We start from the raw sequence: 72,089 nt of genomic DNA, 5'->3' as shown, positions 1-72,089 counted from the left end.
TGCTAATTAAGCAGGCACTCTACCACTGAGCTATACCCTCCCCTCTAAGAAATTCTTCATTAACACAATACAAAAACAAGTTTAGAATCTTTTATCCAAGACAACACAAAATAGAAAAAAAAGATACAACTTACACTATTTACTTCTTTGGATGGTGAATTATTTCCAACATTTAATGGTGACACAGGGTTACCTGGGGATGTAAAACATAACGCCTAATAAAAGTCAAATATTACCTTATTCCTGAAAACGTACAATAATATACTTAAGTGACATTCAGATAATAAAGCTGTACCATAGTAGCCTTAAAGCTACACTATAAATAAGCAACATCCTACTTTTCCTAATGAAAAATAAGGACTTGTCTGACATTTCCTGGACGACTGCATCTCTCTCACCATGAACTTTTCTCCATTCACGAAGGCAGTTCTCAGGCTCTTTGAACTCTAGACTCATCTCCACCTTTAGAAATTATTGAGGACCTCAAAGAGCTTTTGCTTACATGACTTACATCATTAACGTTTAATATTATTAGAAATTAAAACTAAGTATTAGAAATATCTAATGCTAGTATTGAAAATTTAAATATATTTAAAAATTATAAATGCATTACATGTTGCTATGGTTTAAAAAAAAACTAGTTTCCAAAGCAAAAAAAAAAAAGAGTGTTTATCATTTTTGCACATCTCTTTAATGTCTGGCTTAGCCAATGATACTTGCATTTGTGTATCTGCCTTTGCATCCAAGCTGTTGTGATATGTTGTTTTAACTGAAGTATCTGAAGAAAATCCGGCCACACACACATACACAGTTGCAAGTAGGACTATTATTTAACAGGCTTCTCAGATAATTGTGGATATTTTCCTATAATTCACACCAAAACTCAAGTGGTAGTTTAAGGGTCAGCTGCGAGGTGGAATCTAAAACCGTATCTTTTCATACTGCTACATTAGAATCCATTGGTTTATCTTGCACTTTGAAAGGATGCTTACCCATGCATAACTACAAAACGTCATGCACTGGTCCTCTGGAAAAGACTGAGAAACTCAAGTTATGCAGATCTTCCAAATGTTGACACAGTTCATCAGACAGTATCAAAAAAAATTGTGTTAATACATCTCTGTTCTTCTTACCAGAAGAGTTTAAGTATTGGGAAGCTGTCTCAGAGTGGCAGACACAAGTTTCCTGAAATTTTCATTCCTGCTTGAAAGCCTGCATTTTATCATTAGCAACAAAATACTGTCAGCTGTTCTCTTTGAAGTGACAGGCTCACTTTGTTCATTTCTGAGAAAGCGACTGCCAGATATCTAAGTCTAAATAACCACAGTTTGTCATTCTTTTCAAATAAAAATGATGTTCCAAGAAAAAAGTTTCTTTTCAGCTCACAAGTCAAACAACTGCACAGATGCTTTTCATACGTCCGCATGCAGCAAAAGTTAGTGGGAATTTCCATTTTGTTACACAAAATGCTAAAAATACTGTACACGAGGGTCAAGATTTGTTAATAACTTGTACTGCTTCATCAAGGATATTCTTTAGTAAAACTGACATTTCTGGCTTGTTTTGTCTTAACGACAAGTGTATGATAATGAAAAGCAATGCCTACCAGCCCAGGCTAATGCCCCAGCTAAAGCTGAACTAATAAAGGTGCCAGCAGTTTACTCACCTTTGCTTTTACAGCCACTCGCATAAAGTCAGCACGGTGGGAAAGAGCAAATAATGTTTTAATACTGTTAGGAAAATAGTTTTGACCCCAGAGGTCCAAGGGCCACACTGAAAACTACGTCACCAGAACACTAAAAGATCACATCTCATGCATTCAGAGGCTACATTCCACCAAGGCCGCAGCCTCCTCACAAAGCAGATTTTTAGAATGAAGTCTAAAGGAATGATTTTTAAAAATCAAATGAAACAGATTAATGTCTTAAGATATATCTTTGTAAACCATTACATGCATAAAACTTACATTGTATTTTTAGAATATGGCCCATCTTTAGAACACTCATAGAAAGCCAGAGCGTTTCTTTTCTACATTCCCAGCATACTTCTCTGATGCGGGGGGAGCTCATCTGTAGACACTTTCTCCTTGGGAATCCTGTCTGTGAGTAATCTAGCCAAAGGTAGCAACTTAGCTTAGCATCTGGTTTTTCCTTCTAAATTAATATTTAAATGGAAATACTGTAAGTTAGCCATATGGTTGTTTTGTTTATAGCCTGCTGGTGTGTAGTTATACATACTTCCAATAAGTCAAAGAAAGCTTCAGAATCAAGCAGCATTAAGCCTGCAGTTTTTACTCACCTATTGGCAATGTCTTCCTGTCTCCTTTGGGTCCAGCCACTTCTCCATTGATGCTGTTGGCGTTTGAAGACACTGAATTGTCTTCCTGACTAGCCAAATACTGTTTGGTTTGCTCACAAAGCAAAAAATTGTTCTTTTTGTTTCCATTCTCTGGGCTTTTCAACCTAAAATTAGGATGGTTAGGATGTCCTCCGGGACTTCTTAAAAAATCATGTAGTGGAAGCTTGCTTTCCTTTTTCTCAAAGTTAAATGGCTCTGTCATTTTACAGGTAGACACCTCCGAATTATTTCTTGACATCATGTTAAGCGGCAATGTAACACTCACAGAAGTCTAAGGGAAGAAATGTATGTAAAAGGCAACTTTTAATCACAAAAGTAGAAGCACTGTGGGCCCAGGTGACTTCTTTTTATGTCACAGGTTAGTCTCACAAGTGATTCCAAAGCAGACGTAACCCCGTAACCGTGGGATCAAAGCCCATCTTACAGGCACAAGAAAAGAAAGATTCTCTGTGGGTAAGTACAAACTCCAAGCTCAACAGAACTGGACAACAGACAACAAAAGACTAATTCAAGAGACATCATAAGAGTTATCTCAGGGTTCGACCCTATTACTTTAAAAAGCTTTGGAAACAACAAGAATAGAAAATGACATTCATGTTTTAAAAGAAGTATTTCCGGCCTAGGGCATACAACTTAATGGTGCAACACAATAAAGGTGGTGTGTAAGTCAGGTCACCACACACCTGTCCAGCCTCTCAGAATCCCTCTACGCTCTCCTACTTTATGCTCTGCTGTGTCCCTGAATGTGCTGAATCCCATACCCAGGATGCCCCACTCTCTCATCCACCTGGTCAATTCTCTCTAGTCATCCTTCACAATTCACCTCAACTGACCCCTGTTGGGTCTGTTTTTCCAAAATCCTGTTTCATAATCTCCAGCTGAGCTTCCATAACTGTAACTTGTATCTACTGCTTTTAAGGATGTACCTGTCTGCACACCCTTCTCTGAAAATAAGGTACATTGTTGCAAGGTGCCTCTGAGAAACCTCTACTAGATGTGAGGCTGGTTTATCGTTCTCTCTACTGGTAGAGAATACTAAATGTCCTGCCCAGGGAAGGCAGCAAATGCAGACAAACAACTCTTACTGGTGATGTGGCCGCCTATAGCTTTGTCTAACTGCAGGCAAAACTTCTGCCCATCTTCCCAAAACTGCTCAGAGGACCATAAAACAAAACAAAACAAAACAAAACCCCAAAACCAAAAACAAACAAAAAAACACGCCACAGATAGAGAGACAGCTGAAATTGGCGTGAGTAATATCTAAATGTTGTTTAACACTGTTTTAAACAGAAGACAGAGAAGATAAAGAGCAGAAGAATCTCCCATCTTGGTGTCCTAAAACTTCCAACTCATTTCCTGCTTTAAATTAGGTCTAACCTCATTCAATGACAACACAGAAGAGATAATGAAATAATTAAAAAAAAAAAAAAGAAAGACAGAAAAGAAAAAAAGAAATACACAAGCAGATTTAAAGGTGGGGAACTCTCAGTGGACCAGACCCTGGGAAGATCCCTCAGAGAAGGCCTGCAGATGGGCAGCTATGGTGGGCGGCCCTGCAGCTGCCAGGGAAAGCACGCCTGCAGCAAGAAGCACACAGACTGAGGGAGCGCAGTGAGAGCTACAAGGACGAATGCAGTAAGAGAGCAATACTGTGAAATTACAAAAGGAAAACAACTTCTAAGGCAAACCGGATAGGGGTATGAATACGGAGTAACTCCAGACTCTACAAGAAATACAAAGAACATGCATTAAGTTATTAGGGCATGAAGCAGCCACCGTGAAAAACAGTATGGAGGTTCCTTGAAAAACTAAAAATAGAGTTACCATATGATCCAGCAGTCCTACTCCTGGGCATCTATCCAGAAAAGATGAAAACTCTAATTCGAAAAGATACAAGCACCTCAGTGTACAACAGCCAAGACATGGAAACAACCCAAATGTCCATTGAAATAAATAGATAAAGAAGTTGTAGTATATATATACACAATGGAATATTACTCAGCAATAAAAAGAATTAAATAATGCCATTGGCAGTAACGTGGATGGACCTAGAGATTATCATAAATCAGGAAGAGAAAGGCAAATATCATATGATATCACTTATATGTGGAATCTAAAAAAATGATACAAAGGAACTTACTTATTACAAAACAGAAACAGACTCACAGACATAGAAAACAAACTCATGGTTACCAAAAGGGAAAGGGAAGGTGGAGGGATAAATCAGGAATTTGGGGTTAACAGATACAAACTACTATATATAACATAGGTAAACAAGGACTTACTGTTATAGCACAGGGAACTCTATTCAATATCCTGTAATAACCTGTAATGGAAAAGAATCTGAAAAAGAATATACATACATGTATAACCAAATCATTCTGTTGTGCACCTGAAACAATGTAAATCAACTAACTTTAGTAAAAAAAAAAAATCACTAAAAAATTATTAGGGCAACTATCACAAGAATACAAACAACATGTAACTTTAAAATCACAATCCAAGAGACAAAAAAAATTCAAGTATGGTAAATAGAAAATCTTATCCAGTAAGATAGCAGAATCAAGACCAAGTAATCTAAGTATCAATGATTCAGTCTCAGTTAAAAGAGAAAAGGATAGCCCAATGGAGAAAAACATCCAGCTAGATGTTAAGCACAAAGGGCACACACAAAAACAAAATATATGGTAAGGTTGAAAATAAAAAGACTAAAACATGTGCTATGCGGATAACCAAAATAAAGGTGGAATGCCGGTATTAATAGCAGATAAAATAGAACTCAAGGTAGAAAATATTAGGACAAAGAAATATTATTTTACAGTGATAAAAGAAACCCTCCCAGGAGAGAAAGCAGCCAGGACTCTCTGACTCATAATGATATCACCTTGACATGTATAAAGTAAACACTGATTGGAGGAGAAATTCATTCACTATAAGGACACTCCTGCTTTAGCTACTAGTCAACAGACAGAAAACAAGCAGTGCTAAGAAATATTTTACTAACACAATAAACTTGATCTAATAGGGACCAATACAACCAAGAATGTTCATTTTTCCAACACTGAGCATATACTGGAAGTTCACTTCAACTAACTCAAAAAAACAAAAACAAAAACAAAAACTATACCAACCAGATCATGTTCACTCATCACACTACACAAACCTCCATCTCAGATTTTGCTTCCCACATAATCAGTGTGCAACAAACACACTGGGGGGTGGGGGGTAGAAGGGTTTTGATTTTTAGTTTAAAAGTGATAAAGTATCAAAAAGGGAATGATAGCAAGCACGACTATATGAACAATTCAAAACTTATTTCAAAAAAAAAGTAGTAAAGAGGTCAAGAAATAAGCATTAACACAAAGATGTGTGACAAATGTCATTACCTTTGAAAAAGTGGAGTAAATAATAAAAAGACCCACATACCATACCAGACAGTGTTGGTGACTGACCCAAACCCCACCTTCTCCGATTTGCCAACTTGAGTTAGAGACAACACTGACCGTAATAATCAGAGTTCTCCTAAGTGGAGCTTCTCCGAAAGTTCTGTGCTTTCCTGATGAACAGGGACAGATTTGGCTAGCAGGGTCTTTCAGCCCTTTCGTCTTGCAACCTAAAGCCTGGAGATAAATCACCCACGCTGCATCAGGAAGCAATAAGCATAAGAAAGCAGCACACTCTCCGGAAGGTGGAGTGGAAAATGCAGTCTGGTGTCAGGGCAGTGTCCTAGACTGCTCGCAGCAGCCCTGATGGGCCTATGCACAGACCTACTGTGCCATCAGACAAAAAAACCTATGGGTTTTCTGTTCTGTATACCCTGATGCCAATAAAATAAATGAGCAAAAGGCACGAACAGAATGTACAAAGGATAAAGATTAGTTGACAAATGTAAGGGGGAAAACAGTCAACCTCATTTGTAATTTAAAAATTCAAATTGAAATAGCTATATATTATTTTCTAAATAGCATGGTGCAATTAAAAAGGACACGTTACTGAAGGGAATATAAATTAAAATGCTCTTTCTGAGAAATATTTTCTGGGAATAACCTGAAGATACGTATGTGTGTGTGTACACATATATACACATAAAATATATTCTTTGAAATGTTCCTGGCCACTCACCTGACAAGCCTATTTCTAGAAATCATCCCACTGACACAATCCTAAGTATCAAAAAATATGGCATGTATAAATGTCCATTTAAAATAGCAAAAGAAAAAAAGGAAAAAGAAAGTTGTGATGCCTCTAGTAAACAGAATATGACATTACCATTTAGAATCCTAGTTCTCAAAACCACTGTAAAATGTCTGTTAGAACAGCAAATGAAAAATCAGAAAAACACTATATAGTCAATATAATAACTGAAAAAGAACAAAACTCCATGTAAAAAAGATGAATGAAATACATTAAAATTTAAATAACAAAGAGTATTCTGGGGTAGGTAGGTTGATAATAAAATATCTTTCACTGCCTTTTTTATTTTCTAAATTATACTTAAGGATGAATTACTCTTATAGAAAACAGCATTTTAAATATTAAAATATCATTGTATATTCAATTCAACCTTTTTTCCTAAAGTGTGGTTAATTCTAAACAAAGTAAAAGATCACAATAACATTTAAACCACAAAACTAGACACCTTCTCAAAACACCATTGGGACCCTCAATACACTGCCTTTAACTCTTGAAACAGCCTTCCTAACTTTGTCCTTATTTAGCAAGGCTGACGGTCAATCCCTAGATCCTCACTACCCTGTATTAGTTACCCGTAGGCAGTTATTTTAAGTTGCTTGAGGGCAGGCACCATATCTTATCAAAAAAAATTAACAAAAAAAAACCCCTCTCATTTCTTACAGCACCAACCATGGTGTTTTGTACAACCAGGCGTTCAAAAGATACTCATATGATAAAACTATTTAAAATGCACGACTGCACTGTTTTCCTGACAACCTGGACAGGGAAAATTAAACTCCTGGTCTGAAATTACACCTGGAGGTCTAGAATGGAGACTTACATCATGCTGGGAGGTTTACTGAAATTTCACAGCAATACTTCACATCTTACCTCATACTCTTCCAAAGTCCAAAAATAACTATATTTGACTTTAGGAACGACAACAGACTCAGTCTTGGAGGTAATGTAAAGTGTAAGCAGCAAATAAAAAGCATGTCAGCTTACAAGAAGCTTCACCTTGGATGGAATATTAGACTAGAATTTGGTTTACCTCACTGGCCTCACCCTATTCAGGAATTTTCATTACAAGGGCCAGGACAAACAGACATCTTGACCTGTCTTATAGCTAGAAGCTTCTAATGTCCTTTAATTTTGGACAGCCAATGGTACTGCATACTTCTTTATAAAAATGGTTCTCTTCCCAACTGACTAACTCCTGTTGCTGCCCTGTGACCACAACCTTTCAAGCATCTGAAATGGCCACTTTCCTCCAGGTCCTTCACCAGCTGATGTAACACACTGCAGACATCTCACAACTCAGTATTTTCTCTAGTTCATCAGAAACCCTCATACAGACAGGACTCTCCGAACTGAGCACAGGGTATCCCTGCCTCCGAACAATACTTCCACCTATGCACTAGCTTTCCGAGGGCAGCTGGGACTATCCTGAGCACACAGAAAACCTGCAGTCACCTAAAATCTTTTGGAATTTAATTTTTTTTAAATACGTATTTATCCTACCATAATTTTTCCCCCTTTGGTTTACAGTTCTACGAGTTTTAACACATGTATAGATTTATGTAACTACCACAACTGGGGTACAGAACAGGCTTTTAAGGCTGAATTTCAACATTAAAAAAAAAATCACTGTAAGAATCTGCATTTATCCTTACTTGGCTTCATCCTGTGTCAATCACTGGGTCAATCACTGTCAATATTTGAATCTGGAGTGGACAGGCCCTATCTCATAATACTGGGTTTCCCAACCTTGGGTTGCAGACTTCTGGTATACAGGTACAGATACAGGGGTGTGACAGATGTTGCTTCGGGGGTCATGACACTTCACGGGCTACACTCCACCCAATTTTAAAACAAGAAGATCCCCTATATACAATGTTCTGTTTTTCACACGCTAAGAGTGATGGATAAAATGTATTTATAATCATTCTCAAATCCACAGTAGTTATGTGTTTCCTTAAGCAAACACAAGAGGTTAATGGGGGGGAGGGGTCCCAAACCTCTCTTGAGAATCACTGACGCAAAAAAAGAGCAGTGGAATGAAAGTAACTAACTTCTACAGTTCTGCAGACAAAAAGGTCGTCTTGGTTTTGTGTTGTCCTTTTGTTCTGTGCTTCATGAATTGGCCCCAGGAAGACTTCAAGGTCCCCCAGGGGCAAGACCTTTCTTTTACTCCCTTAGAACTTTGCAACCTTCCTCTCTGAAGTCAGGAGCATCCTGACTATAAACAGTTATGTAAGACCTCTCCTTTCTTTCCAGGAGACCACAGCCTAGAGGCTAGAGTAAATCCACATTCACTTAATTTCTTTAATATCAAAAGTACACGCAGCAGATACTTAACTGTAGTTTTTTTTTCTTCTCTGTTTGCTTTTGTCTTCCTGGTAACCTCACACATTCAGAGAATGGCTATTCAAAGGAAACACTCAGTTTTAAAGCTATGAAACTCAGTGGTACATGAGCTTTAAAGTCGGTCAGACTCAAGTCTGAGCAATCTTATCTTCCTCACTTAGCTACGCTAGCTCGGGCAACTCACTTCATCTTTCTAGGATTCAGTGACCATAAAATGAGGCCAGCAGTAGTAACTTCCTCATAACACCTAGTCATGAGGATTAAATGCGAGACTATATGTAAACTACCTTGCACAGAGGCAGGTGCTGACTAAATCCTTGTAAGACATCTGTTATTTCTGTTTCACTTCTATACCACTCCCACACGCAAGGAATTTCTTTCACTTATGTGGAACTGGTTTGCACGCTGAAAACGGAAATAATTTGAGGATAAAAGTATTCCTATTTCTTCTTATTCCCACAGATAAGGAAGAAAGCCCTGAGAAGAAGAAGTAACTTGCCAAACTCACAAGGACCAGTGCCCTTACACAGCTGAGATGAAATTCCAGGGCGTATTCTTTCGCCGTGCAATTGTGCATTCAACGCCCTCATGGCTCAGTAAGGGAACTAGAAGAATGCTCTTTAACTCCAGAGGCCAACAGGGCAAGCATATTTATAGCACGGCCTGAGTGCCAAGAAAAGCGACCGGCACACAACAGACACGCTACGAATACCTGTTTAACGAACCAGTGCTTACCTATATCTAAGCGAATGCTGCAGTGCACCTTCCTTACTACAGGAGGCAGGAAGTAGGGGGAAAAAAGCCTAAAAAGTATTAATATTGTTTGCACCATAGCTTTTAGTTAAACGAAGGCTCTGAATCCACAAACCAGATTCTTTTAGAGTGAAGGGTAAAGAGGCCCCCGAACGGGAAGCAGGTGGATGGCCACACTTTGGAGAGCGATGCCTGGAAGACCTAACTACTTTCCAAACCTACTGCAAGTTCCCGCTTGCCCACAGCTCAACTCCCACGCCTTTCGCCCCTCCCCCAATACAGAACCCTCCCCCACCGAAACCTCCAATCCTAGACCTTCCCTTCCCAGGCCAAGGGTCCCAGGGCTTCTCTAACCTTCCATACGCTCTCCACTTCCTGGACCCTGGTACCCGCTCAACGCCTGACCTCAACGCCCGACCTCAACGTCCAGCACCGAACGTCCGGCCCCCAACGACCAAAGCTCCCATAGCCCTCACTCAGTCCTTTCCTCTCCCCTCAGGTGCCTGGGAACCCCCGACCTGGAAAGAGGCAAAAGGACAGCCTACCTCGACCTGTCTCTGAAGCCTGGCCGTGGTGGCGTCCCCCGGTTCCCGGGAGCCCTGCAAGCCCCGCTGCGCTCGCTGCGCCCACTCCCAGAGCCCAGCCGCCAGCGCGGCGCCTGCGCAGTGCGCGCCCACGTGCGTCCTCCGTGTGCGTCGGGGAGCCGCGCTCTGGCCCGCGAGGCGCGTCCTTGAGCTCCAGCGCTGGTACAAAAGCTGCGCACTGCAGGCGGTGCCCTGCAAAACCGTAAGATAGCGGTTGTTCTAGCTTCTTCTAGAAAGCAGTTCCTGGGAGCTCCAAGGGCAAAGATGCAGACCTTGTCTCCACGGAGGTAACTTGGGTCATGTTAACCACCTAAAGTGTTAAAAAGGTTTTTCAAATTAATTCACTGCTTCTGCCTGCTCTCGGAAACTAAGTGGGATCACTTTTCTCCTGAAAGCATGTAATTATAGGTTGATATTGTTTAAATTTAAAAATTTTTTAAACTTTTTTTGAATTATGATCTTTAAAAAAAATTCAGAAGAAAAATGGTATTCCTAGGTACCCATCACCCAGTTTCAACATTATCAAATTATGGTCAATCTTGTCTGCATCTGTACCCCAGATACTCTCCCCCCCCCCCCATTGTTTTGAAGCAGGTTCTAACTTGTATATTTTTTTCTTTTTAAATAGATTTTATTTTTAGGACAGTTTTAGATAGACAGAATAGATTGAGAAGCCACACCCAGTTTTCCCTATTTCTGAGCCAGGATCCCATTCAGGATAACACACTTTATTTAGTTGTGATGCTGAGATAGGAGAGAAGGGGGCAGGGCACAACCACTGAAGGAATGACACAGCAATAGAGAACAGGACAAACTGGTTAGCACGGAGATCGGGAAAGATTTGACTTCCAGTAGACCTTGAGCCTCATGGCAAACACACAGGAGCCAGGACAGTTCCTAGGCTGACCATAAACAGTCAAAAAGTGGGTGGGGGAAAGGGGACAATTCCTAGAAATCCCCACCTCTTCTGCAAAATAGTTGGAATGATGCTGGAATATGAAATTACTGAGCCTGTAAAAACTAACAACCTCTCACCTTGGGGTTGCTTGCTCTCTTGCCTTCTGGGACTGCCTGCTCTTTGTCTCTCAACTGTGTATCTCTCTAAATAAACTTGTTTTCACTTTACTATGCCTGCTCTTGAATTTTTATGAGCAAGACAGGAACCTGTTCTCTGGCAACAGTGTCTCCTTAGGCTCTTCTTGGCTGTGGTAGGTTTTCAGACTTTCCTTATTCTGATGACTTTCACGGTTTCCAGGAATATTGGTGAGGCATTATCGTAAGATACCCCATTGATGGAATTTGTCTAGTGTTTCTCTCATGATAAAACTGTAGTTATGGGTTATTAGAAGGAAGACTACAGAAGTAACACGTTATTTGTATGGCATCATATGAAGTGTACATTCTCCAAACATTTTTTGTGACAGTTGATACTTTCCATGATTGTCTGGCTAGCATTTGTCAGGTTCCTCTACTAAAAAGTTATTCTTTTTTCCTCCTCCCTTTATAGTACACACTTTGGAAGAAGTCATTATTTGCAGTCTACACCTAAGGAAGGGGAGTTATGCTTCCCTTCCTTAAGGGTAGAGTACCTACAGAAATTATTTAGGATTCTTTTGCATGTAAGATTAGTCTCTCCTATTTATTAACATATTCAATCATCTCTATATATCAGTAGGGACTCAGATATTTTATACTTTGGGTTGTAATCCAACACCTTTATTTCCTTGTTCCAACTTTGGGAGTGCTTCCTTTCAGTTCTTTTTTGTTCTCCTTTTGTACGCAGATAGGTTAGGGGGTCCCCATTGTAAGAGAAGCGGGAATGGCTCTCTTGACATAAGAGAAGCCATTTTGGCCTAAGCCACTGTGTGATCTAAGCCTGGATACAATGCTTGCCCTTGAACAGATCTCAGTAATTTATGATCTTAAGGGAACAAAGGAATGCAGAAACAGAAAAGGCAGTCAAACAACAGTGCAATTGAGACAGGCTGGGACCTGGGACCCTTTGCTGACATGCTTGCACCTGGACAAATGTTTCCTGGAACAATAGAAAACAGAAACTATAAGGAACTAAAATTAACTGCAGGCACTCACAGTTGGGACAAATATTGATCAACAAGATACAAAAAGACCAAAAACCCAGCTGCCACTTCTGAGGTGTCCTGAGCAAAAGCAGGGTACTGGGCATGATCCATGCACACAGCACCACCAAGGGGGTGGCAGACCACCTAAGCCACCCTTATGGCCCAACCCACTAATCTGCCCCAACCTTCACTCCAGTTAAGGAACCAGCCTACCCCTCCCACTCAGGGAATGAGCAAGAGAACCTGTTACTTGTTTTCGCTGCCAGCACAAATCCCAATAAACTCTTGCCTGAATTTCTCATCTGACCTTTGTCAATTTCTATTGACCAAGGAATCCAAGAACCCTGGCGGGTAACATAGTAAAGCAGAACCCTAGTTCCTCCTCAAGGGATATACATAATACCTCTTTGAGTTCAGCAAGAACTAAGACCTAGGTGGAGCATAGAACGATGACGTTGACCCTCCTGACTTCAATCAACTAAAGCTTAAACTGTGTTGGCTTTTGCCCCAATTCTGTGCTGAATTCTCTGCTCAAGCCCCTTCATGAATATGCATATACTCTTAGCTTAAAACCTCCCCAATTTTGCTGTTTGGGGAGACGCTGCTTTGGGAAGGATCCCTGGTGTTCTCCTTACTTGCTGCAAGTAATCATAAATCCTTCCTTCTCCCTGCTTTGTCTTGGTTGTGTCTTTTGATTCGGCACTCACCAAGAGGCAAACCCAGTTTTCCAGTAACACTTTGATATGTCCTTATCAATGTGGGGATGTTTTTATTATTATTTTTTGAGCACATTCTTACATTCTGGGATATTGTAATTTTAAAATCCATATATACTTAAGTTTCTGTCTTTAAAAGAGTATGACTTTTAAAAAAATCACCAAAATTTATCCCACCTTTAAAAATAATTTCTTAATATCACAAAGTTAGTATTTAAATTTTCCAAATAATCTCAAGTGATGTTTAACAGTTGGTATGGTCAAATGAGATCCTACATTTGGGTTCAGTGGTGTATTTTAAGAAGAGATTTCTCTTTTAATCTTTCCATTTTCTTACAACTTATATATTGAAGTAACTGCAGTTTTTCTCACAAGCAGTTTTATTGATTACTTCTTCCCTGGCAAAAATGTTTCACAGGTGGTGGTGTGTTCCTCTATTGCTCCACATCAGAAGACACTTGATACCTACTTGTTTCTCTTTGGGGAATTTTAGAATTAACTTAGCAGGTTCTAGTGTTGTCAGCCCCACCTATGCACTGGAAAGTTTTCCATCAGCTTTTTAGCTAATGATTCTGGGTTTACTGATGATCATTACCTAGATCCATTATTTCATTATGGTTTCCAAAATGGTGATAGTCTGTCTTTTCCTCTGCATTTATTACTTGAAATTCTGTGAAGAACTTTCCCACATCAAGTATTTGATCGAGGTTCAGTTTGCAATACAAGAGGTAGGATGGTTGATTCATTTATCAGTTTGCAGAATGTGATGATTCCTTGACATTCTCCAAAGGTGACCAAAGGACATTTTAAAAAATCAACGCACTCATTGATTTTTAACATAGTAGATGTGTCTCAATTGCTGTTCTTCTTGGACACTTAAATTGTCCTGTCTTTGACCAGTGGGAACACCTTTGAATTTACTCTTCAGTCTTTTTGACACAACTCCTATTATCTTTGCTTTCTTTTTTTTTTTTTTTTCTTTCTGGTATAACCAATATGTCCTAGGCTATCTTGTACATTTCTTACCCCAGATGTAGATTCAACCCTTGGGCTCCAAGAGGAGTCCAGGTGGCTTGTAGTGGGAAATTATATTTAGAGATGATAGGAGAATAGGGGTGTGCTTGGGTTGATCATTGTTCCAGGCCTTTTCGGTGGACAGACTTTTTTAATGGAAAAAAATGCACTTTGAGTTCATACTCATATTCCTAAATTCAAATTTAAGATTGCAATGTTTTTACTTAATTTCTTTGATTTTTATATTTGTATTTCCTTTTGGCAATACTGAAAATCTTGGTTCTCGAAGACATGTATACTTTATACTAATACAATATATATTTCAGAAATGACACCGAATGTTATTACTAACAATATGCATACTGAAAAAGCTTAGTTCTTTTTTTGTTTTTCCCCTTGGATAACATCTCAATAGGAATGTTTTGTCAACTGTTTTAAAGTCATCTCTTTACTGTCACACTTTAACTGCATAATGTGTTTTGATCAGTATCTTTATTTAAGGACGGAGGTGCCATTTCCTGTTGAAAAGGAAAGAGGAACAGTTACACAATGTTGATTTTTAAGTGTTTTGTTTGTTTTTGGTTTTGGTGGGTTTTTATTTTTTGCCAGCAGTTTGTATGAAAGAAGCTTAACAGAATGGGAAGAAGTTTTGCTTTATAAATTCTTGAATTAACGACTTGTCAGAATTAACTATATTCAGTCATGAGTTGTGCATCATAAGTCCCAAATCAAAGAACAGCACTTCACTGGGCAGAGTAGATTACCAAAAACCTCCACAGACTGAAACTGCTCACCTTCTCCAGACGCGATTAGGTAACTGTATCCGATACACCTTTTCCCAATACACTTTTGATTTATTTTTGATAATTATTGAGCAGCTCTTACGTGTCAAACCCCATGCTGAGTGCTGGGATACCCAGCTGGGAGAGGACCACAGCCGGGTACCAGAGACAAGGCACCAAGTTTATTATTAAACAATGGCAGTACGTGCCACGCGGTGGACACGAACGCAGTGTTATGGAAACCCTCAGAGCCTCCTCCAGAGATGAACTGTGAGACGGGCAGGTAGGGTGTTCCTGCTGACGCCCACGTCAAGTGCAAGATTTACGCATCAGAGCTGGGAAGTAACAATTTCAAATTCTCTTTTATTACTTTATGCCTCTGACTAATTAGGACTAAGGGCCAAAGGGTAAAGAGCGATTCTCTCCAAGGAGCGCGTCCTACAGGAGGCAATAACCAGCTCGGGTCGGGGAGGGGCGTGACAGGTAGGACGGCAATACAGTCTGGAGAGCCGGCTGGCCGGATACGCCCGTGCGTCGGTGCCCAGCGAGTCTAAGCGCAGGGCCCAGCGCTCCGGGGGCCGGAGAAGGCGCGGCGCCGGCCCCGCCCACTGCAGGCAGGTTACCCTGGCCTCAAGGTGCGTTGCGTCACACCGCCCGCACCGCGCTGATTGGCTCCTCTAGGGAGCCCCGCCCCCTCAGCTGTAGCGGGGCCGGCTTCAGCGTCGCCGCCATCTTTGTTGATGTGTCAGCTCCGCGGGGGTTTGGGAAGCCGCCGCGGAGGGAGCGCGGTGTCGGCCCAGTTCCCCGCCGCCGTCTCCTGGCCCTTCCTGGTCTGCGGGACCCCGCTATGGAGAAGTTGGCTCCTGAACCCGAGTTCCAGCGGCCTCGTTAGGGGTGTGGCCTGAGGCTCGGAGAAGTGGGGTAAGTGCTTGAGGGGCGCCCGGGGCGGACCGGGGAGTCTCATTGGCGGCGCGGCGGGCTGCCCACCTCCCCGCGCCGTCCCGCTGCCCCCGGGGCGGATCCCCACCTCGCTTTCCGGGGGCGGGAGGCGAGCGCTGGGGGATGGAGTTCGGGGTCCCCTCCTCTCCCTCCCTCTCTCAGTCCCAGGCCTCTAGGGGAGGAGGAGGCCGAGGGGTGGCCGGGAGTCGTGGGGGCCGCGCCTCCAGAGCGGTGCCTGGAGAGTAGCAGCATTTGGGCCGCTTGCCTGGTCTCCCCATGCAGCTAAGCCCCACCTGCTCGCCGGTCCTTCCTAGACTTAATCGCCTATTTCTCTTTTCGTCTCCAAGTTGACTGTGTTCGTGTTTTATGTTTACTGTTAACTACTTTTTACCCTCTTCCAAATACTTCTATTACAGTGATTTTAGGTAATTTAGAGACGATTCTTTGGGATTGTGGATACGAGGGAAATTGTTCTTTGTGTTTATGTTGTCTTTCTTCCAAGGACATCAAGGCATTTGATAAACCTTGGTTAGTAGGAAACGTATTTCAAATTTGGGTCTCTATCAAACTTGTAACCCCTTCTACATGTTCCTTAGTAGCGATATTGGGAAACAGTACAGGTGTAGTTATTGCTCGACTGTTAACAATTTAATAACTTTAGCTAATATTTACATCTTGATTTTGTTTAGAGAGAAGAGGCCCGTATTTGGAGTTGGAACATCTGGATTATTTTTGATTCGATAATCTTGTTACCGAGGGGAATTGCATAGTATAGAAATGCCATGCAACCCCAGGCATTTGGCAGCTAAGCAGCTGTTGCTTAGCTTTTTTAAAAAAAATTCTTTCAAAATGATAGATAGGGAGTTTTCTTAAGGAAAATGTACAGCAAATAAGTGGAAGTGTTTCAAGTGTGCTGGTAGTCAAAAAAAAATCAATTGTGTTTAGGTACACTAGTTGTGGGTATACCTTCATGTTTGCAGGGTTGATCTTGTGGGAAAGATTAAGGTTCAGGAGATATTGATAGTGAAACTGAACTATCTGCTTGTGTATAAAGTATACTGTTCTCTATACAGCTACTTTCCAATTCTTTATCCATCATTACACAGATAGAAAACAATGATTATTGGCCTAGTTCTTTTTTTTTCTCTCCCCTTCCTTGTTATTTTAAACGCAGTGAAGATACTGAGTGATTAATAAATTTTGCAGTGTAAAGAATTAAAATTCCTTATTACATTGTAATGGGGAAGTATATATAATTACTGAAGATTCTACCTGGAAATGCCTAGCTTCTGTTTATATTGGTTTTATTCCCTGGAAATGCATGGATTGTGTTTATTCGGTTTTATTCTTTTTAAAGGACCTTGTCTAATTAGAATACCTGCATATAAACTCAGAGCTTCCTTTAAACAGTGGAGATTCCACAGAGTGTCATTGGTATTTCAGTCTTATTTATTGCTAACAGGAAAGGAATGGTGTAACACAGTAACCACTCTTTAACCTTTTAGTTTCTTCACCCATAAATTAAAGAGTTCTTTGATGTTACACAATGACAGCGTAGCCGATGATGATTGCTTAGTATATTCAGTTTAAAACCATCTATTTACAGCTACATGCTGACATCTGGAATGAAGGTAAAACAGAGAAGTATACTCTATAAGAAGAAGTGGTGGGTCAAAGCAACATTATTTATTTAGAGATTTTGAAAAATCATTTTTCCCTTTGAAAAATGACTAATTTGTACTAGTTTTTCAAATTAACCTAACAGTTTCATGTTAAAGTGAGACTCCTTAACCTGAAATTGTTTCTTTTCTTTCAACAAAATTTAGGTTTATCTTTTATCCCTTATCTCTAGTTTTAAATAATTAAAGCTGATTCTTAAATTTCTCGTAAACATGTCACTGGGCTTACAGTGTTGCAGATGCCATTTCAGGGCAACTTTGGGATCATAGATAATTTAAATTTGCAAATAACCCTCTAATCTTATATTACTTCAAACATCACCTTTGAACTTTATTTCTCAGCTACTGAGATTTTAAAAATCTGGGCTAAGAAGTAAACAAAAGAAAAAGTATTGGTGTCAAGGGGCAATAGACACAGTGGAAATCAAACCCAGCAAAGGGAAGTATTGATTGGATTGTGAGTGTAGTCTGTCATTAAGACACATGAACTTTTAGCCTACTTTAGGGATGTAGTAGCTAATGAATAATTTAATTTTTTGGTAAACTATGTCATACCAAATTAACCAAGCCCAGGCCAAAGGTGGCTTCAAAATTTAAACATTAACCAGAACTTAATATAAGGCAGACTTAACACTTTTTTTTTTTTTTAAGTTATCAATTATTCCCCTTTTTTCCCCCCAGCTTTGGGGGGGAAATTAGCTGAAAAACTTTTTTTTTAAAAATTTAAGTATAGTTGATTTATAATGTGTTAAATTTCTGGTATACAGGATAGTGATTCAGTTATACATATATATTTATTACTTTTCATATTTTTAAATTATAGGCTATTACAAGGTATTGAACATAGTTCCCTGTACTATACAGTAAGACCTTGTCATTTACCTATTTTATATACAGTAGTTGGTATCTACAAATCCTCATCTCCCAATTTATTCCTCCCCACCCGCTTCCCCTCTGGTAACTATGTTTATTTTCTGTATCTGTGAGTCTGTCTCTGTTTTGTAAATCAGTTCATTTGTGTCCTTGAAAATACTCTTGATGTTTTCTTAGACTCATTAAAATTCATTTGGTGAGTTCTATACAAGTAGCTTCAGAATGAGTGAGAGTTCTATATTGATAACTTTCTGCTTTAAAACTTACTAGAGATATGTAAAATTGCATGGATCTAAGATACCAAACTGATAATATGATGTAAAACTTGATAATGTGATATCCGTTGATATGTGATAGCCACTTAACCCTCTTTTTTCTGGAATCTTGATAAATCATAATTTCTCCTGTTACTGTATCACAGGATTTATACTATCTTGGAGCACAAATAGTCTTGCTGCGTCTGTTGCCCTGAGTCTACTCAACATCTTTTTGTGTGTGTGACAGTGCGCAAACTATAAAATTCACAATTTCCTGGCCCTTGAGTACAAAGCTAAGCAAACCCCTACAGGGATAATTGACCTTGGCTTCATATAATGTACTTTTTAGACTGGTGACTAAAGGCAACTTTTAAGATCTAGTGATATATTTCACATAAAGGAAACACAATATATTAAAATTAAAATCTACCCAAAAGCTTAGTTAAAATGTGGCTACAAATATGTCTTCCTTTTGATACAGTTAATCTAGAATTCTTGGAAATAGCCAGCTGAGTTTTTAATCTTTTAAAAGTAGAATTTGATTTGCACAAATTCACCTTATATGAACTTCAGTGTCAGATTTTCACTATGTGAAACAAAGTTCTCATGTTTCATAACATGGATTCTTTTCTGTTCTATTTATTTTATTCTGTTTTAAAAAATTTTTATCCAAGAAAGTGTGTGTATTTTAAAGTTTAATATCTCTCAGAAATCAGATATTTGGGGTTTGTCATCAGATTGTGTTGGACTATGGATGATTTTTAAAATTTTATTTATTGCTTCTAACTTTAATTGCTACATCAGAACCTTGTTAGAACTGGTCAGAAAGATAAGTTATTTTGTTTATACTGTTTTCAAAGTGTACTTGGGGAATGTGTAGAAGACCTTTGGAAGTACATACTTTTCCTTCAGAGGACAGTAAACCATTATATTAGGAACAGTAGTCTTTCACAGGCTCATCTTGGTTATCTTAATGGACATTATTTGAGACGTGTACAGCTGGTACTATTTGAGACTCATGGTACAATTTGTAATTTTAAAAATTTGTAGTTGTAAATAATACTTATGATGAACTGAGTGAGATGTTTCTGTTGCACTTAAACACACATTCATATCTTATATGACTTCTGATGAAATGCTGACAGACCTTCCAATTAAAATACTGTAAACACAAAGAATAAAAGATTTAATGTAGATTTTTATATGTTGATCAACTACATCAGAATGTATACTCTGTAAGAGATGTCTGTTTTATTCACTGCCGTGTTCCCAGCACATAGTACAGTGACTGCACATAATACATGCTCATTGTATGTTTGGTGAATGAATGAATTAATAATCTAGTTTAGAAATGTATTTCTGACTTGGTACTTTTGTATGAAGCTTGTGTGTTTGATAATCTGTTAGCAAATATCTGTGGATTGGATCCATTTGTATTTACATTTATTGAGTAAGCTTAAGTTCTTTTGTTGTTGTTTATATTGCTAATTTCTGGGAAACAAGAAATAGTACCAAAAGCTGTTGAAGACATTGTTTTCATTTATAAGGCTCTTGTATGGAAATAATTTTGTAAAATTGTGAGTTCTTTGAAAAGAAATAAAATGCATGGTGGATAATGGTTAGTTTTAAGGCAAATAAAAAGTGTTTCTTGACCAGTTGCCTACAGCTGATGAGCTCCAGTAAGAGCGAAACCACTTCTCACTCGATTGAAACAATTTTGAAGTGTGAATTGGTCCTGTAGTACTGTGTCAGAAAAAGAAACAACTCTGGGAAAAAATTAAGTGCTTGAATTAAGAGGAATTTTGTGACTGTGCTAACTTTAAATACAGTATTCTCTCTAATGAGTAAGAGTTGCTAAAAGTCAAATAACCTGTGTTACTTTTTTCCTCAAAAAAGCCAACAGATATTGTAGTCTGTAATTGTAATTACTGTATATGTGAGTGTGAATTTAATTTGTACAAGCACTTCTTAATTAAAACAATCTTGTAAACAAATGTCTAGTTTTACATTCCCCCCTTTAATCTACTCCTAGGCTGTTCCATTCTCAGTAGCTTTATGACAACTACCCCTTTTACCCCCACCCCCAAGAAAAACCTTGGACAGCAGCCAGATTAGCCTACATCAGCATTGCCAACTGGAAACCCACAAGAGGACTCAGCTATTTTTTCCCCCTGGTTAATCGTGGACATAATCAAGTTCATCATGGCTCCCCTCCCCCCACCATTCTTACACAGTTGTTTACTCTTTGGTGATGGCTTTTTACATATATACACATAGATCTTCTTTAAATCCTTTCCTTTTTCTTTCATCTCCAATCAGTATTCTTTTTAGCATGAAAACAAAGTTTGCCAGTTTATGTGAAGACTTACAAAGGTCATGGGCATGTTAATGAGCAAAAGTATAGGAAGTACTTCTCTTAAACCTTCTTTAATTTACAGGAAGATAATATGTAAAATAGAATTTAAGCCAAGGTAATTATAAAAGCAGGTGTTTTTTTTTTTTTAACCTAGATGAGTATCCAGCAGAATGAGACTTTTTTGTTGTTCTGTACTGTCTTGTACATTACAGGTCTTCTTACAACCTGGTTCGCACCCTCTCAATGCTGTTCAGTCCCTGGCTTATTGTGTAAACCCAGTGGGCCTCATCCTCACTGAGAACCTCTGAACAGCCTTTGCAGGAATGACTATAAATGTAGTAGAGAGTGTATTTGTTAGATTTACATACTATTTATTATTACCATATTGCTTGCGATTTAAGAAGTTTGATTCAGTCCACGTGAGGTTCCTCTTCCTTGCAAGTAGAGATCATTCAAAAGGCTATTGAGAAATGTGATTGCATTTCTGAACCTGCAGGGAACATCCATAGTTGAATGGAGGGCTGCAACTGTGTACTTGATGATGTATGAATGCACTGTGTTTTCATTTACATGAGAGATTATTTTTGTGCTTTTGATGAGGGAAGATTTGAAGGAAGATGTGGCAGTAGAATCCATCCTTTAAATATAATTAGGGTCTGCATAGGCTGAAGGGAAGGACAATCCAGATGGGAGCAAAGCCATGCAGATGTTAATGTGCACGTTATTTGGAGGGATCTTTAGCAGACTGGTCAGGAAAGGTGAAGTACTAGGATTTTAGGAATGTATGGAGAGAGAAGATTGGAAAAGCAGTACAACTAGTATATGGAGGAATTGCAACTCTGAGGTGTAGATAGGGAATGGTTTTATTTTTTCCTTAATGGATCACCAGACATACTGTGTAAAACGCTTCCCTCTGAAGTGCAGTCCCTTAATAATGTCTTGGTTTGATGTCATAATTTTTCTGCCACTTTTGATTGCTAGAGAAAACTTACTCCAGAATTAAGACAGGTTTCAATCATTTACAAAACAAAAGAAAGCAACAAAAAATGATAATCATTCTCATTCTCCCTGAAGAAATGTTGAAGCTATTAGTTCCCAGCTGCTTAGATTTAAGAAGAGATGTAATTTGGCTCTAAAATACGTTCCCTCTCCCTTCTCTAGCTAGCCCTTTTGGTGTTGGGGGAAGAAGATTAGGCAGTGGTGGCAGTTCTCACTGTATGAAACTTTAAAGAGAGAAGAGATGGCTCTGGCCTTACTTTGCTTCATATGGTTGCATTTGATGGTGGTCTCTGTGGAGGTGGTGTGTGTGGATTTTTTTAGGGGCAGTGTTGTAGCTCCTGGCCCCTTGTGCCATTGAGGACCCACTTCATAGGGCAGCTCCTGTTCCCCTTTGTCAGAACCAATGTAGTATACACTTCAACCTCTTCTCTGCATTGGATGACACTTGCCCTGGTTCTGTCTCAAGTCACTGCCCTTATATTAATCTCCTTGCTCCTTCACTTGGAGTCGCAGGAAAGAGAACAGGAGGGAGGAATGGAGTGAGACTGAGAAACCAACAATTCAAGTGTTCCAGATAGGAAGTTATCAGGCCTGAGTTGGGTTGCAGGTACGGGACAGTGACAGTAGAAAGGAGGGTATAATTGTAGGAGACGTGAAATTCGTAAAAGAATATGAGCACAAAGGAAAGGAAGGAGTCATGACTAAGAATAATAATGCCATTGACAGAAATAAAAAAGATTTTCTGGAGGTACTCAACTTGGGGAGCTATAATTATGATTTTGGATTTAGTCATTTTGAGTCTGAACCATTGGGAATGCCTGTATTTGGGTGGAGATTTTATTATAGGTATAGAGCTAAAGTGAAGACAGATCATTCGTTATCTGTAACTCGAGAGCATGGGGCTGAAAATAATTAACATGGGCATCGACTGTCAATTTTTGGTGTAAGTTATCAAAATGGATGAATTGTAGGAGAAAACATTGAGGGCTGAACCCTGGGGAATATGAAAGCTGTATAAGAAGATAACCGTTGTTTGTTTAATGCTTTTCTGTTTACAGAGCATGGCACACAGAGCCGTGGAGTTCTCAAGTGGTGGTTTCTTCTCATTTGCTCTACCTATGCTGGAGCGTCACAATGCTGTCGAATCACAATGCTGTCATAGACTTATTCTCTTTTATGTAGATTCTTTATCTGCTATCCATTACATTTGGTCTGCTCTGAGTTCAATTTCTGTAGACAAAGCATAGTATTGACTAGTTATGATGTTTGAAACTGCTTTTTAGATTGATTTCTACATTAAGAGAATCAAATTCAGCAGCAGTACATTCACAAGTTGTTGTTAGTTACTTTGAGGAAACTAATGGAGGTACCTAGTGCCCCATTTGAGAATTATTTTATTTTGTCCTAGATTTGGAATACTGCATACTCACAAGGCCTTTTATTGACTTGCTGCATTTATTTGTATTGCCTAAACCAGACCTTTATTACTAATATGGACTTTGTCTCATTTAACATATATGCAGCAAGATAACAACGATGATTTGTTTGGTTGTTTGGAAATATGTTACACAGGTAGATAATTTGTAGTATTAAGGCCAATGTCTGTATTAGTCAGTGCCAGAGTGTTTATCAAACAAGCTGGTTTTCTTTTCCTTTCTTAGAATTATTCTTCCCCATTTTTGCATCCCTAAAATAATATTCCTCAAATCCTAATTTTATCATATTCTGTGCTTTAATTCAACAAGTATTTTGGAACCTATATATTATGCGCTAGAAATTCTATAGTATAATCAAATATACGAGTCTGTCATGACTTGTTATTTTGTTAAGTCCTTCTTAACAAAATTCGCTCTTGCATATCATTCTGAGGATTCTACCTGACCATCTTCTCTTACCCTTTGTCACCATCCTCTGACTGCCACCTTCATCACAGATTAATGTAAACATACATGTTTCTGTTACTCAAATATTAATCTTTCTGTTTTATTTTCCATAGGTGCACCTTCCATCTAGAATTGTTTCTTTCCTAGTTTCTGTCAAAACTATGATCTACCCACTTTCTTGTCCAGCATCACATGACTCCAGTACTTGCTTTGTTGCTACCTGACGAAAGTTGACAATTTCTTTTTCATCAAGATTACTGGAATATTTTGTGTTTATCTGTCTCAGGATAATTTTTGAAGTTGACTAATTTTCAGAAAATAACTAGATTGGTAACCCTCATAAACAGAATAAATATATATTCTAACATTGAATTAGTTTTGTAAATGTTTCTTTTATGACCCAGGCAGTGCATACAAGGTCCATTGGAGTTGCACTGAACATTGTGTGTTCTTGATGAGAATGTTTGGAAATCGACATAGTACTTCCTTCATCTCTGGATGAAAACTGAATTTGTGTCAGGGATCCTTTACACCCTCACTTTTTTCAGCTCAGTTCTGGGTGTCTGGGCTATAGGTAATGGTGTTTTGCTATGTTTAGTTTTCCTTTTTCAGTAAATATCATTGTTACTGTGCATTGTTTTATTATCTTTATTTGTAATTTCTTAACTAGTGTCTTCATTTATTTCCCCAGTAGTTTCATACAAATTTGTTAGTCTTTCTCCCCTTGTGGAGCTGAAGGAATTCGAAACAATTCTTTGGTACTAATCTTCCTATTACTAGTGTCATTCCATACCCAGCATCTTATAGGAGTGATTAGGGAGTGCCAAATGGCAATTGAAATGAAGCTGTAGGACTGTATAGGAGAAAAGAGAATGAGACTTTGTAGCATCCTGCCAGTTGGGCTCACTTGGATCAGCTATTATATATTTTTCCCCCTGCTCAAGGAGGGAATTTTTAAAGAACTATTAGTGGTAAAATGCTTGGCCTTAGTTTTTCCACATCATGGAATGTGGGGTCTTGGTTTAAAAAAACTTAAAAAAACTTTTTTATGTTTTGAATTTCTTAGATGTAAAACGAAGATCAGGAACAGATTTGAAGAAATGCAGAGTGAATTGGTGCCAGTCAGCATGTCAGAGACAGAGCATATCGCCTCCATTTCCTCTGATAAAAATACTGAGAAAACATCAGAAATAAAGGAAGACTCATGCAGCTCGTTTTCTGGTGATGAAAGCAGCAACTTAGAAAATGAGTCCAAAGTGTTGTCACTAAATGTTGATAAAACTTTATGTCAGCCTAGTGAGCAAAATAATCAGAGTGAAGCACAGGAAAATTATATTCCAGATCATGGTGGAGGTGAGGATTCTTGTGCTAAAACAGATGCATGCCCAGAAGATTCTGAACAAATAGCTAAGATTCCTGTTGGAGATTTGACAAAGCAAGTTTTGAAAATAAATGAAACCGAACAAACAGTAACACAAATATTGGCAGAATTAAGGTCATCTACATTTACAGAAACAGCTAATCAAAAGACTTATTCAAATAGTCTTTATGATACAGACTGCACCACGAAACTTATTTCAAAAATGAATGTTTCAACATCAGAGGACTTGCTGGAAGAAATAGAATCTGAGCTCTTATCTACAGAGTTTGCAAAAGAACATCGAGTACCAAATGGAATGAATAAGGGAGAAAACGCGTTAGTTATGTTTGAAAAGTGTGTGCAAGATAAGTATTTGCAGCAGGAGCACACCATAAAGAAGTAAGTTTTTTATTCTTTCAGGTTATTTTTTCTGTGGGGATTAAAGATTGAATTCTTTAAAGGACAGTATCATTTTATCTGTTTTTAATTCCATAGTAGAGCCATGTGCATAGTGGTTGAGTTATTGAGCAAGTGTCAGATTTAACACACAAAGTGTCACATTTAATATACAACTCTTTTTTTTTTAGAATGTGGTATTTTATTTTCATTATTTTAAAAATAATAGGTAAACATCTGTTTTTATGTGTTGTAAATAATATACCTATGTCAAATACATTAGCATATATAGAAATGTGTATGTATGTATGTATAAAATCATTGTTTTGAATGTGATTCAAAATTTCTGTTTTACATATACGTCTTAACATATAAGAATAAATATTTTATTAAATAGTGTAAGTTCATTAAAGATCTAGAAATACAAAGGCAACTCAAAATTTTTGTTTTGAAAGAATGTGGAGCATAATATTGTCACAACTAAGATGAATTCAAAAGGAATGAGAAGTCATAAAATTCAAAAAAGCTTTTTAAAATCCCCATTGTAAATTCATTGGTTTAAAAAATTAAGATTTAGAGAACAGAAGAACTGACCTATTATCATTCAGTAAATAAGAATATAGTTGTTTTTAGACTTTTCTTGGATTTGTGGAGTTAATTTCTATTTTAATGATAATTTAATTTCATTTTGTCTTTTCCTAGTAGTATTATATCATCCTGTGTTCTTATTCTAGACTTATATATGTAGGTGATGCATATGTTTAGGTACTCTTACAACCATTAAGAAAGGAAAATAAAGCATGCTACCCTCGGCTAAAATACAAACTGATTCTCTTTTTTACCAGAGGAAGATGACAGAAGAAAATACACCATAATTCAAATATTGCTGGATATGTAATTGACTTTTAATGCTAGAGTCTTTACTCTCACATTATCAGTGGATCAGTCTTCTGCAGACTTGCTCACCCTTCATTGATTTATCTAATGAATTTTAATCTAAGCACCAGAGCCCTTCTCTTTTTCTATTTTTTATTTTTATTTTAAATGGTGATAAAATACACAGAACATAAAATTTACCATCTTAACCATTTTTCATTGTGCAGTTTTAGTGTTAAGTATATTCACATTGTTGTGCAACCAGTCTCCATAGCTTTTTCATTTTAAAAATCTGAAACTCTATACCCACTAAAGAACAACTCCCTATTTCCCCCTGCCCCATTCCCTCGTAACCACCATTCGACTTTCTTTTTCTAAGAATTTGACTACTCTTGTTACTTCATATAAATGAAATCATACAGTATTTGCCTTTTTGTGACTGGCTTATTTCACTTAGCAGATGTCCTCAAGGTTCATCTATATTGTAGCATGTGTCAGAGATCCTTGCTTTTTAAAGCTCAGTAGTACTCCATTGTATGTATATATCACATTTTGTTTATCCATCCATTCATCAGTGGACATTTGGGTTGCTTCTGCCTTTTGGCTATTGTGAATTATGTTGCTGTGAACATGAGTGTACAGATATCTCTTGAGACTTGAAAACCTTTCTTTTTTTTACATTTTTTTATTGAGTTATAGTCATTTTACAATGTTGTGTCAAATTCCAGTGTAGAGCACAATTTTTCAGTTATATGTGAACATACGTATATTCATTGTCACATTTTTTTTTCACTGTGAGCTACCACAAGATCTTGTATATATTTCCCTGTGCTATACATTATAATCTTGTTTATCTATTCTACATGTGCCTGTCTTGAAGACCTTTTCTTAATACTACCCCAAAACTAATGGCAGTGAGTTACTCCTACTCATAACTTGACCAGAGTGGTGCTATTAAGAAAAAGCTATGATTTTATACTTGAACCATCAGTGTTTCTGCCATTCTTGCTTTTTGGGGTAACTTCCTTATTTTCCTGCCATCTGTACCTATCTTTTAGACCTTCCCTTTGAGGTTATCCCTTCTACATTTTCATTCTTTACTTAGATTTGGAGTCTTACAAGTGACTCTCTTGTAAATTATAGATTTAATAGTAATAGCAGGAAAACTTATGTGCTGTTAAATTATGTGCCTGGCACTTTACATGTACAACTCATGAAATCCTCACAACAGCCATACGTGGTATGCTGAACTATTCTTTTTCCCATTTTACAGATGAGGTATCTGAAGCACATAGAGATTAAATAACTTGCTCAAGGTCATGTACTAGTAAATGGCAAAGTTAAAATCTGAACCCACTTTGGTTTCAGTGGATTTTTTTTAATATGGTTATCTGAAATAAACAAGTTATACTTGTTAAAATTTATCTAAAAACATTAAGAACAGAAAGTTAATTCCTCTTTTTTGCTCCATCCTGTCAGAACAGTGGCAGCATGCAGAAAGGGGTAAGCATAGTTCTGCTCAGGAGCAGGGAGTTGAAAGAGTCCCGCTGCCACTTAACCTGCTGTTTCCTTGATTAAATTAACCTCTCTGAGACAAAGGTCTCACCTTTATAAGGGGTACCATGCTTACCTGATGAGGTGGTTTTGAGGACATTAAGACATTATAAAAATGTCAAATATTGTAATTTAAATCTAAGTTAATTTTTTGTGACACAGGTTAGCTCTAAAACAGCCCATATTTTTTCTTTTGACTTCGTTTTCTGTAAAGAAAACTGCCTTTCAGTTCCTTTGGCTTAAATTTTCATGAATGCATCTGTTTCCAGATGTCTCTGTTTAGACATCCATTCCCCTATTTTCTGACATCAATATTATTGTCCAACGTCCCAACCATAATTCTTAATTAAGAACAGTTATTTGAGTGTGGGATGTGCGTTTGGCATTTAAAAATAACAATTTGAGGGCTTGCTGCTGTTCACAGGGAGGGAGCCAGGATTACAGCCAGGGTTCTTGTGTTTCAGGTAGTTTTCTGGAACAAATTAAGTGTATACCCAATTATATAAATTATCTAAGTTAAACCACTGTGCCTTGAAAGGCTTGAAGAAACTTACATGCTACACATTTTTCTCTTTCCTAAACATTTTCGTGGTTTTCCTCCTCACTGCATTCCTGTGCTCCTCAGAGAGGTCTGTCTTGACTACCTTGCGTACAGCCACAGCTTGAGCACTCTGTGTCCTCTTGCCCTCCTTGAGTTGTCTTAATAGAACTTAATCACTACTTGGCATTTCATTATCTATTTATTGTTTATTATTTCTCTCTTAGAATGTAAGAATCATGAGGGCAGGGACAGTCTGCTGACCCAACATACAGACTAGTATAGGAACATAGTAGGCACTTAGTAAACATTTTTTGAGTGAATGAGGGATCTTCAGAGGAGAAGATAGCAAAAAAGTAGACCTGGGTTGCAAATCTCAATTTAACCACTTACTAGCTGTATGACCTGGAATAAGTTCTAGGTTTCAGTTTTATTTTGTTTTCCAAATTCATAAAAACAAATAATAACTTCATAGACTTATTAGTTTATAGACATCAATGTTAAACAATGTACTTAAAACTTAGTAAATAGTAATTGTGGAATAAATGAGAAGTAATAGCTGATGCTATTAACAATCCCAAAATATTAGCCTAAGTACCTTATTTTATAGTTCTGATTACTTTTGCTGGTAATTTTTAAGGTTTTTATATTTTTCTAGGGAACTCAAAATGAAATTTCTACTTAAAATTTTATTATTTTACATTGACTACTCTTCTATAACTATTAGAATGTTATTAAAATATTCTTAAAATCTAAAACAAGGTTTCTCTACCTCATCACTGTTAACATACGGGGGCAGATCATTCTTTGCTGATGGTGGGGCTGTCCTGTGCATTGTAGGATGTTTAGCAGCATCTCTGCCTTTACCCACAAGAAGTCAGTAGTAACCCTTACTGCTATTGTGGCTACCTAAAATGTCCGCAGACAAATGCCTGGAGGGGAAGAATTGCCCCTAGTTGACACTGATCTGAAGGTATTCCAAAGCAGAAGAGATGAAGTACATAAATCAGATGCCTAAAGACTTAAAAGAGTTGAAAGAGTGTGATTTTCTTTATCTGATTGTATTTCACTTAATTTGAAATACATGAATTTCTAGGAAAAAGTTAATAGCCTGACTGACGAGAGAATGTTTTGTAAAGTATAATGTATCATTATAAAAGGATTACTTAGGAATGTTCATTTATTAATCATGAATATCTACACCCCAATCTGCAAACACATTGTATTCCACTTCGCCATTTTAAATTATGTTTTGCATATACTGCCCTTTTTATTTTTAGGTTAATTAAAGAAAATAAGAAGCATCAGGAACTCATCTTAGACATTTGTTCAGAAAAAGACAATTTAAGAGAAGAACTAAGAAAAAGAACAGAAACAGAGAAGCAGCATATGAACACAATTAAACAGGTAAAAAAACAAAAATCTTTAAAGACTATACTTCAGTTTATAAAATACATTCCTGAAAATGTGTGTATAAATTGAGGTTCTGGAAAGTAAGTCATATTTTAAATGCAGAAGATTGCTTGTCTGGTCGGTGCAGCATTCTCTTTTATGAACTGGGGATCATAGCCTGATTTTTTTTTTTGTTTAATGTAAATTTGTATTTTTATATGAAAGATGTGACTGTATTCTATATATAATAGAAATCTGAAGTATAGTTGATTTACAGTGTTAGTTTCTGGTGTACAGCATAGTGATTCAGTTATACATATATACTGTTTCATTATAGATTGTTACAAAATATTGAATATAGTTCCCTCTGCTGCACAGTAGGACTTTATTTTATATGTGGTAGTTCGTACCTACTAATCCCAAACTCCTTTTTTATCTCTCCTCAACCTTTCCTCTTTGGTAACCATAAGTTTGTTTTCCATGTCTGAGTCTGTTTCTGTTCTGTAAATAGGTTCATTTATATCATTTTTTAGATTCTACATATGAGTGGTATCATATGATATTTGTCTTTGTCTGACTTACTGCGCTTAGTATGATAATCTCGCCATGTTGCTGTAAATGGCATTGTTTCATTCCTTTTTTATGGCTGAGTAGTATTCCATTGTATGTTTTTGTGTGTGTATGTATACCACATCTTTTTTTTATAGTTTAATATAATCTTTTTTTTTAACATTTTTTACTGATTTATAATCATTTTACAATGTTGTGTTAAGTTCCAGTGTAGAGCACAATTCTTCAGTTATACATGAACATATGTATATATATATATTTATTGTCACATTTTTTTCTCTGTGAGCTACCATAAGATCTTGTGTATATATATCTCTGTGCTATACAGTATAATCTTGTTTATCTATTCTACAATTTTGAAATCCTGTTTATCCCTTCTCACCCTCTGCCCCCTTGGCAACCCCAAGTTTGTATTCTATGTCTGTCAGTCTGTTTCTGTTTTGTATTTGTGCTTTGTTTGTTTTTTTTTTTAGATTCCACATATGCACGATCTCATATGGTATTTTTCTTTCTCTTTCTGGCTTACTTCACTTACAATGACATTCTCCAGGAGCATCCATGTTGCTGCAAATGGCGTTATGTTGTTGGTTTTTATGGCTGAGTAGTATTCCATTGTATAAATATACCACATCTTCTTTATCCATTCATCTCTATTCATCTGTTGATGGACATTTAGGTTACTTCCATGTGTTGGCTATTGTAAACAGTGCTGCTACAAACATTGGGGTACATGTATCTTTTTGAATTAGAGTTTTCTGTGGATATATGCCCAGGAGAGGGATTGCTGGGTCATGTGGTAACTCTGTTTTTAGTTTTTTAAGGAACGTCCATACTGTTTTCCATAATAGCTGCACCAAATTGTATTCCTACCAACAGTATAAGAGGGTTCCCTTTTCTCCACACCCTTTCCCATGTTTGTGAACTTTTTAATGATGGCCATTCTGACTGGTGTGAGGTGATACCTCATTATAGTTTTGATTTGCATTTCTCTGATAATTAGCAATGTTGAACATCTTTTCATGAGTATCTTGGCCATCTGTATGTTTTCTTTGGAGAAATGTCTCTTTAGGTCTTCTGCCCATTTCTTGATTGGGTTGTTTGTTTTTTTGTTATTGAGCTGTATGAACTGTTGGTATATTTTGGAAGCTAAGCCCTTGTCAGTCGTATCATTCGCAGATATTTTCTGAGTCTGTAGGTTGTCTTTTCATTTTGTTTATGGTTTCCTTTGCTATGCAAAAGCTTACAAGTTTGATTAGATACTGTTTGTTTATGTTTGCTTTTATTTCTATTGCCTTGGGAGCTGACATAGGAAAACATTGCTACGATTTATGTCAGAATGTTTGTTTATTTAAATTCTTATTTTTTATTGAAGTACAGTTGATTTACAATGTTGGTTTCAGGTGTACAGCAAAGTATGTCAGAGAATATTTTGCCTATGTTCTCTTCTAGGATATTTATGGTGTCCTGTCTTATGTTTAAGTCTTTAAGCCATTTTGAGTTTATTTTTGTGTGAGGGAGTGTTCTAACTTCATTGATTTACATGCAGCTGTCCAGCTTTCCCAACAGTAATTAGGCTTTTATGTTTAGGTCTTGATTCATTTTGAATTAATTTTTTTACATGGTATGATGTAAAGGTCAAACAAACATTCTTTTGTATATGGCTGTCCGGTTGTCCCAGAACGATTTATTGAAAAGACTTTTCTTCCTCTGTTGAATGGTCTTGACATCCTTGTTGAAAATCAATTGATACATGGCTTTATTTCTAGACTCAATTATATTTCATTGAACTATTTGTCTTTTGTTATGCTGATACCACACTGTCTTGATTTCTGTTGTTTTTTGCAGTAAATTTTGATGTTGGGAAGTGTGAGTTCTTGAATTTTGTTCTTTTCCATGATTGTTTGGCTATTCTCAGTTTCTTGTATTTCCATATGAATTTTACTATTAGCCTGTCATTCTACATGAAGACAACTGGGTTTCTGTTAAGTATTGCATTGAATCTGTAGATTGATTTGGGGAGTATTGCCATCTTAACAACAGTAAGTTTTCCGGTTCACAAACATGGGATGTCCTTCTATTTATTTAGATCTTTCTTTCCTTCTAAAGTGTTTGGTAGTTTTCAGAGTAAAATTTGCAATTTGTTTGTTAAATTTATTCCTAGGTAGTTTTTTCTTTTTGATGCTATTGTAAATGGAATTGTTTTCTTAATTTTATTTTGATTGTTGATCACAAGTGTATAGAAACAAGTAATTTTTTTATATTATATTTTGTAACTTTGCTGAATTTGTTTATTCTAAAAATTTTTGGTGAATTTTCTTAGGATTTTCCACATGTAAGATTATGTCATCTACAGATAGTTTTACTTCTACATTTCTAATCTAAGTGCCTTTTATTTCATTTCCTGCCTGATTGCCCTCATTACCCTGGCTGGACCTTCCAATATAATGTTGAGTAGAAGTGGCAAGAGTAGATATCCTTCTCTTATTTCTGAAGCATTCAGTCTTTCACCGTCACGTACAGTGTTAGTTGTGGGTTTTTCACAGATGTTCTCTATCAGGTTGAAGCTGTTCTTTGTTATTCTTAATTTGTTGAATGTTTTTATCATGAAAGAGTGTTGGATTTTACCAAATGCTCTTTCTGCATTTGTTGAGATGATCATGTGTTTTTTGTTCTGTTGGTATGGTGTATTACATTAATTAATTTCTGAATATTAAACCACCCTAGCTTTACTATGATAAATCCCTTTTGGTCATGGTGTATAATTCTTTTCATATATTGGAGAATTGGTTTGCTAGTATTTTGTTGAGACTTTTTCTGTGTGTATCCATAAAAGATAATGATCTTGTAGCTTTCTTTTCTTGTGATGTCTTTGGTTTTGGTGTGGGGTAGTTTTGACCTCATAGAATAAGTTGGGACGTGTTCCTTCTTTTTAGGGGGAAGAGTTTGTGAAGAATGGTGTTAATTCTTTAAATGTTTGATAGAATATACCTGTGTTGTCATCTGGACATGAATTTTTCTTTAAGGGTAGTTTTAAATTTTTTTAAGTAATTTAATTTCTTTACTTACTGCAGGCATGCCTTTTTAAAAATTATACTTCACTTTATTGCACTTCACAGACATTGTGGTTTTTACAGATTGAAGGTTTGTAGCAACTTGTGTTGTTAGATGATGATTAGCATTTTTAGCAGTGAAGTATTTTTAATTAAGGTATGTATTTTTTTAGGCATAACGCTGTTGTATAATGAGTAAACCACAGCATAATGTAACATAACTTTAGTATGCACTGGGAAACCACAGAATTTGTGTGACTTGCCTTATTGCAATTTTCGCTTTATTGCAGTGGTCTGGGCTGAACCCACGATCTCTCTGAGGTATGCCTATGTAGGTCTATACAGATTTCCTATTTCTTCTTGAGCCAGTTAAGTTTGTGGCTTTCTAGAAATTGTGCATTTCATCTAAGTCAGTTGCTCATAGTATTCATTCATAAGTCTTTTTATTTCTATAAGGTCAGTATATCCCTGTTTCATTTTGATACTAGGGATCAGTCTAGCTAAAGGTTTGTCAATTTTGTTGATTCAAAGAAAATTTTTTTTGTTTTGTTGATTTTTCTCTATTTTCCTGTTCCTTATTTGATTAATTTCCTCTCTAATGATATTTCTTCTCGCCAGCTTTAGATTTCATTTGCTCTTCTTTTTCCAGTATCTCAAGATGAAAGTTTAAGTTTTGGTTTGAGATCTGTCTTGTTTTTTAACATTGGTGTTTATAGCTACAAATTTCCCTTTAAGCAATGCTTCAGATGTATTCTATAAGTATGTTGTATCTTTATTTTCATTCATCACCTATTATTTTCTCATTTCTTTTATGGTTTCTCCCTCGGTTATTTGGATGTTGTTTAATTTTTACATATTTGTGAATTCTCAGCTTTCTTTGTTACAGAGTTCTTGTATCATTCCATTATGGTTGTTGAAGAAGATACCTTATGTGATTTCAATATTTTAAATTTATTGAGATTTGCTTTATGATCTAGCATATATTCCTTCCTGGAGAATATTCCATGTGCACTGTTGCTGGGTGGAATGTTGTATAGATGTGTTAGATCTAGTTGTTTCATAGTTGTGTTCAAGTCTCCTCTTTCCTTGTTAATCTTCTGTCTAGTTCTGTCTGTTACTAGAAGTGAGGTATTGAAGTCTTCAACTATTATTGTTGAATTGTGCATTTCCTTCTTCATTTCTATCAGTTAAAAAAAATTTTTTTTTGGTGGGAAGGAGGTAATTAGGTTAATTTATTTATTAGTTTATTTTTAATGGAGGTACTGGGGACTGAACCAAGGACCTCATGTGTGCTAAGCACACACTCTACCACTGAGCTATATCCTTCCCACCTTCTGTCAGTTTTTGTTTCGTGTATTTTGGCAATGTGTTATTAGTTGCATGTATATTTATAATCGTCATGTCTTTCTGCTGGATTGACCCTTTTATCATTATGAAATGAATCTAAAGTATCTTTGTAAATGACATCTTGTTTTTTTATTCCAGTCTGACAATCTCTCCCTTTTGATTTGATTATTTAATTATTTAACATTTAATGTTATTGTTGACAGTTGGAATATATTTATCATTAAAAAATTTTCTGTATGTCTATATTTTTTGTATGTCTTTCTTTATGTTAATATTTTGTTTCCTTATTCCTCATTTACTGCTTTCTTTTGCATTCAGTGAATATGTAATATTTAAATTTCTTTCATGATATTCACTTTATTTTTTGAGTTACTTCATTGGTAATTATGCTAGAGCTTACCATCCATCTTATCAGAATCTGCTTTAGATTGATACTAAATTCTAATGGTATGTAGAAACATTGCTAACATTTAGTTATGATTTCTGTGATTGAAGTATATTCATTGCATTCTTTATGTTTATTTACTTTGTTTATATTTATTTGAGGTATTGATGATCTCTTTGTTTTGGATATAAAAATAATCTGGAAGTAATTTTTTTACAGTTAGAATCAAGAATAGAGGAACTTAATAAAGAAATTCAAGCTTCCAAAGATAAAGTAGTAGCTCAAGACATTGCAGCTAAAAATGCAATTCAGCAATTACACAAAGAGATGTCCCATCGAATGGAACAGGTATTTTTCAAGTCATTATCATTATTAACTTTCTGATGATTCTTTGTTTATTAAAGTAAACTAAACTTGTTAGACAATTTTGGATATTAGTGATGTATTAGGAATAGGAAATTTTATTTATATAAAAATTAACCTTTTTAAAAAAATGCTAAAGCAGTACATAAATGCATGCTAACTACAAAAAAACTTCAACCTTTATTTCTGTGGTTCTTTACAGTATGCTGACCCTGAGCATTAGAAATGTTATATGTTTAAAACTCATAACTATCAGTTCTCAACCTTTTATATTGATTGCAGGGAAATACAGAGGATAAGATGTTAAGTTGTTGATTTTAGTGGACCTAAGCATAGCTTCATTAGAATCACCTGCTGAACTTTAAAAAAAAATTATTTGGAGATTATATTTAAAAAATGATATTAAATATGCACAGATAACAGTTCAACAGTAAAACACGTCTTCTTCCAAACATTTTCTCCCATTTTTCCTCCCTTCCCAGAGGCAACCATTGATGTCAATTTCCTGTGTATCCTTCCCAAAATGTTTGTTGCATGGATGAGCATATATATATTTCCTTTTTTTCTCCCATCCTCCTTCCTCTTTTAAACAAATGGCAATATACTATACAGTCACTGCTATGTATCTGTTTCCTCTCTAATGATGAGGAGTGTAGGTGAGGTTAATAATAGTAGCTGTGTGTTGAGTTTTAGCTTCATGCCAACTCATGCTCAAAATGCTTTACAGGTATTAACTTACTTAATATTCACAATAACCCTAAGAGGTGGGTATTGTTATGTAGATTTTAAAGATTGTTCCATTTAATTATTGACGGATATGCTTCATTCCTTTTTCCCCCCTGACTTTTCCTCTCAACCTTTTGATTTGAGAATTTTTAAGCCTGTAGAAAAGGTAAAAGAATAATAAAACAAACACTTGTTTACCCTTCATTTAGGGTCACCAAACCTGGTAAGTTTTATTTAGAAATAGATTCCCAGCATGAGTGTGCACACGTTATGCACATTACGTCTACACTCTCCAATTAAAATTTGCAACTTGAGGTTGCTCCATTTCTCAGAACAGATTTGTAGAATCAGTTTGAATCTCAAATGTACAGGTACAAGAGGGTAGGGTTAGTTATAAATTCTCAGGGACTTTATAACATGTCTCCCTCATCCCCACGTGTTCTGGTGTTGGTAAATGAAGGTTTCAGCCCTAGCAAAGCATTCTGGATTCCTGCTTCCTCTTAGATTTTTCTAGCCCTGGGGATTTCCCATACTTTCTTGTGAGTTCAACTGTGCATTAAAAAAATTTTGTTGTTTTTCACAGTTTTTGGTGTTTTGAATGGAGAGGGTTTATCTGCCATACTTGGAGAAGCAGACTGCTTACACATTTTTATCTTAATTTTAGCTGGCTATTGAATCCTATTGATTATCTTACTCAAAGTTTATCTTCATCCAGGTTAATGATAAACATCTTAAATTAGTCAAATCCAAAGACTTTTATGCTTCCTCCTACTTTATCTGTGCCATAGTGGACTGATTTTCAATAGAAGCTTAAATAATAATTACTGTATTATTTCCTTTAATACTCCCAACAATCCTATGAAGTAGGTGCTGCCATCATCTGGGGGAGATGTAGAAATGTGAACTTTTAGCACTCCAGGTTGTTCTTTTGCAGCTGATTCAGGGATGACTGAGTAACAGGACATTCTGGTGCACATTCCCTGCTGTAGTCAAGAACCTCATAACACGTTATTTCATCTATTGTAGTTTACCTTTTTCTGTTTTTCAACTTCAGTGAAGCTTCGATGCTACTACCAGTTGTCTTATTAAAACACAATGTAATAAAAGGTTCTGATTTATAAGTTGTTCTTTGGGTCCCCATTTCCTATAGGATAAAATCCTAAATCATTAGCATATCAGGAGAAGTCCTTCTTCCTTTCAGGATCTAATCTCTTTTTCTGTTTTATAAATACTTCCTCCCCACTCCATTCAACACACCAAATTTAAACCCTACGAAATGACTTAATATCCTCAAATATATCATGCTATTTTATACTTTTAGGCATTTGCACATGATAACCACTCTACCTTGAATTCCTTTCCTTGACTAGTCCCTTGTATTCTGCTGAGTCCTGCTTAACCTCCAGTGACTAACTCAAGTATAGCACCTAGTTCAAGGATAGATGGCATCTTTCACCCTTCAGGTCAACTCTTCCCAGGGAATACTAGTATTTTTGTATTTTCAAAGGACTTCATACATTCATCCACTAGAAATTATATTATAATGTTTGTTTGTATGTTGTTCTCACCATACAGTGAGCTCTTTCTGGACTGAAACCACGACCTATTCTTTATTGTGTTCCCAAAGCTAATACATTATCTAAGCATTGGTTTCATGAAATTGGACTTTTTTTTAAAGTTGACATTGTCCTTAGTTGACTTTTTCTAAGTACAGTTATTCCATTGTACAAAAATCTAGCTAATTCTGTTAGCCAGTTCCATCAGTTTTCTCAGTCATTTGTCCACAAGCACATTGTCAGTCAAATCCTCAGAGATCTCTGACATCCCTATTCCAATGTTTTCCTTAATTTCTCTTGAAAATTACTAGGCTGTTTCAATGGGGGAAAAATCCCAATTGGATGATTTTTTAAAGTACTTATTTTGAGTGGTTACTACATGTGATTATCAGCAATACTGGAACTTCATGAAACTTTTTGTCAGGCACTTTTCATCAGAGCATAGGAGGTTTTCCCACATTCTCCTAGCACTATACATACTTCAGTTCAGTTACAGGATTAGTTGGAGTTTACCACTAGACCCACTGAAAATCCTTACAGTTTAAAGATCTATCTTCTACAAAATAAGTATGTGCTTCATTATATTTGCAGACTATGAATTTACCTAAACGAAGGGCTATCTGTTGAAGTTTTTATTGTATGAAATTTCAGAATATGGATTACCAGCTTATACTTACCAGAGAACTTTAAATGAGTATATATATAGATGTTTCTCTCAATCCAATTAGGTGTTTTTTAATTAATATGTGACATACTTTAGAAAGCTTTTCATATATAGGAAATCAGTGATCACTCATTAACTTACTACTTTTTGTGAGGGAGCTAAGATTATAGATTTTAGAAATTGTCAGTTGCAGTCAGTGTCCTGGCAGAAAACAGAAACTGGGGATTTGGGGAGAATCTCATAAAAGGACTCTTTACAAAGGTAGGTATGGGCAAGATTTAGGGAGCCGAGCAAGGGGAAATGCAAGATCCTAGGTCTCTGGTGGAGCCGTTATCACTCTTTGGGTTAAAGGAATGAGGAGAGTGTGCAGGTGGTACAACCCAGAGAAGGTAGTTGTATAGGGAGGGCACCTGGCAGGAGCAGTGGCTTTCAGCGAACCTGTGGTGACTCTGGAGGAGCCAGATCTCTTCTCTGCCTACCCTTCTGATCTTCAGCTTAGTGCCTCCTGTTTGCCAAACCCAGCTGGAAATATTGGGGGAAAGAAACTTGTTGATAAGGTCCTTGATGGGCATTTTCCCCGAGCACAGGGAGGGCTAGGAAAGAGTTGAAAAGTGGATCTGAAGGAGTAAACAGAAAATAGCAACCAAATTAGCTAAAGGAAAAGGAATAGGAAAGGGAAGAAGCAAATATTAGTGATACTAATTTATTTATTGTATCATTTCTCTATTTTAAAATTCCACGACACATGTCCTGGAAATGTTGTGTAAAAACCAAAAAATACAATGGTAATATTACAGGAAAATATTATTTATTTTAATTTGAAAAAATGTTTTATTAATGCTAGATACTTTTTTCAAAGGCCAACAAGAAATATGAAGAGGCACGCCAGGAAAAAGAAGCAATGGTCATGAAGTATGTAAGAGGCGAGAAGGAATCTTTAGACCTTCGAAAGGAAAAAGAGATACTTGAAAAAAAACTTAGAGATGCAAATAAAGAAAATGAGAAAAACACTAACAAAATTAAGCAGCTTTCTCAGGAGAAAGGGCGGTTGCACCAGCTGTATGAAACAAAGGTATAACTTTTGATTTTGTGTCTTATTTGAAATTTATTCTCTTTGCTTTTTCTTATTTAATCAATCATAACCTGGTTAAACCACTATTAAACATAAAGTTGTTTTTATTAGTTTACTTTCTAAGCATGTGAATGCTCTAGTAATTCCAGCACTGTACAATAATACTTGCTGTGAAAAGGTGAGCAACTGATACATGTTTATTAGACAGAACTTTGAAAAAACTTTCTTTTAAAATCTGTATGTTGAAGAAATGACTGTGTCTCAAAGGAAGATTTTATTTTGGTAAAAGATATACATAGTTGTGTCAAAATGTGAGTAGGTTTTGAGCCAAAAATATAATTTGACCAGAATCTTAATGTAACACTTACTCATAGAGTAGAATTTATATTTTTCCTTCAGAAAGACATTTTCTTCTTAAATGCTGCCTAAGAAGATTTAATTACTGAGCTATTTAGAGCCCTTGATGTTAACTAGCAGCCTCGTGGTATGATCTTGTTTCCAGTAGATTATCACTTCTTGGTAATGAATGTTATTTTTTATTAATTAAACTTTTAGTTCAGGAGTGTTGTCATTGTTCCCAGGAATTCTGGCAAAACAAATTTAATTCATATTTCACCTTAATGTCAACCAGTTGAGAAGAATCAGAAAGGTAGGCTTATACTCACAGTATACTAGTAGGTTAAAATATAAATATTAATAGTCTTAAGTCTGTTAATTGGATTTAGGATTTTACTGCCCTCTTATGATTTGAACTTTAAGTTTTATGGCTTGTAGGCCATAATGTGCTAGCCCCTGAATTATAGTATAATTGCATTGATTTCTTTGAGGTGATATAAAAGATACACAAGTGATTGGTTGATTGTTCAAATGAAAAATATGACACAGTGATGTTATTTTAGGAAGGTGAAACTACTAGACTCATCAGAGAAATAGACAAATTAAAGGAAGATGTCAACTCTCACATCATTAAAGTAAAGTGGGCACAAAACAAATTAAAAGCAGAAATGGATTCACACAAGGTGAGTACTGTAATAGAGTGGAAAAATTGTTAGAATCAGTTTTAAGAGCAAATGCATAGTAGTTATTAATGAGGCATAAAGCTTAATTTAATGACTCCTGTAGGATAGTTTGGGCCTGAATATTTGGTGACTGTAAAAAGATTTCCTTATATGATTTATATATTAAATTGAATAGAATATTGTTTTCTTATTCATTGTTTATAACACCCAAATTGACTATTCTTTTAGCATTTTGGGGTATACTGTATTTTATATTAAACATTGTCAGAGATTCAGGGGAAGGGGAGAATGTCTAAGTTATCAAAATTGAAAGTAAACTGGAAATTTTTAAAAATATTAGTGATAAGATTCTTAAAATCAAGAAATATAAATTTTATTTAAATATGAATGTAACAAAGAAAAGTTACCTTATCTGTTTATTGTGAATATAATTCCATTGGTGTTGTGCATAATGAATATCATATTATTAAAAAATTAACATAATAAAAGGTGATTATAAAGGTGATTATATACCTTATGCCATAATTTTAAGCACTAACTGAACTGGTATAAGCAGTAATAAAAATCTGAAGATGTTAGAATGTGAAGTAAAAAAACAGCTCTGATATATTATTTAAACAAAAAAACTGTTATTTGTAACAATTTCCAAATTTAAAAAATAGGCTTGATGATATTATTTAAAACCATAATCATTCGTTATCTCTTTCAATAATTCTAATTAGGTAGGACTGTTAACCTTTTGATCTTCTATGTATAATATTATCAGAGAAAACTGTAGGGGGTCTGTGTTGATACTGGTCAAAGATAGGTTAGAGAATCGTGGGTTTCCCTCAAGTTCTTTGCTAACTATTGATGACCAAATGAGTGTTGGGAAACTATAGAGAAAGGAGTAGGAACAACAATCCTTGGAGCTCACACAGGGCTACAAACCATTTAAAATTGTATTTGACACATAGGAACTCTCAATTGCTATGTTTTGAATGAATGAAGTGAGTGCTACATGCCAGGGTCTGTTTAGTTAGCACTGTACTTGGACAATCACCACACAAAGTCTAGCCAATCAAGGAGACAGAGAAGGCAGTGATGAAGTGGGAAAAAACAGGAGTATGCTGTCTTGTAATGGAAGCAGAGGAAGGCTATTCAAAGAGTCAGGGGTGATCAGAACTGGAATAGGGAAATCAAAAATAAGAAATGAGGAAAAGCAATTGGATTTAATGAGAAAGTAGTCCCTACAAACCTTCAGTTGCTATTTTAGGAGAGGGGTTAGGAACAGAAACCAAATTGCAGCATGAATCTGTGAAAAGGTTCTGTATAGATACCAAGGCCATAAACTGAAGAATTGTCTTTTACGTGTGCATACAAAAAACTGCTTAAGCACTTTGCTCTTTTTGTTTTATCAGGTTAGTAATTTCTAGTGCTTTGCTGAAGACTATCAGATTTAACTTTATTTAGTGACTATCAGTTAGCCACATTAGTTTCTTGTCAGAAGCATAAAATGATATTACTGGAATAGCATTTGACTCCTGTGGCAGTGCTAAGACAGGAACTTTCCCTACTCCCTGGTCATTGTTCTCACCGTTCATCACATCACTGTGCCAACTTTATTGTCATCTGTAAAGGAAAAACCCAGTTCTCCCCTATTGTGGGTTTTTTCCCTGTGCCTCTCCTTTACTTTTACACAGAACACTTCACTTCTGACACTTCTAGTCCCCAGTGTTTAGAGGCTTTTCCCCCCAAGCAATTCTCTGTGACACCAGTTCGATGGCCTTCAATTTAACACAATTCTGACACTATCTATGCAGAGATAGTGTCAGACCCCACAGGTTAAAGGCTCATCCTACAGGACTCCTCCTTCCTCCATCTGCCCTTCTCCCCACTTCAGATGCCAGTCTCAAGCCCAGATTATCACCTGTGCTTCTGACCAACTGGCTGTAGATTGGAGGTTCTAACAACCTCTCCTTTGGGTTCAAAAATTTGCCATAGTGGCACACAGAATTCAGGGAAACACTTTACAAGTTTATTAAAGGATGTGATAAAGGATATAGATGAAGAAATACATAGGGTGAGGCCTGGGAGGGTCCCAAGTTCAGGAGCTTCTGTCCCCGTGGAGTTAAGGTGCATCACCCTCCCAGTGTAGATGTGTACACCAATCTGGAAGCTCTCTAAACCTCATATTTTGGGTTTTTGTTTGTATGTTTGTGGAGGCTTGATCACATAAGCATGATTGATCATCTAGGAAATTACGAAAGTTTCAGGAGCTCTGTGTCAGGAATAGAAATCAAAGACCAGTATTAGAACAAGAGATGGCCCTGGTGTTTTTACAACTTAAAAAAATTGCAAGGGTTTTAGGGGCTCTGTGCCAGGAACTGGGGGCAGACCCAATATATATTTTCTGTTTTCTCACATTGTCTTTTTGTCGTTGCAGGAAACCAAAGATAAACTCAAAGAGACAACAACAAAATTAACTCAAGCAAAGGAAGAAGCAGATCAGATTCGGAAAAATTGTCAGGATATGATAAAAACATATCAGGTATGCTTAAATTTTTGAATAGATTAGTAACAAATTACGCCAACTATCAGTACTCTTGTTTCATTAAATTTTTGTATCTACAGTATTTGATGTGTAGAATAGATTTTGTAGGCAGCCAAATAAAATACAGATTATTTCCTATGTTAAAGTACTTACAGCACTTTAAGTAGAGATATTAGAGACGTTTTTAACCAAATAAGAATACTAGAAAATTTCAGAAGAATGAAGAGTACAAGCAAATGCATAACTTAAAACCCACTCTGTATTATGTTATATATCTTAAGTGTGCTCTTCTTGTTGGTGCAAAATTGACATACTAAAAATCTTTCAGTGCAGTCATCAACTTTAGATGCATGAGCTATATATTTCACGGTTAGTAAACTTAATTGCAAAACCCTTTTTCACATTCCAAAGCATAAAACTTTAAAAATTGTCATACTTTTGTCATTTCCTTCCCATTAGGAGTCAGAAGAAATTAAGTCAAATGAACTTGATGCCAAGCTTAGAGTCACAAAAGGAGAACTGGAAAAACAAATGCAGGAAAAATCTGATCAGCTAGAAGTGAGTAGCTCTATTCTTTGTATATCCTAGATAGTATAATACAGAAGGAAAGAAATAACAAATATGTATTGTCATCTCTTTTAAGGCCTTTTGAAAGGAGCTGAGAATACATTTTAGGTCTGGTTTAGCATATAATGATTTGTGGTTTATTTTAAACCTTTTAAAAGATGCATCATGCCAAAATAAAGGAACTAGAAGATCTGAAGAGGACATTTAAGGAGGGCATGGATGAGCTACGAACACTGAGAACGAAGGTAATTCAGTCTTCAGTCATGACTCCAGAGGAAGGATAAGTACCTTTAATTTTGGACTCATTCTGATTTTTAAAATGTAGGTGAAAGGGTATTTATATAGAAGCATTCCAGAATCAAAGAATTCAGAAGAGTAATATATCAATTCCCTAGCAACAAAATTTACTTACAGAATTAAAAATGTCTTCCATTTCAGCCCCTTTAACGTATTTGCCGAACATTCCTGTTTCACAGCACATTGCTCTCCCTATGACTCCTCCTTGGGCCTCTGATCTAAAGGTAGTCTTATTAGCAAGTTAATTGGGAAGATATATGGGCTTTAGAACTGTGAGTGTCAGAAAATAATAGAAAGACTTTACATTTCTCCTGGGTATGCTTAATAGTCTGTATACAGTTTTAATTTCTAACAATCTATGAAATCTTTTCCAGTGTTTATAGTCTTTATTCTAAGAATAGTATCCCTTTTAATATGAATGTGGAATATATTATCATTATCATTCATTTATTTAGAAATAGACTTTTAGGGAACCACCTGGCATTTGCAGTCACTTGATTTTGAAAGTGCCTTTCATGCACCCTTCTCTTTGTTCTTTATGCCAGTTCTTTGAGGTAGGTGGGGAATGTACATACTCTTTTCAGGTGAGGAAATGAAGATTCAACAAAAATGAAGTGACATGCTAGAACTCCCATGACTAAATCATGAGAAATCTGAGACTGAAACACAGGACTATTAACGTCCCATTATATTTTCCTCACATTAATATTGCTTCAGAATTCAGCTTAGATTATTAACATATAACTGCTATCTGAAATAGTTAATAAGGAACAAGAAAATATTGTTTGTAGCTTAACTTGGTTATGATTATTTGATAGGTAAAATGTCTAGAAGATGAAAGATTAAGAACAGAAGATGAATTATCAAAATATAAAGAAATTATTAATCGCCAAAAAGCTGAAATTCAGAACTTGTTGGACAAAGTGAAGATTGCAGATCAGCTACAGGAGCAGCATCAAAGGTATAAAATGAGCAGCTTCTGTTTGTGCTAATCAACAGGCTTTTTGATTCCATCTCAAGTTTCTGTTTTTAAATGCAATTATTGCATTAAATAAGAATAATTTTACATTCTACTAGATAGAAAATTTAAATTCCTGTCTTCATTTGAGCTATTTTGGGTTATCTTTAAAGTTCCCATCATGGCTTCTAAAAATCAAAGTTTATATTCCCTAAATGTTGGCAGTAGTAATTTGTAAGACAGAATAGATTATAGTTTTTTTTAATCCATTCCTTAGCTTTCAAATTCTGTTATTTACACACAGTACTTAGTTTTTCTTCAAAAGGTAGATATGTATCTGTATCTGTATCTTTGCATGTATGTAGCTAGAGTTCAGGTGGTGACATTATTCCTTGACTTCTCATAAAATCATTTAGCTAAACTCTACTTATGACATTACCTGACAGAGCCTGGATTCAGAGTGGATCCAAACATCATCTTTTTCGTATCCTACCAATACCCAAACTGCTGAGTGCTGCTAAAGAAGGCTGCACTGTCATCCAGATTGATGCTGCTATAAATTCATGGTTAGAACCTCAACTGGGAATACTAATGCACCTCCAGTCCTACCATATGTTCTTAGTCAGAGCCTTCTCCCCCATCTTCTTAGCATCTATTCCAAACCTTACTGCTTTCTTCTCAATTCTGATCTTCCCTCTTGCTTTGCTATTTACTCTTGACAGGTGATTACCTCTTAATTCATAGCAAAAGTGGGAGCTGTCAGGTGACAGTTCTCTCAACCTCTTGCTATCAGTCCTATGAACTTGCCTGCATCTTCAGTCCTGTTATTATGGAAGAAATACTGCTGTTCTTTTTGAGTCAAATTGTGATACCTACTTCTACTGTGGATTCCATGCTCTTCTGCCTTCTCGAGGTCTTAATTATTCCATCTTTATCCTTTATGTCTTACCTCTTTCTACTGACTTTTTCCTTTCTGCATTTAAATATTATTAGATCTTAAAAACATCAAAACTCCTGTAATCTGCTTTCTCCTTTTCCTTCACAACCAAATAAATGCCTTTATAGAATCATCCTGTTTATTCATGGTCTTTGTTCTTATTTTCCTCTCCATCTCATTCTAGCTTCTGCAACATTAATTATGAACTGCTAAAGCATCCTTAAATATAGCAGATACTTCCCAGATGAAGCCTTCCTTGAATTTTCAGTATGAATACCACTAAGCCCATAATCTTTCTTGACATGCTCTGTTCCTTTGGCTTCATTTCATTGTGTTCTTCTGGTGTTCCTCCCCACTTTCTGGCCATTTTTTTTCTCAGTCTCCTTGGTAGCCTTCTCTTTCTGTCATAAAGCTGTCTTTTATTCTTATTTTATTATACCCCTGGGTGATCCTAACTATTCCAATAGTGTGTTGCAGGACCTTCAAGTTATTATTGTCAAGCCTTTTCCCTGAGCTCCAGGCACACAAGTATCAAAGATATCTCATACTTACATCCAGAACTGATTCATCTGTCGCGCCTTCAATTACGCTTCTCTTATATTCCTGAGATGAGCTGTGAGTGTGACAGTCACATGATTTTCCAGCCCAGGAACCTGGGAGTTATTCTTGGCTCCTCTATCCTTTCCCTCACACATCTAACCAATCACAAAATACTGTTCATGCTAACTCTTTAATATTTTTCAAGGCCATTTGCTTTTTATATCCCCACTGCTGCTACCATTGTCCAAGCCATTATTAACTCTCATCTGGAAAACTGTCATAGCTTCCAAACTGTTTTTCTTTTTTTTTAATTGAAATATGATTGGTTTACAATGTTGTGTTAGTTTCTGGTATACAGCATAATGGTTCAGTTACATACACACACACACATATATATTCCTTTTCATATTATTTTTCATTATAGGCTATTATAAGATACTGAATATAGTTCTCTGTACTATACAGAAGAAACTTGTTGTTTATCTATTTTATATTATATACAGTAGTTGGTATCTGCAAATCTCAAACTCCTAATTTATTTCTAAACTTTTTTGTTTTGCCTACTTCCCCTTTAGTTCATTTCCTACGCTGTGGTTAGCATAATCTTTTTAAAAAAGGAAATCTGAAAACCTTTCAGTGATTTCCCATTGCCTTAAGGATTGCCTAGTGAGTTCTGATGTCTTAACGTGGCTTGGAAGATCGTTAGTAACCTTGCTTCTCCCTCTGTGCCTTCTCCTTTTTCACTCTTGTGTTTCAGCAGTAGTTGGTTAACAAATGTCGATAATTGTCTCCTATGTGCTGAGCCCTGTGTTAAGTGTTAGGATATAGTGCAGTCCTTATCCTCATCAGTATTGAGTATCTCTTTGTTAGTACCAACAAGGGGTCATTCTCTTGTTCCCTTCCCAGCTTTGCACATACTGCTTCCTCTACCTGGAACATACTGTTCTGCCGCTCATGCTTACTTTTCCCTTAGCTCAGGAATTAGCAAACTGTGGCCCCTGAGCCAAATCCAGCCCACTGTCTCTTCTTGTCGGTAAACTATTTTTTGGAACGCAGCCACTGCCATTCCTTTAAGTATTGTCTGTGGCTGCTTTCACACTAAAGTGGCAGAGTTATCAGTTGCAAGGAAGGCCATATGCCCCGGAAGCCTACATTGTTTACTGTCTAGGCCTTTTACAGGAAGAGTTCGTTAACCCTCACTTTAAATATTAGTTTAAGCATCACTTACATTAGCTTAGGTGACCCACTCTGTGCTTTTATCATCAAAAATGTTTTATCACACTTTCTGATGTTTCATCAACCAAAGTGTTTTATCACAGTATGTGATTAAAAGCTCTTTGAAAGCAGGGGCCATGGCAATCTCTCTTACGTATATTCCCAACTCTTAGTTCCTAGCATATATTAGGCATTCATAATAATCCAAATAAATATTTGGATGAATAAAAAAATAGAAGTACCTTTAGAAATCAATTCATTCAGTGAAAATTCCCAAACCATTAATTTAATGTCTCTTAATAGTTTAACTTTTTTCTTAAATATAAACTTTGTTTTTTAGAGGTAAACAAGAAATTGAAAATTTGAAGGAAGAAGTGGAAAATCTTAATTCTTTGATTAATGACCTCCAAAAAGACATCGAAGGCAGTAGGAAAAGAGAATCTGAGCTACTACTATTTACAGAAAAGCTCACTAGTAAGAATGCACAACTTCAGTCTGAATCCAATTCTTTGCAGTCACAGTTTGATAAACTTTCCTGTAGTGAAAGTCAGTTACAAAGCCAATGTGAACACATGAAACAGACAAATACTGATTTGGTAAGTATAAATGTATATTTAACTTTTAAAGCAACAGAGCAAGAAGCACAAATTAAATTTCCCTAAAAACATAAACCTAGTGGTAGCTGATTTAAGCTCTTTTTTTTTAATTGCCACTGACTTTTTTATAATTTCAAATACTATGAGAAAAGTCAGTTTTTTTCCTTTCAGCTTATGTAATTTATAATAAAATTTCTTCCTAACGTCGTTATGAAGAAGGATTTCTCTTTTGAAAGTAAGGAAACCAGGATTTTTGTCATTCCTAACTGGAATTACTGTAAATTTTTTGAAGGGATTTTAAATTTCTATATTTTTATAGTTTAAAAATGGTTTAGTATTTTCAAGTTATGAGAGTGTCTTCAAGTTACTCATAAAAATAGTTGGAGACTGTAGTCCAAAAATACAGAGTCCTGTATTTCATGTTGTTTTGCGTGTATAGAATGGCAGATGTATTAACATATCCCCTTATGTTACTGTATAAGGAATTTGAGGAACTCAGTAAACAAAACCTGGTAAGGAACGATGGTAGAAGAATTTACTACTAAAGAGCTTATATTTTTAAGGTTTTAAAGTGTGAGCAATAACAGAAACAGATATTAAAGTTGGTATCTTTTTCTTTATCTTACTTAATATTTAGGAAAGTAGATTGTTAAAAGAGGAAGAACTGCGAAGAGAAGAAGTCCAGACTCTGCAGGCTGAACTCACTCGTAGACAAACTGAAGTTAAAGCATTGAGTACCCAGGTTGAAGAACTAAAAGATGATTTAGTAACCCAAAGACGTAAACATGCCTCTAGTGTCAAGGATCTTACCAAACAACTTCAGCAGGGTATATATACATTTCTTCTATACTTAGTCCTTGAATGCTTTTGTTTCTTTTAATCTTTAAGGATTTTTAGAAAAAAATATTTTATGTCAGTGGCTCCCACAGTGATGAGAGATGTATGTTCTTTTAATGTATCAATGTTCATAAACCAAATAGTTAAACTTCTTACAGTTCCATGAATAATTTATAGCATGTTCTGTGCCAGAAGACATTTATTTGCATAACCACAAAATGTAAGAACTGGGGAAATAACCTTACTGAGGCAGTAGTGTCTAGACCTTGTTGATCACATACTGCTGTCAGTAAGAAGTATTTAAGCATTTGTTCTCCAATGTATAGCTGTCTATTTGTAAATTTTAAACATGTGTTACTCTATTTTATGCACATGAGAAAAAATGAAAAATACAAATTTTAGAAGATCAGATTAAATATAAGTATAAATAGAAGTTCTAATGTTTTTTCCCTATCTATGAATTATTTTATGTAGCATCAAGGTACCTGCACCCATCTGGTAGACATCTGACTTAGAGATCACTGAACCCTAACCTTTAATCTTACGGGAAACTGAGACCCAGAAATGTTATCAACTACCTGAATGCAACAATTAGCAGCTAGAACTGGAACCCAAATTTCTTTCATTTAAAAATTTATACAATTATTGAAAGTCTGTGCTATGTGCTTGGATGCAAAGATGAATAAGAGATGTATTCTGACATCCTATTCTCTGCTATTCTCCTTTGCTTTATTTGTGTTAAAATAGAGTGAAATATAGTAATAAAATAAAAGAGACTTAGCATTTACTTAATATGAATATGCTCAGGTATTTGCCATAAGAATTCAGTGTGTTTTAATAGATGTAATTGAAGGGAAATTTGGGGAGAAATTTCTGGTACTGAAGAGCTCTTTTAAATCTTTCAGGATCCAAAAGGTTAAGTTCTGTGTACCTAAGTGATGCCAGTGTCAGTTGTTAATCATAATGTTGTTTCCATGTATTTTGTATTTGACCTGTACATTTCTAGATGTCATTTGTATGAATGACACTTACAGCCTTCCTGTCTATGTATTTAAGAAGTTTCTTCTGTTGTTTATGCTGTTTTGGCCTAAGTGACTTTAGTGATTAAAATCAGAGATAGTGGGGGCAAGTGGTCATAATAGTTGTCTCAAGTAATCCATTTCATCTTCCTGTAGCAAGAAGAAAGTTAGATCAGGTTGAGAATGGAAGCTATGATAAGGAAGTCAGCAGCATGGGAAGTCGTTCTAGTTCATCAGGTAAAAAACTAATGGTTTTATAATTTTTGGGGGGGATTGATTATAAAAAGAAATAGCATTTTTTGTTTTAAAAAGTCTTGATATATTTTTCTTTAATTTTGAATTGTAAAAGGCAGTAGTTGTACATAATTATAAAAAATATATCCAGTTAAGTGTTTAAGTTCTCATTATTACATAAAATTTCAAGTTTGTCATGGGGTTCTGTATCATCTGTCTCCTTAACTCCTTTTTCCTTACCAGCTTCTTTATTTCCTGCAACAATTTCCCTTTTCATTTTTTAATTCAGATTTGTGTTCATCTATGTAGAGAGATTTGGTGTAGTATGGTCTTTTTTTTTCCTTTTATATTACTTTTAACTCCTGAGAGCTAGTGAAATGATCGTTGTGTATCAGATTTATATATAGATATATATATACACGTATGTATTTTTAATCTTTTTGCTTTTCTCATGGTAAATATGTCTGTGGTCTAAAGCAAAAATTAATAGTCTATAAAATTATGATTGATAGCATTGTGAAAATAATTAGCAAAATGTCAACATATGTATCATTTTTGGAATGCCAGGAGCCATGCTAAATTCTTCAAACATATCATTCCAGATATGTTTGAAGAACAGTCATGCAAAGTAATTCCCACTTTACAGATGGGGAAACTTAAGGTTTAGAGTGGTTCCACGACTTGCCCAAAATCCACAGTAACAGAACTCTCAGACTCTAGCATCTGCATACCTCTACTCTACACTGCCTCCCAGGAGTTGCACATTAGGGGGAAAATGTTATCAACTATTAAATAGTGGGAAATTGATGTAGTAGAAAGAACATGGGCTTGAGATTACACATAGTTATCTAGCTCCCAGCTCTGCCATTTATTAGTGTATGACCTTGGATAAGATATATAACTTGTCTTAAATCTACAAAACAGGGCTGGAAAAGCACTTCAGATATATTAATTCATTTAAATGAAGGTATTTGTCTGTAAGGCAAATAATATTATGACTCCCATTTTAAGACGAAGTGACCAGGATGCAGAAAGATAAATAACTTGTCCAAAGTCACACAGCTGGAAAGCAGGAAAATGGGATTTGGACCTGGGGAGGCTGGCTCCAGAGCTTAAACCACTGGCTATATTCTGTCTTCTGTCTTTGTCCTTGTCTGTCTCAGTTTAATTTTGGTTTCAGTTCAGACTTGTTTTTCTGACTTTTTCTTGAGTTTCTTGTTTCTCTGTTGCTACTCCTCATCCTGTTGCTGAGAGACATAATAGACCTTTTTGGTACTTCCATCATCAGTGTATTCAGAAACATGAACTCAGGGCAGGTATGACATGTGTTGCAATCTGTGCCCAACTCTATTAGAGTGAATATTTGAAACAATACTAGAAGAAATAATATATGAAAAATAATATATAATGATATATCCAGACTGAGTATAATAAACTGATTTTTTTGTCTTCAGGGTCCCTTAATGCTCGAAGCAGTGCAGAAGATCGATCTCCAGAAAATACAGGGTCGTCAGTAGCTGTGGATAACTTTCCAGAAGTAGACAAGGCCATGCTGATAGAGAGGATAGTAAGGCTGCAGAAGGCACATGCTCGGAAAAATGAAAAGATAGAGTTTATGGAGGATCATATCAAACAATTGGTGGAAGAAATTAGGAAAAAAACAAAGTATGTATTACTATGGTAATGTAACCTGTGTTCAAAATACCATTATTCATGTGGTTAAGTTACTGTGTTCAAAATTAATCATACCAAGAGCCTATCTTTCAAAAAATAATTCTTAAAATTATAGTCATTCAGTTTCCAATCTTTTATTGATCACTTATTTATGTTCTAGGTTTTGGAAATACAGAGATGAAAGAAAACAGGTTTTTTCTTTAACATCTTATAAAGTCAATAGGTGTTAATTTTTTTTTAAGATATTAAAATAACTTAAAAATAGATAGTGTTCTACTTAGCTTTTTATTTTCAAGATGGTGGTTCTAAGAGATAATGAGGTTGTAGATTATCATTCCTGTTGGGTAGGACATAGTGAGGTATTACTGGGCACCTGCCAAACACAAGGCACTGTGCTGATGACTTAACAATATCTTACTGATTTCTTACATCTACTCAGGGAGAGAATGAGTTCTCTAATTTGGCAGGTTAGTTAACGGGGGCTCAGGTCAAATTACTAAATGTTCCAGAGTCAACTCATCCTACAGGTGACAGACTTGAGAGCTGGAGATGCAAACCCAGCTCTGTTTGACTCCAGAAGCTGTGCTGGGCCAAATTCCTCTCAAAATACCATATTCATTTAAGTCAGAGGGTTTTTTTGGGGTTTTTTTTTTTTTTTTTATTGTGGATCTTTACCCATTACTTTTAAAAATTTTGACATTTAGACATAGAGAAAAGTTTACCCATGACTTTATTAAAAAAAAAAAGTATAAAATATGGTTCTAAGTTTAATGACCGGGAAATTAAAAATATTAACTGAAACTGGAGCACTAAAGAAATTGCTCCTATATTTTGATTTAAAGTAATAAGGAAAAAAATAGAAAAGCAATGTATATACTTTCTTTTTAAAATACCATGCTAGAACAAAAATGAGATTAAGAAACCATCTGAATAAGGAAAATTTCTTTATTGTTAATATAGTTCTGCTATTAACCTAGTAGGCAAATTATTTTATGCTATGATTCATTGACTCTTGCAAATTACAGTTTTTTTTTTAATTCTACAATTACATAACTGATAGTGTTGTTTTATTTTGCAGAATAATTCAGAGTTACATTTTACGAGAAGAATCAGGCACACTTTCTTCAGAGGCATCTGATTTTAACAAAGTCCATTTAAGTAGACGGGGTGGCATCATGGCATCTTTATACACATCCCACCCAGCTGATAGTGGATTAACATTGGAACTTTCTTTGGAGATTAACAGAAAATTACAGGCTGTTTTGGAGGATACCTTACTAAAAAATATTACTTTGAAGGTATTTGTATTTCTCATTCATTTACCAACCAATAAACATAGCAAAAATGGTGCCCCTTTCATAGTTTGATTTTAGCACATGAATGGACTACTTCTAAAATGCAAGGTAGCCATTTTTCCCATAGAGAAAATTTTGTGTTTTTCTCTTTTTGAAAAGTACAGTTTTTTAAATTATCAAGGAAAGAAAGATATAGTTAAAAAAAATCAGTTTAGCTGTTGGATAGACACTAAGCTGAGTTGTTTACTTTGCAGTGGGTGGCCTTTGACACATACTGCGGTTAGTTGTGATTGATTCCTGAGACATTTTTTAGATTGGGGCATTTATTTTCTAATGCATTTTCTAGCTTTATTTTATTTTTCTCAGCTATTACCTGACCCAGCTATTCTATTTGTGCTATTTGGGCCTTTATGGTTAGTAATGAATTTAAAAAACAATTTTTTAATCTAATAATAATTTTATGCACTAAAATTGGCTGTAGCTTCAGTAAAAAGATTAAGTATGACTCTGAAATGTGTGGGGCTACTTTACTGAAAACAGCTGTGTGCCTAGTTTCTCTCACATGGCATAAGACTAGTCATCACTCTTTCAGTTCAAAATTTACGCAAAACTAGTTCAAACCGAATCTTTTTACTTATTATACTTAGTAGTTCTGTTTTCTTTTCCCCTTTTCCCAATTGTTAAAGGAAAATCTGCAAACACTTGGAACAGAAATAGAACGTCTTATTAAACACCAGCATGAACTAGAACAGAGAACGAAGAAAACCTAATACAAAGCTCTTGCTCAGTAAACAGAAAAAAGCCACACAAGGAGCAGGTGCCACTGTCTAGTGTTGTTGGAAACTTCTCCCTGCTTTGTGTGTCAGCCAGTAAAAAACTTGTTTTGCTTCATCTGTATAAAAAAGTACCTTTTACAATACAAATGCATTGCTGTTTTATACTGTAAAAGTGTAAGCTTTGATGAAATTTGTTTTTGTGTGGTGACAGCCTGTCATTGAATCAGAGCAACTTAATTTAATTTGCTCATAATCATATGAAGTGCTGAACATTACTACAAGGGCTTTTGAAAACTTCTTCTCCACATTTCTTCCCTTTAAAATATATAATGTCAAAATTGATTTTGCTTTCTAAAATTATGCGTGAAAGGATGGGTGTTAATCATTCAGTAATATGCTGTTTCTCCAACATGAAGAAGACTAAAGAAGTGATAAAAACCTTCATTTCGACATTCTAATACAACATTTCCTTGTGTGTTAGGGATGCTTCTGAGTTCTTAAATCTTTTTGTTTTAATGGAAGCTAATAGGAAAGCTAGCTTTTGGTAACTAGGAATGATCAGACATTGTATCTCTATCAAGTTTCCTTATTTGTGCTAGTCACATTTTTTTTTCAGATTCAAATTGAGTTGATAGTGGAGTTTTTAAAGTCTTACATTACATAAATTATGATTTTTAAATAACCTCATTTAGAAAATTCCTGTGGACTTCAGTTATATTTCGAAATATGAAATGGGTTAGTCATTAGAACAGAGAGATGAATAAGGAATTCTTTGAAACTGAAATACTTTAGTTTTACTGACATCAAGTATAAAGATAAATTTAAGATATTTATGAAGAACCAGTTCCCAAGAGAGTCCAGCATATGGCACTGTTAACCATTTCATTTGCCACCATCTTTTACTGTTGGTATAATTATATATCATAGTGAAGTGAACTTACAGTCCCCAGATATGATGATGTTTCAGTATATTATTTAAAACACAAAATAATTACATCTCCGTAACCAAAGGAATTATAGAGCCAAATTTATCCTGTTGGATTTTTGCAATATTTATTTACGAAGTGCACTCAAATGTTGCCAGTCATAGTATCAGTATTTCTGTCATTGAATTTTTTTCTTGCCTCTTGTAATTTCTCACCTATTACAGTTTCTGTGTGTGGCTTTTCACATTTCATTATATTCAGATCATTTCTGAATATAATCAGAGATCATTTCTATTATGATACCTTGGCACATACACAGATGTTGCAGCAAGCCATAATTTTTGTTTTGGATTTTGGCATCCTTTTTTCTCCCCTTAAGAGAAGTAAGCTTTGGGGTGTTGGATTAAACGCCTTTAAAGAATTATATGGCTCTAAAAGTTGGGCTGGGCTTATGGTGGCAATGTCCCTTTAATGTGTTTTAACTTTTTTTTAAAATCAACTTAACATTGTTTAAAAAGATCATTTACTAAGGATTAGATGATTCAATATAGTGTCTTATTTTTTCTGTATATTGAGTTACATATTTTCATCCAAAAACAAAATCTTTTCAGTTCAAAATGGAAATATAAATTCAGAAACATTTTGTATTTAAAATAGCTGTAAAAAGTTTTAGTCATACCATAATGTGTCTTGTTCTTTTTACCAGTAATAATTTATCAAAGTAGACTAATAAAAGGGTAAGTGCAATCAAATCTAAATTATTTTCCTAGTTGTTTTTGACATACTGTTGATACTCTTAAAGACTACTTAGAGTAGCCAACGTAACTAAATTGCTACAGCTTCCTACATGATTCATGCACTACAATATTTGTTTTTTTCCTCCAAGACACAAAATGTAGTAATGGAGACCGAATAGTGATCAGATCCATAGTGTCCTATATCTATACACTTAAAAAATACGCATTCATTTTTGTATACATATATTACATAAGAAAATGAAACATTCCAAATTAACATTTGTGCTAGCATTCAGAGAAGTTTGATGGTAAAACAATTTTGGAAGAAAGCTATTATAAACCATATTTTGACTTATTGTTGCTTTTCCCCACATAACTGCAAGAAACTATGAAAGACTTCTGAAGAAAATGCTTTATTTTCCTTTTGTTCTTTAGTTTCTACTATATCCTTTTGTGTACGGATCAGGACTGAGCAAAGTGTGTATAAAATGTGCATTTATCTGATCTGTCTGTAAACTGATTCACAAACAGATTCTGATATAGGCATTTAGAGGACCTTCTACCCTTACTATTTTGAACATATGGAGAGAAGAATGGGGTGTCTCGAAAAGGAAAATGGTCTGGATAAACTTGAGATCTGGGGGAAGTTTTGTTTTATGCGTTCATTATTAATTGAACACATCAAATACTGTTTTGTTTAGTTAGCACTATTTTGCTTTCTTCGAGCAGGAGATGATTTGTGTGTGTGTATGTATACACTTCACTAGGTTTTAATTTTAAAATGAATACTCACTGTGACTCCCTTTTCCCCATACCACTTCAGACTTTAAGCTATTGAGTTTTAAGGATTGAAAATGTTGGGTTTGGGCAGAAGAATGAGTTTGAACTCTACCATTGTTTTTGTTTTTTTTTTTTAACTACCCATTACCATTTAAAGCAGTTTATCTTGAAATTAAATTTTATCAGGCTCCCAACATGTTATTTATTCTTGTAATAAACACATTTATTGAAAACCTATGCTTTCAGGCACTATGCAGGAGATCATCATTCTGCTGGTGACCAGACCAGACAGGGCAGTTCCTGTCCTCATGGCGCTTGTGCTCTACTGAAAACAGCTGTGAGGCAGTAGGAGCAGCTCTTTGAGCCTTTGCAGCTCACAGTCAGCCCCTGTCAGAAGAGGGTTCATTCACTTGTACAAGTAGGTGACCAGAAGTCCCACTCTGGCATGAAGCGTTTGGTAATGAATCCTTGCTGAGGTATGCTGAGAACAGATTGCTGTTTTCATGGTGGTTCTGCATATTTCCTTACTTTTTTTCACAGTTAGATGTTTATTCTTTAAGAATAAGGGGAAAAAATATCCAAAGACCATAAAAAGGCTTTCAATTTTTGCCATTTTAGTAAATTATTGCCTACCTGATGCTCATAACGCTGACTCTAATCATGTTATCATGTGTATTCCCAAACTTTGTTTTGCAGTATATTGTTTTCTAAAGATTTTTATGTATAATTTTAGACCAAGATATACCTACCAGTAGAAGGAAAAAAGTGTTAGAAACCATTAATATTATAAATGTTAGATATGCTACCCTGGTGAAAATATTTTTATCAATCATGTTGTTATTCAGTACTATTAATTTGCCTTATGAATGTTGACTCCAGTAGGCCTATCTTCCAATAACCTTTTTAAAACAAAATTCTTTTTCGACACTAAGATCATTCATTTTTAGCACCAGTTGGTGGCACTAGAAACCTGAAATTTTTCAAGGCTGACCAAGAGAAGGTAATCAAAAAAGAATTCAAACAGAATTTTCAGGAAAATAAATGAAAAATATAATTGTATATTAAAGATGTATTTTTCTTCTTGAATGAAATTCTTTTTTAAAATGCATATGGCTGTCCATTTTGACTATGATGAAACTTGTTTATCTTCCAAAGTTCATATATATGTGTGCATTGTACAGATAATCTTTAGTTTGATTACACTGTTCATTTTGTAAATATGTTTCTGTATAAAATGAAGCTTTTCAAGAGAATTTTATGTATATATTGTACTTATTAAATAGCTAATGCCTGTTTCCAAGTTGTATTTTACTGGCATCTTTGATTATTTACACACAACACTTGCTAACAGACTGATTCTCCAGACTTGGCAAGGCTGATTCAGATTGCTTAAATTTTCTTTTTTAAACTAGATTAAGAATTTTTGCCTTCCAGATTTGTCATTCTACCAATTATAATTGAAAGGCAATGAACAATAGTAAGCAGATTAAATTGAATGCCACACTGTATTTTAAAATTTTGTTTAAATTGTTGATAGCAAAATTTGGCTTTTTACACATGCCTGTGTGAGAATTTTTCATTGAACTTGACAAGCCAGCAATATATGCAGATTTTCCACAAAATTATGGAACTTACTTGCCCAAATTATCTAGCTTTAATAATAAAGATATAATACATTCAATAAAATGTTATTGAAATGGCACTAAATTCATGAAGTTAACATGAATGATGGCTATTTCACATTACACATTATTCGTTGATTTCCATTTCTCTTAACAGTTCTGGTACACATAGATCATGCTACATTCTTAAAAGAGTTCACTACTGGAAAGAACCCCTGAAATCAAGAGCTGTGGAATAAAGGTAAAGGTCGGTGTGACCCGCAGTTGTAAAAGACTTTTCCAATGAACTTAAATCCAAGTCTGTTTTTTCTTAATGAAGTCTGCCTCAGTCAGTGCGTGTAGAATGAGCACACACTTCTTCAGGACCAGCAGCTTGGGAGGATGCCTTTGGCTGACCAATGCTAATGCTGTTTTGATGATTCTGAGAAGTGTGACCAGACTTGATGTCCCTGCCACTGTAGAGACACACTGTTAATTCCCAAGTTACATATAAGAGACCTGATTCTTATTTTTTAAAAGGAGCATCCACTTAAGTAGTAGTCTATTTCTGAGGAATTTTCAGCCTTTTAAAAAAATTGTCCAAAGACCATGCTTCTTGCCAGTCAGACTCTCCCCAGTTGCACTTCAAAAAAAAGGATAGGGTGTTATATCTGAGAGAGGGATCGCCACCATTTAACCCAGAGCAAAAAGAATCTATTGAAAGTTTAGGACTCACTGAAATAAAAACCTTGGCTTGTTGATAGTCGACTTCTAGTTACATTAACTTGGGAACTGTATTAAATACTAGAACGGCTTCCCACATCATCCATTTCACTGTGTAGTTTTTAATAACTAATTAAAGGCCCAAGAGCAGGCAGTTGTGTGTGTGTTTCTAGCATCCTTATGCTTTGCTTTCCCAAGAAATAGCAGTTCAGCCTGCCGCAGTGCCTGTTTTCTTAGGCAAGTTCTTCATGAACTCCTGACACCCTCAAATGCCCACGACCCCCGCTGCCCTTGGTCTAAGCTGGCCTGCCCACGTGAGAGGAACACTTGGAGTGTCACTTCTGTTCCCACCAGGCCCCCCACAGCTGCCATCTCCCCCCAAAACCCAGGTCCCCGGGAGTCCATGCTAAAGGAGGCTTTTGCTTTGGGTTGTGAACTGGCCTCGTCCTGGATTTAGTGTTTTGTTTTTGTGTTACTTTGGGGCAAGCCTGGAGGGGTTAGAGTGTCCCTGCTGGGACTAGTGGGCCAAAAAGAGTCTGTTCCTGGCTTTTACTTTTATGCAGTTAAATCTAAGCTCCAGGGCACCAACTTCAAAAAAAGATAAGCAGAGCTTAGAAGCATAGCTTCATGGCAGAATGGTGTTCCCGCATGCTCAAATCCCAGGTGCTGTCTGAGAAGTTGGATGATCCAATCTCACAAAGGTGTTCTAAGGTTTAGGCAGGCAATCCTAGTAACTTGTTTGCAAAGGCCACGCTCTGAAGCACGAATGTTCCTGATGGTTTTTAAAGATCGCGCTCTACCTGCAGGCATCATGTAGTTCCACTTCAGCAACAAAACAGAAGAGAATCTTTCCTTTTGTCTCTGCCCACCCCCACTCGCCCACCCCCAGCACCACTCCCCTACCCCATACAAACACAACATACACACACCCAAAACAACCAGAACACTGCCTGTCCAGAGCTGTCTCTGAGTTTCTAATCCTTATCAATTCCTTCAACATCCCGCTTATGAGCTTTTAATTTATGAAGTTAGTCAGGTGAGGAAGCTATGAAAGGAAAAGAGAGTAAGTTCAGCAAGATTCTTTATCACATTCTGTTCCTTGTCAGATTCCTGTTTGACGGTGGAAATGCCCCATTTTGCCTGTGCTGTGGGTGATGTACCACAGGAGGTAGGACTGATGTAATGTGGCTGTTCATAGAGGATGTTCCATGGTGATTGCTGATGACACTTTGTAGCTTTTTAGAGTAGAGGTGTACCGGCTTAACGTGTGTGCATGTATGTTTTTTAAGGAGGGCATTTCTGGAAGTTAGACACTGAAGTCCTAGAAGTTATCTTGTGTAAATATGTGTTGGGGAGATAGAATAGGGGTGCAGGGAGTTTTGTGGAGTCGTTAAAGGACGGTTTCAGATTTTAAAAGAGTATATTCATGTATTACATAATTTAAATGTTGACTTTATGAAAGTTCTGCCCGACCCCCCAAAGCCAGTCAATCCTGGGAAACAGTTACTCCCAGTATATTGAAATATTTTTCTAGATTGACCTCTGCCTCAGATGCTCATTAGCAGATAAATATGTGGCCCAGAGTATTGCAGGCTGTGGAAATGAGAAGCAGAGATCTTACCAGGTTTGGGGGGTGGGGGTAGAGTGAGGGTCAGGACCAAGTTCAAGTAAAGGTGGAGTTTGCAGCGATGGCCTGAGGGTCACGGTTCTCACTTCCGACACCGCTGGCTACAGGATCCATGCCATAATGATGTTGAAAGGCCCTCTGACTGTCTGGACACTTGTCAGCACAAGAAAAGTAGCTACAAAAATGGACGTGGTTTGACCTGTGAGGGGCTATTACATGTTTTAGGAGTTTGCTGTGTTTACTTAGCACAGTAGCATTTAGGACTTACTCTGTCTGGTCAGAAAGAAATAATATACAATGTACTATATTTGTATTTTAAGAATGTTTGTTTTCCCTTTGAAATGATAAGGAATACAGTTAAATTTAAAGGACAAACATATGAAGGCAGGGACAGGGAATAAATACTAAATAACTGCGTTGAGTGAGGCTCAGACAACCCTGCGATGTAGGACACAGGTAGGTGCACAGTAATTCTGAGGGTCTTCTTGCTGGGGATTTACTGAGCTGGAATTTGAACCCAGTTTGGGGGTGCCTTTCACTGTCCTCTGCTGCCTCCCAAAAGTCAAAAGTTCTGATACTTCAGTGAGTGGGTGAAAGTCATATTTAGATTTTTTTCCCTTTGCACTAATATGGGTTAAACAAAAAGACCAATTATCTATTACAGAAGATGGGTGTGCGAGTGTGTGTGATTCAGCAGACTCTTAGTTGGAGGCTTGGTGCCCCTCTTTTCTTCCTCTTTCTGATTCTCTTTGACTAAGCTCTGCCTCTAACTGCAGCAAGAGAAGAACGGAAATAAAATCAGTCATTTTGTTCCCTTTTAAACTCAGTGCAGGTTTGCGGGGGACTCACAATTGATAGGTGATATAATTTTCTTGTCTGGGCGATGAATAGGCATTCCTTAAGCTTCTGAAATACCTCCGGGGATACCCTCCCATGCTGCCCTGCTGGTGACTGTAACAGAGCCTCCCTTTGCTGCCGCAGCTCCATCTGAGGCGACCAGAGAACACGCAGGGCTGTACCACGATCTAGATGTGGACTTGGATGACCCTGCCCCGACGCTGACTGTGAAACTTTAAACGTGTCGCTTTCTTTGAGCTTCAGTTTTCTCACCTGTAAAGTGGGGATGATAAAAGCTACTTTGCAGGGCTGTTCTGAGAACTACATAGGATGATGTATGTGAAAGGACATTGTAGACTGCAAAGCACTGAGATGTGGACAAATAAGCTAAATCTTTAAAAAATAAAGGGGTAATTCCTGCTTTTAAATACGGTTATTAAAAACGTTGAAGGATGCATATATATGTGTATTATAAAAATTGTTGTTTTAATAGAATAACTTTTACAATAAAGTGAAAAATACTGTTTTATATATACAACCATTTGTACGTGTAAAGGAAAAGTTCTGAATGGCTACGTTTCAGACTCGACAGTGGTTTCTCTTGAGGAGTGGTTTCTTTCTTTCATATTTTACTTTATTTTCTTGTTTCCAATTTTTTTTTCAATGAGTATGTACTCTTTTTGCTCTAGTTGACTTTTAAAATTTTATTCTGAGTCATCTCAGATGCCTAGCACCACAGAAGTGCATGGTTAAGAGAAAGCGGGGAGGAGGGGAGAGAGTACATATACCTAGTTATTATCTGGAAAGATACTGTTGTTCAGTTTTCTCACTGAAGGAAATTGAGTTTGGAAAGAGGTAGGAGAAGGTGGTGTGTGTTGCCAACGTTCATTTGAGCGGCATTCCCTGAGAAGACCTATAATTCTAGCTTTAGACCTGTGTTTAATTCTCAGAAGCTACCTAGAGACACCTGCAGCCTCATGCTGTCGCTGCAGGTGGAGCGGTGGGTGCCCCAGCTGCTTGATGAGAAGAACACAAGTGCCTTTGTCCTTACTCGTTTTCAAGCCGACCGCATCCTCTTGTGCACAGCCCCCGAGGTGTCAGCAGAGGGAATGTTTAGATGCCTGGAGCTTTATAATTAATAACTGTTTGGCCTTGTGACACAGACTCTGTCCTGAGGGCCTGGTTCTATTGTGAACACAGTGTGGGTGCTTTACCCTTTTGCAGGAAGGAGGAAGGAGAGGGAGAAAAAGCACTGGAGGGATCGGAATTCTACTCATACCAGCTCAAGGGAGGTGTTCGCATGACTTGCCCCCTCTGGCCTCCTCGGGTCAGGAGATCTAAGCGGGGTCCTGATCGCAGACACCCCGAGCCTAACACACAGGCAGTGGTGTGCTAGTGAAGACAGGAGGGCAGACAGGCAGCAGGCACCGACCCATGTGTCACCCCGGCCACGCAGTTGGCGCTCATTCTCCTGAGTCTAAGAAAGCTCCCTTGTCAATATTCTATTTTGGTTCTGTGGTGCTTTCAAAGCAATAAAGATAGCTCAAGCACTGCTCCTGACTCCATTTGTGTTTTCATAGAACTTAGGCTTGGTTTGCTGCCCCTAAGGGTCCATCATTATGCTAAGCAAGATACACATTGAAAATAAATAGTCCTTTTCCAGATTTTCTAGCTGCTTTTGGATTAATTGGGCATTTTGTATGATTCAGTTGTATCTCTACCATTGGCTTAGGAGTTAATCCTTTCTTATTGTAGTGGTTGCCCTGGGGTTTACAAAATATCTTAAAAATATGCAATGCTTCACTTATTGTGAGTCATCACTGTGCAGGGACCACGTGAATCTCTGGGATGGACCCAAATTTACTACACATGCTGCTGAAGCAAGCACCTTTTCTAGATTTTCCTCTGCCTGTTAAACATAGAGTTGGATGATGAGGAGAAAAGACCAAAAGGCCCTGTGGAACCACTGTTCTCAGAGATGAAGGAATGCACAAGAGAGAAAGTGACCAGATTTTCAGGTCCCCCAGACCGGTAAAACTTCAAAAACAAAATTCTGACCTTGCAGAATTTTGTTTTGCTAAGTGAAGATCAAAAAGAATTGCCATTTATCACCATAATTTCATAAAGGACTGGATGTTTTAATACTTAAAAAAAAGGCTGAAAAGTTCAACTTTTTTTTTTAACATTTTGTTATTTATTATGTATGAATATACAGATCTGTAGGTAAATGTTATGGAACATATAACTATAGATAGATATTTTGATTAAAGTTTTGTACACTGCTTCTTGCACTTAGTGTCACAGGGAAAGAATTTTATTTCATTAAAGTAATCTGAAAATATCATTTTCAATGGCTATATAATAAAATATTGTTTGAACTGATCATTACTTACTTAAGCAATTCCCTATTGTTTAAGGTTTACAATGCTTTTCAACTGTTCACTGTTACAAATAACACTGTAGTAAAAATTCTTTAGCATAGAATTATTGTTTACATTTTTTATTGAGTTATAGTCAGTTTACAATGTTGTGTCAAATTCCAGTGTAGAGCACAATTTTTCAGTTATTCATGAACATACATATATTCATTGTCACATTTTTTTTTCATAAAGGACTGGATGTTTTGATACTTTAAAAAAAAGGCTGAAAAGTTCAACTTTTAAATTGCATGAGTTTAGCTCTGCAAAACACTACATTTGATTTTTCCCCCTCACTGGAGCCTGGTATTTGCAAACTACTGATTCACTCCAGCCACTCATTGTAAGACAAGGAAAAGGCCCATGGGAGGAAGTGATCTGCCTGAGGTCACTCCTAGCCAGCCTTTTCCTTGCTCCAGGGGCGCTGATGTCCCTGATGATGCCTGAAACACAGTTAATACTGACATCTTATGATTCCGCAGGTCCTTGGAACCAAATGAGTTAAGGAACCACAGCAGAAGGTGTTGTGGGTTATTGATTTTTTGACTCTCAGGTCCGAATGCACTCTGAAATACCTGCCCTGTGATCAAGAAGAGAATTTCTTTAACCATCTCTCCTTTAAAGTGAGCATGGTATTCGGGGGACAGTGTAGCACTCCTGTTAGGACTCTGGAGTCCATTATTCACCCATCAAACAAATATTTCTCTAGTGCCTACAAACGCCTGGCCCTTGTCTAGACATGGATACTACAGTGAAAGAAGAGGCTTTATCTGCCAATGGGTAGAGCTTACAATCTAGTTGGGAGTGGGAGTGAGGAAGAAAGAGGGCAGAAAGTAAATAAGAGAACAAGATGATTTCCAAGCATGCAAAAACTTTGAACTCAGAGCTGGGTTCAAATTCTTAATATTGTGACCGTGGACTTTGGACCTGTATCTGTCTTCTCTCTCAGAGCCTCAGTTTTTATATCTGTAAGAATACTTATAACATACATTTGTTGTGAGGATGAAAGGAGTTTATTATATAAAGCATATAGCACGGGCCTATTAGAATGAGTAAACCTGAAATAAGGTGTTACTACTATGAAATAAATCAGTTACACATTTCTTCCAATATATTCATTGAAATCTACACACCTCTTTTTTAAAACATTTTTATTGATTTATAATCATTTTACAATGTTGTGTCAAATTCCAGTGTAGAGCACAATTTTTCAGTTATACGTGAACATATATATATATTCATTGTCACATTTTTTCTCTGTGAGCTACCATAAGATCTTGTGTATATTTCCCTGTGCTATACAGTATAGTCTTGTTTATCTATTCTACAATTTTGAAATCCTGTCTATCCCTTCCCACCCTCCGCCCCCTTGGCAACCACAAGTTTGTATTCTATGTCTATGAGTCTATTTCTGTTTTGTATTCACGCATTTTTTTTGTTTGTTTGTTTTTGTTTTTGTTTTTTAGATTCCACATATGAGCGATCTCATATGGTATTTTTCTTTCTCTTTCTGGCTTACTTCACTTGGGATGACATTCTCCAGGAGCATCCATGTTGCTGCAAATGGCGTTATGTTGTCGGTTTTTATGGCTGAATAGTATTCCATTGTATAAATATACCACCTCTTCTTTATCCAGTCACCTGTTGATGGACATTTAGGCTGTGTCCATGTCTTGGCTATTGTAAATAGTGCTGCTATGAGCATTGGGGTGCAGGTGTCATCCTGAAGTAGGGTTCCTTCTGGATATAAGGCCAGGAGCAGGATTCCTGGGTCATATGGTAAGTCTATTCCTAGTCTTTTGAGGAATCTCCACACTGTTTTCCATAGTGGCTGCACCAAACTGCATTCCCACCAGCAGTGTAGGAGGGTTCCCCTTTCTCCACAGCCTCTCCAGCATTTGTCATTTGTGGATTTTTGAATGACAGCCATTCTGACTGGTGTGAGGTGATACCTCATTGTAGTTTTGATTTGCATTTCTCTGATAATTAGTGATATTGAGCATTTTTTCATGTGCCTTTTGATCATTTGTATGTCTTCCTTGGAGAATTGCTTGTTTAGGTCTTCTGCCCATTTTTGGATTGGGTTGCTTGTTTTTTTCTTATTGATTTGTATGAGCTGCTTTTATATTCTGGAGATCAAGCCTCTGTCAGTTTCATTTGCAAAAATTTTCTCCCATTCTGTAGGTTTTCTTCTTGTTTTACTTCTGGTTTCCTTTGCTGTGCAGAAGCTTGTAAATTTCATTAGGTCCCATTTGTTTATTCTTGCTTTTATTTCTTCTAGGAGAAAATTTTTGAGATGTATGTCAGATAATGTTTTGCCTATGTTTTCCTCTAGGAGGTTTATTGTATCTTGTCTTATGTTTAACTCTTCGATCCATTTTGAGTTGATTTTTGTGTATGGTGTAAGAGAGTGTTCTAGCTTCATTGTTTTACATGATGCTGTCCAGTTTTCCCAACACCATTTGCTGAAGGGACTGTCTTTATTCCACTGTATATTCTTGCCTCCTTTGTCGAAGATGAGTTGACCAAAAGTTTGTGGGTTCACTTCTGGGCTCTCTATTCTGTTCCATTGGTCTATATGTCTGTTTTGGTACCAATACCATGCTGTCTTGATGACTGTAGCTCTATAGTATTGTCTGAAGTCTGGGAGAGTTATTCCTCCAGCCTCTTTCTTTCTCTTCAGTAATGCTTTGGCAATTCTAGGTCTTTGATGGCTCCATATAAATTTTATTATGATTTGTTCTAGTTCTGTGAAATATGTCCTGGGTAATTGGATAGGGATTGCATTAAATGTGTAGATTGCCTTGGGAAGTGTGACCGTTTTAACAATATTGATTCTTCCAATCCAAGAGCATGGGATATCTTTCCATTTTTAAAGTCTTCTTTAATTTCTTTCATCAATGGTTTATAGTTTTCTGTGTATAATTCTTTCACCTCCTTGGTTAGTTTATTCCCAGATATTTTATTACTTTGGGTGCTATTTTAAAGGGGATTGTTTCTTTACTTTCTTTTTCTGTTGATTCATCGTTAGCGTAAAGAAATGCAACTGATTTTTGAACGTTAATCTTGTAACCTGCTACCTTGCTGAATTCTTCAATCAGCTCTGTAGTTTACACACCTCTTTTTGTTCAAACTTTATTCCAATTTCTAAGATCTGATTATTCAGCTATATAGAGAGGAAATATTAGCTAAATTAGTTGCTATACATAAATCACTCGTAATAGTGCCTGGCCAATACTAAGTACCATACATGTTTATTAAATGAATAAATATATGAATGAATCAATGAATAAATTCTGCTTTGGATATAGTTCAGTGAATCCTCTTCAAATCATGAGACCAGTCATATAATTTTCCAAACAACCTAATATTTATAATCATGCCCACTATACCTCAATTCCTTCAACAAATATTTACTAAGTACATGTCTAGCACTGTTTTAGGTGCTGAGAATAACAGCAGTGAACATTTTTACTAAGGTTAAAATATTAGCAAAAAGCAAGTCACTTCAGGTTAAGGGGAACTTCAAAATCGTTTGAGAAATTATTTCAAAATATTTTGCCCTGAAGAGAAGAGCTTGTTTCTTTTGAATTTAGTTGGTAAACTAGCTGTCATCCTGTGTCAAGTGGAGAGCTTCCTTGATCTGCTTTCACTTGCTAACGGGCATACCAAGAAACTGTGAGCTCTGAATACTCAGTGCTTGTCTGCAATTTAAGTGGCACATAGCTGGGAGTGGGAATGAGGACAGAATGTAAATAAAGTAACAAGCAAGATGACAACAAAGTGACCCCAGACTTTGCTGCAGGGACCTACCGAGCAGTATGAAACCCAATGGGGCCTGGTTAGCAAATTCAAATTTTTCTGGCAATCTCTCAGAGCATCCTTCTGCCTCATAGTTTTCTCAAAAACCATGAGGGCAAATGATGAGAGTTCAGGTAATTCCAGAAAGCAAGTGAGTTAAACGGAGACCTGTTTTGAGGAATTATGGTGCTAAGCAATTGTTGTGTCCCAAAGAAATGGCAGGGAGTGGAGTCAGAGAGGGCAAGGAGCACCTCACGGCATTTTGAGAAGGCCTACCATATCAGGCAGAGCAAACGATGGCCGATTCAACGGATGCATTAGGGCACATGAGCTAAGAGACTCGTGCGAGACCACAGCTTCAATGGTACTGATTGTGGCCCTGAACAGGTAAATTTTAATGAACTCAGTAAATACAACAACACAAACAGACACAGGGAGCAAACAAATACCTCCCTGACAAGGACTAGGAGCAACTCCATCTTTTCTGGCAATGCTTTCTTTCCAGCTATGCTCACCCGTTGTTGCGTTAAAGAACATGGCAGATCCTTACAATCAATCAGATGCTGTTTGAGATGACTTACGTTTGTTAACTCATTTGATTCTTGCAAAAGATCAATTTTAGAAATGAACAAGCTAAGTAAGCTGAAGCAACGTGCCCGAGGTCACCCAGCTAGTAAGTCAGAATTTGCCCCCAGGTCAGCTGACTTTGGAGCTGAGACTCCCAGCAAGGACCCCAAATTCCTAGTCGCCAGAATCCTCAGCCTAGCACAGTCCCACACGTGGAGAATGCACAACCAGCACTTACCAAATAAGTGAGTGAATTATGAAGTATTCAGTGTTCTCTTAACTACTATTTATCTAAACAGTTGCAAGACCAAATCATACAATGCTGAAGAAAAATCAACACAGGCACATAAACAATACCACAATACATCTCTGCACTGTCACGTTTTCCCTGGGTAATTGAGATCAATTTGTGCAGCCCAAGGTACAATTTGCTCTGCAGGTCATTGAAAAAGAATATACCATTTCTGGATTATTATATTATACAAAAATGGCATGCATTTCTTGCCAGTGTGGTAGAGTATCCAGGAAACTTTTTTTTTTTTTTTTTTTGCTCTTTGCCAGTTTTTTCACTAGCAGGATTTGGGAGAAGACATTGACTTCAGTAAAGACAGAGAACGGTCCAGGCATTGGCCTGCCCTTTGATATCTGGCCACATTTCAGCTGAAAGGAAGCTGAGTTTTCTCATTGTATTTGAATATATAGTAGAAAACAACATTGTCTTAGAAGCACTTCAAATTGCATTTTAAAATCTACTTTCTACTTACAAATATATGTTTATATTTTAAAAGTATTTGCTTCCTGTACTGAAAAGTTCCTTTGGCAGACATTTTGTTAAAAATCCAACAATACATAAACAAGTTTTTACATTAACTACTTTGGTTGATTGGCCAACAGCCATGGTAAAAGCTCTTTAAGCTTCCCGGTTTACTGGATGGGAAAGGATTACAACGTGTAAAATTCCATCACATATTGTAAAATAAAGATGTTGTCCAGACTGGCCCAAGATATCGAGGCCAAGTACAGTTAGTTGCCAGTTGCTGACTTACTGACATTTCTTATTCTAATCTAATTAACTGACATGGGTCAAATGTCTGTTGTAAAAGATGCAGAGAAGATAGAAAATAAGCAGGGATCTATGGAGCTAATCATACGGGTGCAATCGATTCCTGCCTTATACATAATCATTACAAAGGAAATTGAGGGAAAAAAACTTTAAACAACTTCAAATAACATGAATATAAATTTTCTGAAGTATGTTCCCTTTAATATTATTAATTTGGACTATTCTCATTACTCTGTCTTCAGCAGAGTGTACTTTCTCTAAATGAAAAGTAGTTTTAAATGATTTAAAAAGCACCCCGAGGTGACAAGCACATCCAACAGAGTTAGCAACACTTAGCCTTAAAACCTCAAGTGGCTTTAAAAATTGAAAGGCATAAAACAGAATAATTTCATTCTTTCAAACTGTTGAAAGACCATTCTTTGCTTGCCTGAAAATGTGTAAATTGAAGTATTACTTTCATGCTGTCATATTTTGCTTAAGATGTTAGATTTCAATGTTTATTTTACTTTTTAGCTTTTCAGAAGAATGATTTTTAACAGTTCATAAAATGAGGTTCCCAATTCACTCGGCTGCATACAAGGGGCGAGGTGTCTGACTTTGGATCTGGGCTCATTTCACTCCTTTACACCATCTACCCCGACCAGTTCTTCCTCTGGATGGTTCTGAGAAATCTTAACCGAGATTCGCTAGTCTGAAATGTGCTACAATTCTTTCACCTGTGTGATTCACTTCCAGGACTCTGCTTTTACGCTAAGAAGTCCCTGACGTGGTGTGATATGCAGTGCCGATAGGACATCCACCTCCCGTGATGAGGCTGGGGTTTTTATGCTGAGAGACCTCATATTTGTGTGTCGTGATGAGCTTGGGCTATTAATCAAGCAATCTGATCAGCTTGAGAAATTAAATAAGTTTTATACCATCATAAGTCCAACAGCAGGGATATGATTTGAACTTGAAGGAAGCTGTAGCAAAACGTCTACAGCATGTATGTACATTTTGGAATCTGTCCGCCTGGGTTTGATCACTTGATCAACCTGCTGGATCTTTTTGGGCTTCAGTTTCCTCATATGCACCATGATGCCAAGAGTAGGTACCTTCCTGGTCGTATTGTCGTGAGATTCAATAGTGATAATGAGCCAATGTTATGCACTCTGTCACACAGTGTAAGCACTGAATAAATGTTAGCTGTTGACATAGTAGAGAGTTCAGAACACCAGCGCTGAACATGGCTCTTCCAGGCTTAGAACAGTGCAAGGTCATGGGCACCAGGCAAAAGACTCTAGTCATGCAAATGACATGACATCATTAAAGACTTGGCGTTATCCTTGTAAGAGAATTCCCATCATGGTGCAATAGTAGAGGCACAGTTGGGGAGCTATGATGGATCTCCTTGTATCAAGAGATAAAGAGAGCAAGGAGTGTGTGTGTGTGTGTATGTGTGTGTGTGTGTGTGTAGTTTTTGTGCTGTGGGTCACATTATTATGAAGGGAAACACTGTCACCTGCTACAAGTTCTCAGGCAAAGTGTCCATGGTACAGTGGTTTCAGGTCATCACCTCACACACCAGCAAAGACCTGAAGTCAGGTCTCATGGATCTTCTCTGATGAGCCTCAGGAGGGATGTTTTGAAAAGCATTTGAATAAAACATAAAGATAATTCAGAGGAATCTTACAGCTAGTCCTCCCTGACAGGAACTCCTGGGAAGTTCTGTGCGACTTACACTTGGGCTTTAAATGCCACTAGGTGGCAGAGGAACGTTAAGAAACCAGCCAATCCTCAGAGACCCATAGGATGTCTGTTCCTTTCCTTCTCATTACCTGGTGGGAGCCCTGTCTGAAAGATTCCAAGAGACCTTTCCTTGAACTTGGGCCTTTAGTCCTTGTCTTTCCACATACTCAGCCTCCAGAAGAGTTCTCGACCCTGGATGGCTGGTACTAAAATAACCTAGTGAGTGATTCTACTGTTGCCCAAATCCCTAAACAGAAAATATCAAAAGCTTTCCAATCTTTGAAAATTTTATTTTCGAGTCTCCTAGATCTGGACATTTGGAAGAAAGGCAACATTCCTGCAGGAGCTTCACAAGCACTTGCTGGAAAGGAGGAGCCCAATGCACTGCCATGCCATCTCCCTTCCGAACCTGCCCACTCCCAGGAGGGGCACACAACGCTACTGCTGTCTAAATCTTCAACTTCGTAATCTCGGAAATCATGCTTTTTGGATATGGAGCATAGTTTCCAACACTCCAAAATTTGGGAGGCTAGTTTAGATTAAATTTGTGTGACTTTATTTCTTTTCTTTTCTTTCCTTTTCTTTCCTTTTCTTTCTTTCTTTCCTTCTTTCTTTCTTTTCTTTCTTTCTTTCTTTCTTTCTTTCTTTCTTTCTTTCTTTCTTTCTTTCCTTTTCTTTCTTTCTTTCTTTCTTTCTTTCTTTCTTTCTTTCTTTCTTTCTTTCTTTCTTTCTTTCTTTCTTTCCCTTTCTTTCTTTCTTTCTTTCTTTCTTTCTTTCTTTCTTTCTTTCTTTCTTTCTTTCTTTCTTTCTTTTCTTGACAAGGTTCTGAGTCTGAGCTGAGAAGCACTATTTTTGTTTCTGAGCTCTGGCTCAGTTATAGCCTATATGGAGAAGGTTCAGGATGGGATTGATCAAGCAGCATTGTAAGCAGAGAGGAAATGCCTTCCTGGAAAAAAGAGCTGCTTTAATGTCATGCCACTACCACATGAAGAAAAAATCCAGCAGGTTCTGATTTATGACTTCAAATTTTATTATATTCAATATGGATTGCTAACAATAACAGAACTTTCTTACTAATATTTAGAACTATCCAGTTAATTGTTCTAATTTCTGGAGAAAAAC

General features: G+C 36.5%; 1 protein-coding gene across 1 annotated transcript; it reads left to right on the top strand.

The window, feature by feature from the left end:
* The first annotated feature begins 15,559 nt into the window (after window positions 1-15,559).
* CCDC186 (coiled-coil domain containing 186) lies at window positions 15,560-57,903 on the top strand. The gene is made up of 16 exons (XM_031461799.2): window positions 15,560-15,749; window positions 24,881-25,573; window positions 29,819-29,945; window positions 35,502-35,630; window positions 39,451-39,663; window positions 40,563-40,682; window positions 43,108-43,212; window positions 43,675-43,773; window positions 43,941-44,027; window positions 44,898-45,040; window positions 48,070-48,325; window positions 48,963-49,152; window positions 50,338-50,418; window positions 51,870-52,080; window positions 53,168-53,387; window positions 54,071-57,903. The coding sequence occupies exons 2-16, from the start codon at window positions 24,915-24,917 to the stop codon at window positions 54,152-54,154; spliced, it is 2,724 nt and encodes a 907-aa protein (XP_031317659.1). The 5' UTR covers window positions 15,560-15,749; window positions 24,881-24,914; the 3' UTR covers window positions 54,155-57,903.
* The last annotated feature ends 14,186 nt before the right edge of the window (window positions 57,904-72,089 follow it).

This window comes from Camelus dromedarius, chromosome 8, assembly GCF_036321535.1.
Source record: "Camelus dromedarius isolate mCamDro1 chromosome 8, mCamDro1.pat, whole genome shotgun sequence".
NCBI classification, from domain to species: domain Eukaryota; kingdom Metazoa; phylum Chordata; class Mammalia; order Artiodactyla; family Camelidae; genus Camelus; species Camelus dromedarius.
The sequence above is the reverse complement of the archived record's forward strand: the minus strand, read 5'-3'. Positions and strand labels throughout refer to the sequence as shown.

Excerpts from the sequence above, each read along its gene's own strand:
- CCDC186 (XM_031461799.2), top strand. The coding sequence starts at position 24,915 with ATGCAGAGTGAATTGGTGCCAGTCAGCATGTCAGAGACAGAGCATATC. Across the intron at positions 45,041-48,069 it reads CTACAGGAGCAGCATCAAAG|AGGTAAACAAGAAATTGAAA; the intron begins GTATAAAATGAG and ends TTTGTTTTTTAG. Across the intron at positions 50,419-51,869 it reads AAGTCGTTCTAGTTCATCAG|GGTCCCTTAATGCTCGAAGC; the intron begins GTAAAAAACTAA and ends TTTTGTCTTCAG.